The sequence below is a fragment of the Nyctibius grandis genome, chromosome 4, assembly GCF_013368605.1.
Source record: "Nyctibius grandis isolate bNycGra1 chromosome 4, bNycGra1.pri, whole genome shotgun sequence".
Classification (NCBI taxonomy): domain Eukaryota; kingdom Metazoa; phylum Chordata; class Aves; order Nyctibiiformes; family Nyctibiidae; genus Nyctibius; species Nyctibius grandis.
In genome coordinates, this window is record NC_090661.1 from 76,624,519 (window position 1) to 76,696,607 (window position 72,089).

Here is a 72,089-nt window from a genome sequence, read left to right on the forward strand (position 1 = left end):
CATAATTATTCTTTCAATTTGGCTTCAAAATTTAAAAAAAATTAAATAAAGGACGCACCGCTCACAATTTATACAAGATAAGGTAGCCCTGCCAGCCTGTGTCACATACTGCCAGTTACTATGTTTGCATAACATTGAATTTGAACTCAATTTTCCTAAGAACCATGGGGCTTGGATTTTTTTAATCAAATTTCTACAAAAAAAAGGAAGCCATGGAAAAATACTTGTTTGCTGTAATCAAAGGTCATTTTCTTTACATGTGGTAGGGACTGAAGGGGGCAGGGGAGAGGTTTTTGAGTGCTCAAAACTGCTAATAGTATTTCTAAGCTAAAACACCTAATTAAATTATATAGTTGTAAAAGAGGATATCACTCTAGACCAGAAAAAATTCTCTCCGAAATCAATATCCATCATTTTTGTGGCCAGACAAATCTGTGTGTTAAATATACTGTAATAACAATTTTATTAAATTTCTCTTATGTGATATACAATCCATTTGCTTCAGACGGGACTGAATTTAACTTATACTAAGATCTTAATTCTCCAGATCTTCTTTTATAGCATTTGAGAAGTGAATAAAGTTATTTTTTGAATTAAAGATCTTACTGTTAGATTGCTTTTCTGTAGCAAATTATTATAAATTATGAAAAAAAGACTAACCTGGATTTTGCCTGGTCTGGTCATTATGCACCAGGGATTATTTTTGCTCGTTACATTTTTAAGGAAAGATTATGTCAAAATTATTTATCCTATAATCATAGAACAGAGAAACAATTTATTCTGTTTCTTCTTGTGCCTGACCTCTCTGTGCATTTTAAAAAAAAAATCCATTAATATATAAATGCAGAATTTGGACCTTTCACAAAAAATAGACTGAAATGCTTGCAAGTGTTTTAAACAGAAAATTTAAACCCAAATTTTTAAACATACATCACTACATAAAAAAAACAATTTTTAAACCCAAAAATTAAAAATTTGAGGGTGTAAATTGATAGGGTTATACACACACAAAAAAAGCCATCTAAAAACCAAAATACTGATTTCTGGATACTTTTCTGTTCCTCTGTGAACTGCAAAGAATAATCAAGTAACATTCTACTGAGTACGTAGCTTCACCAGGATTTTAATTACCACATATGAATTCCATAAGATACAAATGCATTCCAAGCCTCTCTGTAGAATATTGCTTTTATTAGGGAATTTTATTTCTTCCACATATGATGGTTGACACTGGACTTTTTTTTCTCTCTGAAGTACATCAAAATTAGGAGAGAAAAGTCCATGCAAAAGAACGTGGACAGTTTTTTATAAAGAAGGCAGGAAACTGGCAGACGTCCCCTTGATACCTTCAGTTTTATATATGAGGCATAGTCAAGACTTGGGACACAATTGGACTCTTAGACCTAGCCTAGATGCTTTGCTTATTGAAGTAACAAAAATTAGTTTTGACTGAAAAAATCTTATTTTTCTTAACTGGATAAAAAGCACCCAAGTGTCTAAGTCTAAATCTGTTTAGAGACAGGTAATATATTGTGTCAAGCCATTTGTAAGATTTTACACATTAAGGATTTTGACAAGAGATTTGTATAGCCATTTTGTAAACACAAATGCGGTGGAAATAAATCACTGATTAACGAAAGGAATAGGATACTTCAAACCTAGTTGGAGATCTGTGTAAATGAAGATGTGAATTTGGTTCAGATAATAAAAGACCACGTAAAGAGAGTGATATTTTTTTTTTTGTCTCTTTCTCCAACATGATGCCTTCTTATGATGGGTAATCATCTTGCTCTAACAAAGAATCTGTACAGTTGAAAGACTCAAAATTTGCTAACACGGTTTACTCATTAAAATACTAATAATTAAAATGCAAGAGGTAGAGGCAGTTTTAAGTAAATGTTCAACTCTTTCTAGCAGATTTAGTGCAGCTGGTCAGAGCTAAGCCTAGGAAAATTAGAAGGTATTAGTTTAGTCTTCTGTTTTCTCAAAGTAACCTGAGAGTCAGAATTCTTGTCATGGCATGACCTATTCTGTTCCCACTTGAGATTTTTGGCCAAAATGGTATCATGGTCATAGCTCTTAAAGGAAGGTATTTTGTAAAGCAAGTTCACACTTTGAAGTCCAGCCATGGTACTGGCTGTACTTTTCCCATTTCAAAGTCCTTGTCCACTCTCAGATGAGCTGGAGTGCTGTATGCAATGCTGGACGTGAATCCTCTGCTGCCAAAAGTATCCCCTTATTGCCTGCATGTGGCTAAAGCTTCCCTACTTGACAGGGCTTGAAATGACCATGTGAACATATCCCATCTCTTCATTAATGCAGGCTAGGGACAAGGGACAACACCACCCAGAGTCAAGCCCAGGTTCCTATGGGCTCCCTGCACAGAGTCAAGTGTGGGGGAGAAGACGAAGTAAAAGTGTTTATGCACATGTTTTAACTCCAGCGCTTCCTTTTTTTCCCTCAGGTAGTGTAAAAATGATAATGGAAAAGCCCAGGACTTCCTCACTGCAAGGTAAGTGTGTGAGAATTTGCTACTCATGGTACTTTACTGAGCTCCCACTGCTCACCTGCTGCTCAAACTGAGTAGTGGTGAAAATATTTTGTGAAAAGACTCTTCTTGATCATAGTAGATTTGAGTCTTGGTCTGACCATGTGGTTGCTTGGCATGACATCAACAGAGAAACAGCTTGTGTTTGAACTGATTGAACTTCCAATCTTACCTGCTCCCTCAAAATAATATGTGGTGGTTCAGTGGTTTGGGAAAAGACAGGTGGCCTTCTAACACCACAATGGTCATAGTTTTATGAGGGAATGTGATATTTAACAACAAAATGCAATATTTAGTATTTTATACACATATTTCTATGTCTACGAGGATCTAATGCAATGTTTATCTTAGCCTTTTATAGAGAGTATCTTCTGAAACTAAGAAAATTAATTTTAACTGGTACTGTTAATATTTTATAAAAACAAAAGTTAAATATGGATGCTGAATGAATCAGTGCATGCTTTAATATGACACAGTACAAGCCCTGTAATTCAAAGAGACGTACAAAACCTGAGACTATAATTGCTCCAGTGAAGCTAACCTCTGTGCATCTCTTTTAAGGCAGAAACTATTGAATACTTGGAAATGCTTCCACTATGAAGCCACAGCCAATTTTGACTTCAGATTTTTCCAATATCCCAAGTCAAACCCTGGAATTTTCCTCCAGTCTTCACAAAGGTGCATTACACAGAGACAGTCTGCCATGAAAAATGAATTCTGAGCTATTCTCAACCCTCCAAAAGAGATAAACACATCAGATAAGGCACATTTTAATTAAGTTAATCACCTACCACATTTGGCAATTTCTTAAGGATAAGAAATACCATAACATTATTAATTTTAGATTTTCTGACATAGATAATTGCAGAAATTGCATAAACATGAGACACAGGATATTTCATAGTTTCCATACTCTGAGGTGGCTGAAAGGCCATTCTTTAAAATTCACAGATTGTGAGGCGATACAAGTTGCATTTTTTGTCATTCCAGCTCCCATCAGTGTACATCTCTACACATTTTTCTGTCCCTTTGCCATTAGGCTCATATTGGTGCCACTTGGTATAATTCAGAGGTGTGCCATTTACATACTTAAATTGACCTGAAGTCTCACCCTCTTTAATGCCCAGGTAAGCATATCGGTTATACTGCTTCACAATACCCAAAATAGCTTTATTCTCCTCCTCATTCATAGGAGTTGCAAGAGTTCCTCCAGCCTCTTCACAGGATTCTAGTGCAGATGCAAAATCAACTTCCTTCCCATTGCTGGCAAGTATTTTCTCTCCTACTTCTCTTATTTTCCCATTCAAAGTAAGCACTAGAAGATGAAAAGAACAAACCCAGTTAGCTTTTTAAATTTCCTATGGCATACTGATGCGAAAGCAAAAAAATAAATCAAGAGATAAAGACAAAACTAAAAGTGGTAAGAGGAACAGAGGAGGGAATAGAGGGCAAGAAAGAGAAAAAAAGGATGAAGAGGAATAAAGATCTTCAAAATTTTACCAATTCACTAGATGTTCACTAAGTATATTGTTATGCTGCTTTTGACCATCTGTCATTGTCTTCTCCAAGACAAGGATGCCCCACTAACATTTGCTACATACTCTATCAGCCCTATTATATTGTGTGTACTCTCTGAAGAGGATCAATTTTCTTCAGATTTGAGCAAGTGAAACAAATGATAATTTTTGTGAATTCCTTCTCAGTACAAAACAGTTTACCACATTTAACAGTCTGGTTGCTGATAGATAAAAATGCTAGCAGCATGGTACAAGGTTGAGAAGTTCCCATGAATCCATGTGGAAAGTGCAACATCAGTTGTAATATTTTTTTTTTAATAAATCAAATTTGAATAAGTGCACATTAGTGTTCCTGACAGAAATCTGCTTCCCAGGGGAAAAGTAGTCCTGATCTCCCCTGCTTTGGATGAGAAAATGGGGTTTCGGGATGTAGTACCATTTTCTAGTATGATTTCTTTCCTGCAAGTCATGATTCTATAATCAATTTTGCCTATTGCACTTAAAACCGTTTGTGAGCTTAAAAAGTAAAAAGGGGAAAAATTACCGCCTTCAAGTCTGGAAAGTCGGTGTTCCAAATTTACTAAAACATTGTGGAGTTCAGTGTCCAGAGAATCGGGTAGACCTGTACAGATAAAAATAAAAGTTATACAATCAAACAAAACTAGGCTCTGCTGATAGGAACAATTCCTTGGATAAAACTAATCATTTTCCAAATCTAACTGTCCCACAATGTATTTTTTTAACATCATCTAGTACAAAATAAATATTTTCCCAGTATTTTTTCACACAGTTGTTAACCTATATTAAAAGCAAACAAACAAAACCCTCCAACTCTTTGAAATCCTGATAATTCCCCTCTGCACAGAAGAAAATGAATTTTTCTAGGTTGAAGCCTTAAGTTTGTCATGTCTGTGAAAGTGACAAAGAGAATTTGTTTCAGTCTAATAATCGTTAGTGAACAGGCACAAAGGGAGACTTTGGAGAGGGAACAGTTCCTATGGCACCCCACTATTTTCTTTTTAATCTTCTGCGTGGATCCTTTGTGTTTTTACAGCAGCATCTTGCTTGAATGGAAACCATAAACACTGGTATAGGAGGGTTTCTGCATAGACTATGTGAAATACAGTCCATCCAGCACTGCTTGCTAAAGATGGGAACTCACTGTAAAGGTAGATACTTTTTTCATACAAATTTGCATGGGTAACAAAGGTCCTACACGTAGAATAAAGTTACTAGTGTGCTCCCATGATCATGTTCTCATTATTCACAACTAAAACAAATAGGAATGTAGAAACACACAATATTGCTGCATCTCCCTCTCTGAGTTGCAATGTTGCAAATCTTACTGCACTTCGCAGTCAGTAAAAAACAACATATTTGTCCCAATACAGAGAGTCCATTTGACTGACAGAACATTACGAGGACATCACCCTTTTTAACATGGTGGTCCAATATCCCCTTTTTCTCCTCTCTCACCTTGCAGCCATGGAAGACCATCTCTTCCAGGAGGCCCCATCAGGCTTCTAGAGGGTCCTATGAGACCTGGAAAAGAGAAGCATAATTTTCCTTCCAATTGATGCATATTTTGGGAACTTCAGGAGGAAATGGAACTTAATCTCAAACTGAAATGTGTTACATCTATGAATAATTTTAATAGTGCTTTAGCCTTGGTAATGGACCTGGAAAAAGCATTTCTACATAGAAAGAAAATTACACTGTCCAAAGTGTGTTCCTTAGCAGACTACTTTTGCACATACCATCTTTCAATACTAGAGAAACATGCCAGAAGCCTTTTAATTACACTTGTAAATACTGGAATAAAATTTTTTCCATACCTAAAAAAAGTCTTCTGCTGTGAAAGAAGCAATTCCCTTTGGGAAGTCAACAGAAAAGCATTACAAAGATACATATATTTATATGTTTAAGTATTGTTGATAAACTGTTCATTTCCCCTCTTCTCCCAGAAGAGAGAGGAGGCCTAACTTTTAGGGGAAAAAAAATGAAACTGACCATTTCCTCCATTCAGTTTTCCCTCCTCTGCTTAATGCAGTTGCTTCCTTGAGGGCCTATGTCCTTCTGTGTTAACTGTTTTTATTCACACGGCCTTCATGACAAAGATTTGTTGCCAAAAAAGGGCAGTTTACTTACCTGGTAGACGTGGCTGTCCTTTCAGACCATCTCTTCCAGGCAGTCCAGGGACACCAGGTAGCCCAGGAATTCCTGGACATTTACGCAGTGCATGGCAAGTCACCAGCAAAGCAGCTGCTGCTGTGAGCATGTAGGATGAGTAAGACAACATGATCGCTCAGGCCAGCTGTAAGAAAACCCACATATTTGTCAGGCAATGATTCTGTAAGAAATTGTAGGCATTGGCTTATATAATTGAACACATTTTACTTCCCCCCCACCATTCATCCCTTCTTGAAATTTACATTCTTGCCTTGTTTAAATAAAGTCTATAGCTTAGGTGTAAGATTTCCCAGATTTATTTTGCTACCATTGCATAGCTTATAAACAAAACTGTTTCTAGACAGATTGGTATTGTATCTCATTACAGAATGACAGCTACATGTTTGGGAGTAGTGAAGACAAATCATCTCTTTTGCTATCACCGACTATTTGTTGGACTAATCCTTGAGAAATGATGGGCTCAGATGTAACTGATCATGCTTAAGCCATTAGTTGTCTGTAAGGGCTATAATCACTCAATGAAACATAGAGGCATATGTTACCAACCTGAAAGGCACAATCTGTTACAGCAATTGTTGTGATGGTTTGGAGCTAGTTAGCAATCTCCTTAAGCACAGGACTATTTAAGCACATTTATTTGAAATAAGCAGACTGGTAGAGTGTTTTACACATGGGCAAAATTTTATAGCTCAATTGACATTCCTATCTTGTTTTGAACAAAAGTCCACAAGCTTGAAAATGTTAGAGTTAGTCTTGTAGAAAATGTATTTTTGCTGGTTGGCAATAGGCCTACTCATCTTATTTTATCCTTTCAGATATAACATTAAGTATGGTTATAATCTCTGTGCCAAGATATCATGACTAAAAAGTGCTCTGAAACTATAGATTGTGGGTATGCAGCATTGTTAATTCTGTGCGGTTATAAAATCTGAACTGATGGACTATAAGACACTATGGCATGGAGATATCTAGATATTGGCATCATTGAGTTAAAATAATAAGAGAGAGAAAGAAAGGTTCAAGATGTCAGAACAGGTCTCCCTTTCTAATGAGATGACCCTAATGTGCTGGCTCTCACACAAAACTTATAACTTAATACCCATGAGTTCCCTTTTTGTTTGGCATAAATTAGAGAGGATCATGTACTACACTCTCTTAAAAACTTCCATCCTTAAAAAATTTCAGAATTGACAAGATCTTTTTAATTGACACACAATATGTTCTAAATCCAGCTCCACTTAAGGTTGAGAATAAAATCTTGGTTGGCTTGAATGCTGCAAGATTATTAATACCTGGGTTCATCAATTAAAACAAGGAATTTGTTTCAAAGCTAATATGCCAAGCAGAATCAAAATATCGGTTATTACCATTTATTAAATGTATACACTAAAACTGGACCGAGCTTTTAAAAAAAGGAAGTATTGTTTATATCTTCCAGACTGACTCTGTCCTAGAAGGCTTTTGATATTATTCTAGATCTACATCATTACCAACTATTTTTAAGGGCAAAGTTCACTTTTTTTCCTAGACGAATGTCTCATCCATTCAGTGGGACACACCCTTGAACATAAGAATATTCAATTATGTCATAAATTTCATAATTTCCCTGCATATAGAATCTGTTTGAGTGAGAGCAGTGTCTGTTCCTCAAGGTCAAGAATTTCCACTTTAACGAGTGGAAATTTCAAATCCACCTGAGAACAAACGTTCTGTATTAAAAGTGCTGTTGAGTTTCATGTGTTGAATCTGAAGTGTTTCAAGTTGTTTACCCTTTACTATATTGAAGGCTAGCAGACACCTCTGACAATGCTGGCCAGTGACTCAGAGAGCAGATTATTAAAGTCTCTAACAGAAATCTACCTTAGGTGACTAGGAATACTTATGTCCCTGAGATAAGGAAATGCAATTAGAACAGGTACTCTTCCTCTGGTGCTGATCATCCAGGGAATTACATTTGAATGGACTGCTGCATCCAGCTCATAATTGGATTATGATGCAGAGTCAGAGTCCTGATTAGTTATATAGCAAAATGGAAAAAACAGCTTGCCGGTTTTAATGACTTTCATCAGTCATTACAATCTGGTGTCCTTCAGGCATCTCCGCATCTAGTAAAATTGCTAATATAAGCAAAGTAAAAAAATACTAATAAAGGAAAATTTAATTTAAAAATTTAAATATGACCATGGAAATGAAAAGGAACAGGTCTAGCTGAAGTTCCTTGGGATTTATTAAAAGGAAATTCAACTTACCCTTCTGCTTCAAAGTGAAATGAAAAAGCAGTTTGCACAAATCCCCTTTATATAGTGTCATGTTTGTTAAATGACACTGCTGAAGTGGAGACTGGATAATGAGGGCATGAATGAGCCTTTTTAGTTTTGCTTACTTACTTGTTATGCAAACACTGAGAACAATTTAAGAGTTGAGAAATTTGTTTTTCTTCTATAAGAATAGAAAGCCAAAGTTGGAGAAAAAACAATCTAGAACTAACAGATAACTCCACATTTGTAGACACATACAAAATGTGTAAAAGTTTAAAGAAACTTTCGGTGACTCTAAGTGATATCGTAACAATTTTTTCTTGTTTTAAAAAAGCAAAAATGGCATGTGACCACCAGTGGCTTTCATGGAAGGAAAGGTGCTCTTGTTAATTAGGGAAGCACGTTACCTTCCAGAGGGAGTCTGACCTGATAATCAGAATTCTAAACTTTGCTTCCCATCTCTGTATCTGATGTACTTACCTTACCTTAATGTCATTTTCTAGCTGTGTGTACGCTCAATGTTTCTGTAAGCATCTGGTCTCTTTTGCATGTAGAGTACAGCTGATCCTCACTTGGTCAGAGATGAATCCTGGAAAAATCTGTACACGTGCACAAAATCCTCATCTGGACAACATTTTCAAGTAAAAAAGAAACCAGAGGCTTTAGTCCTCCAGTTTCCCAGCAATAGAGATTGGGATCTTGTGAGTAACTTCCTTCTCGTTCTGAGGGGTACCTTCTGGTACTGTAAGGACATTTAGGTTCGACCCTAGCTGAGGTGTGTTTTACGAACCTCAGCAAGCCAACACATCAGTCCCTCATAGAAATACCTCTGCTTCACAGCTTTTCTCTCTTTTGTCAGTTTACACTGTGGTCTCTTAAGGATAGAATGGTTTCTACTTTTCATTTGCATTTTACTAAAACCCCTTAAGTTTTGTCAGGATCCCTAATAGTATCTTTCTACCCAGCAGAATTCACAGCTGCAAACTAACATCTTTAGGCTGCTTGTTCGACAAATAAAGAGATGTCTGATATCAACTGGCTGACCTAGCTAAGAGAAAATACCAAAGGAGGAGATATATTTAGGATCCCCTTCAGAAGTAACTTAGTCATTTAAATCCACTTCCATTCACAACTGTGAGCCTTGTCCTGCAGTTAAAAGTGCTCAGCATCGTCTGTCTTCCTTCACAAAAAAAAAAAGCAGCAGCAAACTGAGGAGATATCAGTGTCCTTTTTAGCAAATGATCAATTAACACTCACAAATGTATGTTATAAATAATCTATCTTCAAGTCCTTCCTCTACCTGATATGCAGCAAAGCTTTGAATGAGGTTAGTAATTTTACAAAACCTCTAAGCCCTCCAGTTGAAACTATTTCCTTCTGTAGTCCAAAGGAGGTAGATGAAAAGAACTGGTGTTAAGTGTATAAGATGTGGATTAGATAGCACCCAGTAGGTAAAATACCTTGTTTCTGAATCCTGCTGCGATTTGGGAATAGCACAGTACCAGGCAACTCAGCACAATCAAGACATGCATAATTCTGTTTCTGAATGGCAGATGACCACTGGGGTACCTACAGCCCTAAGAAATTTCTGCAGTTTCAAGATAAGATGGAACTTAATGGATCCAGATTTTGGGAAGTAATACTTTATGTGATTAGGTGCCCAAGTTCTTGGGAATCTAACTTAACCAGAACACAATCTCATATAGATCCAGTTTCTGGGCAACTCTGCAGCAGCTGTAATGGTTAATACTCTTCTGTGGTATCACTGCCCATATACATCCTCTCCTTGCATATACATGCAACTTTAATACATGAACAACATGATAGATCTTTGTGGATTTGTACTATTCCTTCCACCTAACACAGTTTATACTTAAAAAATTGGAAACATTAATCAGGGAAGTCACTAAAGCCCCACCAGCTACACACTGTATGCGTCCATTCAGGAAAGTGTGGCATGAGCAAAACATGGATTATAATGGCTTAAGATGTAGAAAAACTTTAAAAATTATTATCTTTTACCAAAAATTTCAAAGAAACATCTATTTGATAACAGTTCTTCTCCCATGAGTCAGATTATACTTACACAATGGAAGCTGATAAGAAATCTAAAACATTATCCAACATGAGAGATTACTTAGTCATTAACTTTACTTTCCTTAGTTATGTGGGAAAGAATTAGGGAAAACAAATATACTAGAATAAGGAAGCGAGAAAGTAAATATTTTTTCTGCAGCTGGCAGCCCAGTAGAACAGCTACTTCGGTATTCTGAAATTTACGTGTAAACCTGAGTGGGAATGGCTGAAGTTCTTTAGCTGGGTAACACCCACAAAACCCAGCCAGGGAACTCTAATGGTTTCAGTGGGCCCAGATACTGCACCCTTCTTTCTGTCATTAAGTAGAACAATAAAATTCCTTCTGATGTCCCCTAATGTATTAAATATGCTGTGTTGTTAACACCAGCGAGATAAACCCCACAATGGCCTCTTCAACTATTAGCAAAGGAAAACTTGGGAAAAAAAAAGGAATCTGATTTTCAAAGATGCTGTATATCCACAAAATCTACTTCTTTATATAACAGCTGTGCACACTACCCTCAAAAAAGTAATTTGAAAGCTAGTAACTGCCAAGGTAGTTTCAAAACTAGAACCAATTTTATATAGCCTTCAAACCCCTAATTTTCAGAAAACAAGGTGAACTCTATTTTGCTCAGCACACTGTTTTGAAATGAGCTGATTACTAACAACCTCATCATAGCCCAATTTGCATAAAGCTGTGCTGCACACTTTCACGAAAAATGCAGTATGGCCACGCTAGTTATTTTAGCAGTCTGTGAGACATTAATCTTAAATGTGTCACTGTGCTGCAAGTTCCCCATATCAGCTCTCTAAGCTTGTCCTTGGCACAGCATCTGTGTGGTAAGCAGGTGTGGTCAATTCTCCATCTTTACCTTGTTCAAAACAACATAAATTTTTTGTGTTTGTCTAGTATTTCCACTGTAATGTATCTATCTGCTCTGCTGCAGATCTTAAAATCATCCAGACTTAGGTGTCTATAGCCAGTTTTAAAAAGTCTTATTAGCATCAGCTTAAGCCCTCATCAGAAATACAGGGAACTAAACGCATGTCAACCTATTAAGTAGTGAAACAATGCCATGGGTAAAGTGCTGCCTCCTCTCCATCTGTGGTTTAATTTTATTGAGACAAAACCAAGCAATAAACATGGAAGGTCAACAGTCCCCCTGCCTTTGGAAAATAAGAAGCACTGGTAAAATAATGTTTATGCTAGTTTACAGTGCATTGATGCAGGAATACGATGAAAAATGTAGAGAGTACTGTACCTTACTACACTGTTAATAACAAAAGAATACAAGTTCTGCTGTGGGTAGGTCTTAAAAGTTGTATTATTACTGTGTGTACTCTAGACTTGTGTCACTTTAACTTGAGGATAAGCATCTTACAGGAAGAATGTAATTGCTGGTGAGACATATTTATATTTATGAAGAAACATGGTATCAGTAACACGCTGTCAGCTTAATAATACACAATTATTTTAGGGAATGGATCCCAGGGCAAAGATTTCTAGGTTTAACTGTAAGCAGGTGGATGAAGGAGAAGAAGGAATGCTGAATACCGATGATGAGGTTCCTAAAGAAAGGACAGCAGAGATGGGGAACAGAGCTTGGAGTAGTGGATTTTAAAGAACTGGTTCCACCAGACTGTACTGAACAGCCCTTGCATAGCATTGTTCTTGCAAAGTACAGAAAACGTAAGCTTAAGACAAAAAAAAGGAAAAAAAAGCCTTCAAGCAATTCAACTAAAAAAATCCGCATCCCTTTCAATCTATTTTCTATTCCAAGAAAAGCAAATTCAAACCATACTATCAAGAAAAGGGTTGACCATTTTTTTCAGAGCTTTTGTAAAAAAACAGGCATGGTTCTCTCCTGCTAAAAACTTATAACCTTAAAACTACGTTAACAGAAGAAATACTTGTCCTTCATTTTCAGATTATAGCTGATTCCTTCTTTCTCATACACTTGAAGCAATTGTTTTAAACTACAGATTCATAGTCAGCGTACTACAGGACATCAGCAAAGAGGCCTCTTGGATTATACGAAAATGGTAGGCAAGTTGCTAGGCAAGTCATTTTGATTGAACCATTATTTCTATGCCTCGAAAAAAAAAGGAGAGAAAATAAACTAGAGCACATTAAAACAAAGGCAGCAAGCGGCTCCTGTTTTGACATGACATGGCAGATTTTTAGACACAGCCTGCTTCCTTCCTTCAGGCAGGACAAGTACTCTCCCCTTCTCCCTTCCCATATTCTCTCCAGGTTTAGTAAAAATTTAACGATACTGTAATCAGCTTCTGTCTTGTCCTTTTAGAAACAAAGAGAAACCCAGAAATAATCTCATTCTAACTTCACAACCTAACAATGATTCCCAGAATGTCTGTATCTTACCTGTTTCACAGCTAGAGAAACTAAGGTTTAGAGAAATGCTATCCCTAGGATCATTGAGGAAGAGCCTGTTTTTTCCCAAAGCATCAATTTGCTTTTCTATCCTGTAGGCCATATTACTGACTCTGTAGTTCCTCTTTGTATCTTTCACGCTAACCACGTAGCCCTCTATGGGAATAGTACACAACAGTATGGGAGATGAGTCCTAATCTTTGGTCACCAACACAACAAAATTACCCACCGCAATATCAATTAGTAGTGTCACAATGGAGTAAATATTGCCTTTTTTTACTGGAAATAGTGCAAAGAGTAATCACAGAGGTGTCCTGCCAGATTCTGTTCCCATGGAGATGAACTGTACCATGTCCCTCCTATCAAAAGTGGTAATAGGAAGCAATTTATGCTTGAACAGCCACTGGCCAACATTGCCTTGGAAACATATGCTTGTAATTCATCTCTTGCCCTTATAAACAGCCACCTGGCCCTTGTTATCGATTTAAAATAAAGATAATCTAGCCTGCAGATAGCAAAAAAATCCTGCTAACTGTTATTATGTTGTTATTGCTGGGAAATGGCCCATCTGATGTCTCACTGGTAAGTGTTACAACACATATATCCAAAAGCATTGCCAATATTTTATTTGTAATTGAAATTCAAAGTCCTTGGGAGAAACTTGTTATTGAAAACGCATGGCAGAAAATACAGAGTTACAAATGAAAATAATAAACTCACCAAGCTGCTGTTAAGGTCTGATGGTCACAGTAAAATGAAGCTGCTTTGCATCTTACTGAAGGGACCCCAACTGGTAACAAATTCCTGTGAAACACCACATGTCGTGGTTGTTATTGCTGTTATGAGCTGAAAATTAAGACAATTGGTATTATAGAATTTCATTTTGCACAGAACTTTTCAGGAGATTGAACGCAAAAGTCTGTATGTTTTAGCTGATTGTGTTGTGAAGCATATAGTATTTAATGTACTGAATCAGTTTCTTTTGTAATGGCACATTTTTAGATTCTAATTAGTGCAAAGGTATAAAGGAACACTTTATATCCCTTTGGTAGCAGAGAGCTATTAAGGCACTTCATTATTTCAGTTTCCATGAAAAGCAGAGCTCCTGAGCACCAGCCTGGGCTGGTGAAGCACAGCTGGGCATCCACCCAGCTCCTGCGACTCAGTGCGGTGGTGTTGTGCTTCACCTCCAGCGAAGCGGGTCTCGCTCCCTGGGTCAGGGGGGATCGAGGGGGGCAGCAGCAGGCGGTGCCTCGGGGCTCTGGCCCTGGCTGAGCTCAGCTGCTGCATCGCACCCTTCCTCACAGCAGCAGCGCAGCGCAGACACATGGCCTGCAGCCGCTGCAGCTCCTGCCCGTAAATGCCCGGCAGCTTCAAACTAGCCATGCCAGGGATTGCTGGCAGGGTAGCTAGAGCCCCGAGATGCCAAGGAAAGGCCATAGACTGAAATGCCCAAGAAAGCAGATTAATCTCCTTACCTTTCATTGATACCTGAGCTGACTTGAAACTATATCAGGTGCAGTTATTGCAGAGGCTTCAGTGTAGAAATATTCTTGGAAGATTCCTGTAAGAGACGAAGAGAAAAGAAAGGCTCGGCTACATACATATATTTATTAAAACCCTTTTCCTCTCACCCTGAGCATTCCCTGACTGTAGCTGGGCATCCAGAACAGAATATTCTGAATATTTTGAAAGATGTTTATAGTTTTACAAGTAATTACAAGCCAATTTCCTTGCTGAGTTCTCCGAAAGACTTTTCAAGCCAAACTCTTAAAGAAAATAAACACAGGTTGTTGAAATTGTTTGGATTTTCCTGTATAGTGAGATATGACCAAAACTATTCATCTACTAACAGAGATAATACAGAGGATCTAATTGGAGGAACAGTTTACTTCATAATTAGCAATTGGGAAGTAAATAGGTTAAAATTGAGAGGATTGTCTCAATAGAAGTATGGCTTACTTCAAACCAAAGTGGCTTTGTTTGCAACACTTGTTGCATTGGTTCAGCATACACATTGAGAAGCTCCCTGAAGAATGATGACTCATGTTTTCACCATCTTGACATAGTAAAAGCGGCAAGATTTGAGCACAGAAATTCTTCATGTCCCAAATATAAGCTTAAGGTCTATGTCTGGCACCCTGATAAAAAGTATGACCAGACCCTGTAGACATGTGCCATGTTTATGTCCTTAGATCACAGTTGCTAAAACTACACTCCTGTTATACCATTTTCCTTGTTATTATTAGTCTGGGTTATACTGAGAGTAGTTCTGATTATAAAATGTGAAAACTGATACCCAGAACTGTAACGATTAGCAGAGTGAACCATATGTATTCATTCATTTGTGAGGATTAGAAGACTGCTGCAATGTAACGGAGATTCAAGCAGCTGAATCTATGGCATTTTAAAGAGCATTGCAACATCCAACAGTATTTTTTACTTGTTTGTTTCTTTGAAGAATTCAGTATATTATCCACATGGAACGGAACAAAACAGTGGCAAGTTCTTGAATTTTTTACTTTTTAACCGGTAAAGAGTATTTTTGTACTGAACAGAATGATTCAGGGAACACTACATAATAACGCAGGAATATGCGACTCATTTTGAGTCTAAAACATAACACCTGTACTTCTAAAATCTAATTTCCAGTGACCTCCAAAGGGAATTTGGTACCTAATTGCCCTTTAGAAACTTCCTTATGCACATAAAATGTTGAGGAGAAAGATAAAAAACAGTAAGGAATGTGAAAACTTGGAGAAGAAGGTCTAAGGAATCACTGGGAGGAAATTCTTCTCTCTAACCAGGTATTGAGAGGGGAAAAAGGTGGGCTATTCAATTGTTGATTAGGATAACGGCACTGTTAGCATTTTCCTTATGCCAAGGCACAAACCACTGCAACCTGTAGTGCAATTTGCACGAAGAAACACATTCCAGTGTGTTTTCTTTCAACTCAGCTGTGCATTTTCTTTTTCAGCTAGCTAATTAAAGTCCCTTGGAGTTCATCTAGTAGATAAAAACAAGGAACAGATGAAGACCCAGAGAAATAGAAAGAAAACAAAAGGGAACACACAGAGCCCTACAACCTCAGAGTCTCTATGGAGAGACTGGGGGATCTTGAATATTGCTTGAGGCCAGAATGATTCAAACTAAAACTGTTTAGTAGGTTATTAAAACACAGTGGGCTTAGCTTGCATGACAAAGCAGAGAGAATGTTTAATAACCCTGAGAAATGTGATAACCATGGATGCCAACTACTCAAACTAATAAAGTATAATTTTGTTATTCCATGGGGGTCACTCCTTACAGCCTTTATATCAGCTTTGTATGCAGTTTTGAAGCTTAAACATTATTTTTCTTAGTAAGACACGAGAAATTCTACGAAATTATTAATAACCATTTCAGCTACCTGTTGAATTTTATTTATTTATTTATGTTTAAAATTGGTTTGGCATTCACCGCTCTGATTTGAGGAATCATTCTTGGAGGTTGGCATGCAGAAATGTAGCCCCTGTACGCTCAAACAGCTCATTGCCAGGTTAAGGAGCAGTTGTCCTGTTCTTAGTGAGGCAATCTGAACTGCAGCCTGGCCTGGACATTTCAGATCCATCCTGCTAAGCATGACAAATATATGCATACCTGTACCTGACTATGTGTATCTCCATACTTTTTCCATCCGAAATGCAAAAGCACAAACAGCAACTTCTGTTCCTTTTGTCTCAGATACCAACGTACGTACATACCATGCAACTACATAGCCATTATCTTGTTCAAATATTATCTTCATAGCAGTGACTATGAAAGATGTTACAGATTGCTGACCTATCTTGTACTGTTCTGGAAATACAAACAGCAGCACAACTATGGGTACCCTTTTTGTTGACTGTTTTTTTCCATTCATTTTAGCAGAGGCATGAGCTTCCAAACAAGTACAGAACTAAAACAATTAGTTCAATTGTTTTAAATTGTTTTCAAATTGTTTTAAAACAATTATCACATCGGTGTAGCTCACATGCCACAAATACAGTGAAGTTTACCTAAAGGTCTAGACCAATAGTCTCAGATAAGTGTGCTAAATCACTGGAGCAGCTGTTTTCAATTCTTTTACCTTTTCCTGCCTTTCTATAATCTACTGAAACCCTCGGTGGTTTCTCACATCTATCACTAGTCGTATACTTGCCTGTTCTCTGAATATTCTTGTCTATGTTCACAAGAGGGAAGCAGGTTGTAGCACTCCCTCTATAAAAGCAGGCTGTGATATCTTATAACCTCTAGTTTCTGAGGGAATGGAGTAGGGCAGAAACATGCCAGCAACATCAGCAGCTGGCAGACAGGTATACACTTGTCAGGAGTGGGAATCTACACAAGAACTCTTCAAATATGCTTATTTTTAAAGTAGTCTCACTGCTTGTCTGTCTTACCCGTCTGTCTCGGGGGTTCAAATGGAAAATAAGTGTAGCATAGGTTTATCCTAACTGTGCCTTTTCAGATGTGTGTTCAGCCCTGCGCAGAGCCCAGCCTGCTGAGTACAGGGAGTGCCCCTTTCATCAGGTCAGTCCATATCCACTGTTATCTTGGACAATCATCTACAGCTGAAGTGGATTTTAAGTATTAACTTCTAAAAATTAGTTTTCAAAACCTGCAGAGAACAACTGTGCTCCTGACTCTTGCAGTACCAGTGTTACCATGCAAATGGTACATTGCTTTTCTCTAGCATCCATTTCCCCAGCTATGTTTCCACACAAATAGGGCTTAACTGCCTGATAACTTCCATCTTTTACATTCTTTTACCTTTCCAGAGTAACATACTGTGCCCCCGTAACAGAGATAAACTTTTACTTTCCAATGACTCACACAATTTGCCAGAATAAAGGCTAAATTCAGAACTATTCTGAGAGCATTTGACAAAGATATACGTGAGGCCTGCAGCATTCAAAACCACTGGAGAGCTCTCAGTAACTCGAGACAGTGTAGTATACAATTTTCAGTGAAGTGATATATAATACACTTGAGCGTTGTAGACAACATTTGAAACATTTCTTAAATAGCTTTTACAACTGCTATTGTGCGATGAGCTGGCAGCTTTTCTCGACATACAGTGTCCTGCCATACTGTTCCCGACACTCAATCCCCATTTGTTAAAAATACAGGTTCTGCTTTAAGATACACTTTAAAATATGAGATTAAAAGGAAACAAACATTTTCACTTCGTTTGTAGAACTTTCCAATTGAAAGGCTTTTAAGCTTTTTTCACCATTAGTCATGAAAGCTAGAAATGCACTTTAGTCTTGGAAATGAAAGCTGAGATTCTCCAAATGCTGGCTGGCAGTTGCAACTTCAAGCTAGATACTAGGTACTAGAAAATACAGCACATAGAGGGCAATCTGAGGCTTCAAGATGATGTTTGCTTTACTAGGTTTTGATGCACAAATTAAAGATCTACTTAGCAGGCTTAGGAAATACAATTAATAACCCCCTTTTTTCAGTTTAGCTGTAGCTCTCCATAATAAAAGGTAAAGAGGTAAAAAGGTTTAAAAATGCATCACTTCTCCCTCTTGCCTTTCTCTTTTCCTATCTTTACCCTCTTTACCTTGCTTCTGTGAATGCACATAGCTGCTTAAGCAGAGTGGAGAGGGCATAAGAGGATAGAGGGATTAAAAGGTTGTGATCTATAAGCAAAGGAGCATTGATCAAACCACTTCTGAGTGGGACACCCTTGCACTGGTGTCATTGGATCCATAAAGTGCAAGGTAGGAGATAAGAGAGTAACCAATTTATTCATTATGATATTGCTTAAGAGGTTTCAGGATTTCCAACTAAATTTGGTGAAATAAATGCTGTGCCGATCTCAGCTAAAGCAGCTTGTAGGAGTTTAGTTTCCCTTGTTATATAAAAAAAAAAGTTCGAATAAAAAACACGCTTGGGAATAATTCTTGGGGCAGGGGAGAAGGCTGCACAGAGCCTTTTTTTGTACATATCTCAATCACAAGGCAAAGGTGGTCAAGAGTTGTAGCCCAACAGCGCAGATGGAAGGAAGGGGGAGAGATGCTGTCCTGAGCTCTCCCAAGAGAGCGCAGAAAACCTGATGGGGAAAGCTGCAACAAGGCAGCAGGACCAGATGGTTTAATCCCTCCTTCCCCTTCCCACTGCCTTCGGCACGTCTCTGAAGTTTGTTCAAGTACAGGCTGTGAGATGGAGCAGGACAGTTAGGGATGTAAACAACTGGGACACATCGTGATACAGTTGCAATAAGTATCCAAACAACAGGGTGAATCAGAGACCAAACTAAGGCAAAGCAACACAGGAACAGAGGGCAGCTTTGGGGTTTTGCATGTTGTGAGAAAATATACATACTCACACATTTTTTGCAGCTCTGTAGTAATATTTTCTGTCAAGGCTGCAATGAAACACTGAAATTCAGTCTGCTGCAGCACTGAGGTGTTGCAGGCCCATTTCCATGAAGCCCAACGTTCGCACGCTCAGACTCCCTGAAATGAGACACTTGAACGCGAGTTGGCTACTGCTCTCACATTCTGTATGCTTAGTTCAGCTGCTTGAAGTTTTATCTGTATTAAACACCCCAGAAGAGGATGCCAACCAGTTAGACACTGTAGAGTCTTCCCCCACTGCAAAGCTGCCAGAAGCTTCTTGCAGGATTAATGCACAAGCTCAGTGCTGTGGGACAAACTGTGCAGCTAGTGGAAGGCATAAACAAACCAGAGCACACAGCCAGCCAGGAAAAAGCTCTCACAACTGTCTACCCTGAAGCGCTGATCTGAGCAGCTCAAGCTACCAATGTCTGAAACATCTCTAGGGCCACAGACCATAAAAAGAGATGTTAACTGTAGGTGCCTCAGGATAAATTCATTCCCTAGAGATAACAGAGGATCCGGTCATGCTGCTAGTGCCGAGAGGTTTGGCAGAGAGCTTGAAGAGACATGAGACTGCACCTACGTTTCCAGGCTGTCCTGCATTGTTTCTTCTCCTGGGCATTACTGGCCAAACTACAATCCAGGAATTATTTTTCTTTCCTTGTGTCTGCAGGTGCTAGGCCGAAGGGCAGAGCCACTTCGGTGGTGTTAAAGCCACAGATTTCCCTGCATAATGCTTCTTCTCTGTGTGTTTCACACAAAAGGGTGATGCCTTCTTCCATAACAGGAAACAAACCACAGCAAAAAGGCATGTTTCTCCTCTGCTCTGAGCACATTAACCACCCCTTACCCCACATTTATGTGTTATAATTAAAAAATAAAGCAGTAAGTACAAGTTGCTACTGATTGAAATGTCTTCCTGCTTCCACCTTGTAGTTCCCACTGAAAATTGCCACTTGAAAAATAAAGAGACGGAAAAGAGCTTTTCAGAGATTGTGTTTTCTCACATGTGACAGGATAGCTCTCCCTAAGCCTGTACTTAGCCTGAAATTGTGCTATGTTTTAGAAAGATAAACCTAGAAGGTGATTAACAAATTCTGCTCTCATCCTGAATTACTCAGAAGCTCTGCAGAGGTCATATTAGCACCAAATAAGATGGCTCTAATCAGGGGTATAACAGCAAAGACAGACTAGTTTATAATTAATGCAAAATTAAGTGGTAATCAGGGATGCTGATTTAAGCCTCTTGGAAGACAACAGAACACAATTTCAAACTCTCTCTTTTCATCACCTACTGAAGAAAGGTGTCCCTAACATGCATGGTGAGAAAGGTCGGAACTTAGGGCACATCTGATAGTACCTTGCTGAGTTTAAAAGTTTCAAGTAATATGACTTAATAAAAAGCTCATTTTCTATTTTCAGGTCTTGTTCCTGCCCTGTGGACTTTTGTCCAGTCTAAGAAGATCAGCCTGCTCCCACATAATGGCCTGTCAAAGCTATTCTGCTCCTTCGAGCAACAGTTCAGGACAGGAGAGTCAACTGGGTAAGCCCAGACTAATAGAGATATACTTTCACTTACACAGCTGCATTTCTACAGCAACTCCACCAGAAATGGATTTTCATCAGTGTAATACAGAGCAGAGTTTGTTTTTCTAGAAGGGAAGGGAAGGTAGCAGCTTCCCTTCTGCACAGGAGGTGTTCCAGCTGGGGAACCATTTTCCTTGAGATGGTTTACACCAGGGTAAACCTACAAGATAGGGAATGCTGGGAACAGGAGAAGTTATACCAGGCTGAAGCCTGAGAGCTTAAGGACCCAAGGGATGAGCTGAGTGGGCATTTACTTCAAGCAGATTCAAGAAATGCAGCTCAGATTTGCTATTTACCCTATCCTTGCTGAGGCCAAATACACTTTTCATGTACACAGCCTGGTAAAAAAGTTATTTATCTGATAATTTTGGACTGTATGAAACTGAGCATACGATATGAATATTCTCCCATTCTGCTTTCATGAACTCCAAATGTTTTTATCGTAAGAATATTTTTGCACTTACCTGCAAACAGTTTTGCAGTTTGTATCAATCCCATTTGAATGATGTGTAGTGCTCTCCAAACATAAACAATCTTAACATAATATTTCAAGAAGCTTTATAAATTTCTAACAACTGTATTGGAGATTTGCTGGGCAACATCATGTAAAAGTTAGTCTAAATTATATTTCAGAGATAGACTCTTGAGAGAGTGACTGACATGGCAATTAAGAAAAGTATTTCTAAAAATCGTCTGTTGAAAGAACACAGCCATTCACATCTGCAAAATACTACTCCAAATCTCTTTCAAATCAGCAGTTTAGTCATGGTAACCTACTGGCTGATGCACTGGGGGCATAATACATCATTGCTCTTAGTCCAGCTCCAAATGAAATGGTCACGAAACATATCACAGAGTTTTTTGAATACAATCTCAAAGTAGACTTACATAATCATTCCACATAAATGCATTGGAGACTGAATTACCACTGATCCCTAAACCTGGAAGCACAACAGGATTGTACCTACTCTCTAGAATGTCTCTTTCTTGTCCTAAATTAACCCAAATCTGTCTTTCAAATATTGCACCATATCCTGCATTTTCATATAATAAATATTGATTAAAAACTCCCAGGCAAAATTTAAAAAGCTCTAGTTTTCATAGCTGCAGGAAACCAATTAATGAAGAAAAGGAATGCAGTTCACCTGAGAACTGCAAAGATACGTTGCCAGTAATGACAAGGAGAACATAATGCAGATCAGTAGATAAATCATACTCTAGAAAATTTATACCCTTCACCAATTTCAGGAATTGCTTTTTTGCTATACCTGTATAACCCGGTGCAGAGAAAAGAAACATCATTACTTACAAAAGTAGACATGGAATTAAGCCATGAAAATAACAGCTATAAAACAGATGAGCTGGGCACCAAATGCTTCTCTGCAGAGATACGTTCCTATGCTCCCATGGGTCCACATAACTTGCCAGTGTAGACACAGTCCTTCTCTCCATAGAGGTACTTAGCTTATATATCTTAAACTAAGTGGAAGAGGAATTGAAAATCATCTGTTCTTCCATGGTCAAAAACTTAAAGCCTGCAAGTAAACATTTTTCTTAGTTGTCGAACTTTTAGTATTGGGCTTTGTTGTCATGGTATTCACCTATTCCTAGTTAATCCAGTCTGTAGTTCACCTTTTTGTAGTTCACTTGAGGTGAAAGAAGCTCCCATCAAGAAAATCATAAAAGCCTCTGGTATCACTTCTCTCACATTAAGGACCTATTCACATAAATAAGGCCTTTTGCTGTTTTTCTTCATGAGCTAAATTCCACTTGGAGTACATTTCACCAGTAGGCTCTTGTGTTTAATTTAAGACAAAAATTTTCTGCTTTCTACTGCATTTAAATCTATATCTCCTGTACATCAAACAATGCTTACAGATTGCCAAACAAGATCTTGTTTTCTTGTGATTGCTCTACTGCACACAAAGCAACCTGGCTGGGTGTTTTACTGTTTTATTCCTCTTTGTAGTTACAGCACGTTTCATTTTCCTATCACATGGAAAAAACAGCATGAAAATAGACGAAACTTCAAAAAAGAAATTATTTGCCTGTCAGTAATCACTTGTGTGCAATGGACCTCTGTACCCAGATGACAAATACCACTCTAGGCTCTAAAATCTAAAATTGATCATTATCAATTTTAGAACTAGAGTAAAAGTGCACTAGGAGCAAACTCATCACTAAATACCGAAATAACACAGGACTGTATGCACTATTTACATAAAATATCAGAATCAACAAGTGGAGAGTAATCTCTCCAAGTTTACAGCTCAGCTCAAAGACAGAATCTATAAAAATTTTTCATTAGTTTCAAGATTATTAAAAAATGCTTCCCCTGTGCTGCATTTATGAGGAAGGTATAACAACCAACCCGCTGAGCAAGCCGTAACTTATTAGCCTTACTACCACTATGATAAACACAATTTAATTCATAATGATTGAAAAAAATAAATTTGTATTTTATTAGGAGATTCAAACTGAATGTCAAAGAGGAAAATTACAAATACGCTCTGGTTCTGGTTACTCCAGGCCACCTTTATGGGAACAAACTTCTAGATCAACCACATAACTGAGAGCAAAAACTTTGGGTTTCCTTAGATTCATCAGCTCAAGAATTCACAAATAATTGAGGTATGTGACTTTGAACAATTAACGTCATTCCATTTTCCAGAGTCTTGTATTACTGCACAGTCTTCATTTTTTAGATTATTTGGTTCTCAAGCATTCCAGAACTTCAGTCTGTTCGTCAGATATCCCCATGTAAGCCTGCTTTGAAGGTGTTAAGTCTTTTAAAGCTGTATTCTCAGCCTCATTCCTAGGAGAGGCAAGTGCACTTCCAGCTTTTGCACAAAGGGATTTTCCATTGTCAAAAGTATCTTCTTTTCCAGTTGAGACAAACTCATCAATACTTTTGATGTTCTTTAAAATCAAAGCTAGAAACAAAAGTGAACATAATTGTATTATACCAAAAATTGATCATGCTATAGTTATTTATCCATATCACACTTGTGAAGTAGCTAATATCAGCTATAAACAGACTTTTCATTGAAGTAGTAGGCAGAATCCAATAGAAGTCAAACAAAAGAGACATCTGGAAATATCAAGCCCCCACTTTAAGAAAACTGGAATTTCACAAGAAACTGGATCACAAGTCTTGTTCTAATGTTTTTCATTTCCAGTTCATACAGTATTACAGCTCTTGAATCAGGATCTGAAGGAATTCACACTCAAATTGCAAGCATGACAGGTTTCAATGCAAAAATCACAAATCAATTAAAATCATACAAAGGAACTGAGCTGCAATTAGGAGATCTTCTGTACCCATTAGCTTTATCACAGAAACCAAAGCTGAGGGACTGTAATGAAATTCAGGGTTTAAAGCAACAGAGCAGAAAGAGGAGACATAGGGACAGCTTTAGCAAGCCTTGGAAACTGAGTATTTCTCCAGAAAATATAAATGATCTTAGGAAAAGTAGGAATGTATAGCTCATATCCTTGACAGGCTTTCATGAAAAGCCAATGGAAAGTGAAGCTCTTGTTCATTTAGCAGATAAAACTGCTAGCACCAATTATTTTGAAACACAGTTGCTGTCTTTAATGGGCAAGTTATTTCATCTTATTGTTTTTAACAGGTTTCTCCCACTATGTTTTCTTAGTGCTTCAAGTACCAAACACTGACTCCTTCTCCCCACCCCCCAGAAAATAAGAACATCTCAGGAAAATTGAATTGTTCCTGTGGAAAACTTCGTTTGCTAGGAAATGTGTTACTTTGATGAAAAACTCTTTACTACACTTACTCATGGCACTGAAAATCCAATGAAATAAATGCTGTCTCATGTTACTGCAGAGGTACACATGCTCGAAAACCAGAAAGCCAATATACTTCAGCTGTAATCCAATTACACATCACTGTATATGATCTAGAAAATGAGCTAAATCATAAGATTAAGGATACCACTGAAGCAGTTTGTTGAAACAGATAGTGCTGGTTCTACTTGATTTCAACCATGAAATTGCAGAGGGCATACAGAGTGTATGCGGACCAGAAAATGTCTATACAGAATAAAAATTTATGCCACTGAAATTTTATGTCATAGTTCATATCAAGTGGTATTAATAATGCTGGGAGTTTGCTTGGAGGTTGAAAAGCAATTATCTAACTCCAAGATGTGTGGTATACACATGATAACACAGACAGGATATGGTAAGAAAGTGTATGATTCCTTTGTTTGGACAGAAACTATGATTTGGCAACTTGAGAGAGCAGGTGACTTGGTTCTACCACATGACAGAAAGCACTTGCTGATCTATTTGCTGTTTGCAGCAGCGCATGAAAAACATTACCTAACTGACAAATCATGCCTTGGGGGAATTCTGTTGTTGGGACTTAGTAAGTATGAAGCAATCAAGTTATGACTATCAGATTAGTAGCCAACTCTAGCAAGCATGATTTCTGGTTTTGAGAGCTGGCCCCTGGAAAGAAAAAGCAATAATCATTTAGTAGGATATCGTAGGAAACTCTGCAAGTGATTCAGAGTACAAATGGTACAATCAGACTACAATTTCATTACATCTGTTTTATGGGCTGCTGTGAAAATGTATTGTATTTTTTTTTGTTTATTAAAAGCCAAGTATCTAGAGTAGCACTGTAAATGCAGAAAGCATTTTTAGCTTCCTGAAATTGTGCAGAGCCTACAAAAGGTTAATGGGGCAGAAGAAAATGAGAGAAGTAAAAAGACAAAATGAAAGAATGAAGAATGCATGAACAAGACTAAAGGGATGATAAGGAATATCAAAAATACAATATTGCTAAATGGTCATAGCTCGGTACCTCGTTCACCCTTTTCACCTTTGGGACCATCTCTTCCATCTCTGCCTGGTAAGCCATTGACTGAAGGAGTACTGCACTGAATTACTGGGCAGGAATAAATTTTCTCTTCAGGTTTATCTGTGTTAACTGAGCTTATTACTACCAATAGAGAAAGCCAAACTACCAAGGCACTGAAAGGCTGAAGAAGAGTCATTGCTAAGTCCACAGATCTGTGACAAGTCAAGCAGAGTCGTTTCATAAATTTCTCCATTTACATAATATTAAAGGGTTGTCTAGGAAAGAGTTGCCTACATTGCCTAGGAAATACACTCCCATCTTCAGCCACAAGACCAAGAACAAGAGATAGTGTCTGAACCATTTCATCTAGCCTCTGATTGTACCTTTATGTATGGAAACCAGAAAAGAAACAATCAAGCTTATAAGAATCTGAAAATCTCAAGGTGTAATGAAAATACCTAATACAACAACAGTCATCAATCTCACCGAGCTGCAAATCCATTTCAATATTTTGTTCATTGTATGTCTAAATTAAAAGCATTTATCTTCATGCCAAATAAGTCATACAGTGTTCCAGTTTGGGATGAATCCTGAACTCTCCAGCTATTGTATTTCTGCTGGGACTCTTCTTTCCACAGCTATCAGGATTGCTGTATGTCTAAGCTTAGTGTGATTAAGCTGTTTCTCTTGATAGCATCTCCACTACTAGCAAACAACCACAGTTTAAAGGACAAAAAGCTTAAGTGCCTTTAAGTAGTAATGATCTGATTGTCTCCCAATTTCTTCTTTCAGACCTTGTACATTAATAAGATACATTTCCTCCTCAGTATTACACCTCAGAGCCAGAGTCCTCTTGGATCCCAAATCTGCAATACTTTGCTGCCCTCTCTGAGCAGAAGAACAGTAACAGGCAGGATCATAAGGTAAAGCTCTGCATGTCATTCTGACAAGTTGCACCACAGTAATTGTCCTGGATTTTAATATGAGGGTCAAATTTGAGGCAATTATGTCCCATGTATTCTGTGTTTAACTGAAAGAAATAAAATTAAACTGCCACAAACATGAGCTGACAAACTTTTACAGTAAATAAGCCACGTACTAAAGTCAATTGGCCTTATTTTCTCCATTTCTACCAGTTAAAATAAAAAACAAGCCTAAGGAAGCACTATTTGGTTGACAGATTGGGGTAAGGAAAGAAAATCAAATCCAGCATGAATTTTGCTGGTCACCTCAATTATTTCTCTTTATTTTAAGCTTCAGAAAAGATTACCCACAGAGAGCAGCTTCCCCTATCGTGTTTCGTCTGATAAAGTACAATATAAAGTATAATCACTAGCATATTACTGTAAGAATATTATCCTTAGGATAAAAAGCAGAGTTTAAGCAGCACCACTTTTCTTCTTTGTGCTTCCTTCATTAGGCTCACATCAAAATCTGGGGCAATGGCATACACCAAAATAAAATAAGGAAAGGTATTTAGCTAATTAGTATAACAAAACTTGAATACTGGTTTATATTTCTTATCCAGCTTCATGGACTCAAGCCAGTTCTTAGCAGCCCTCTAAGGATTTCCTTATGATGAATTTTTATACTATGTTAATTATGCAATATCAGGGAAGTTGACATTGCTGCTGTCTCCCATGAAGGCAGCAAGACAAAGCTCTAAATAATGGCACAATAAAAGAAAACTTGAAAACAAAATGTTAAGCTCTCAGAGAAGTCCTCTCCCTACAGAGACTGAACCTCACACAAAACTTTGTTGTTTTTGCCGGCTGGGAGCTAAGATCTCTTTACCTCCAAAGTTTTTCAAGTTGACCACCCCGGTCCTTTATTCTAGGAGAGCTGAAGTGCCTGTTTACATTTGGCAAATTGGTGGCAGGGTTTCCTAGCAATGAAATCACTTCCCAAAAAGACTAATGATAATTTGTAACAAAAGTGGTTTAGATAAAAAAGCAAAATGTTCCAAATTTTTCACAAAAATGGAATAAATCTTAGGGAGCTGAAATAGAAAAAATGAGTTTTGCAATCCATATTTATATTTAGAGAAGACAGAGAATCCCACATGGAGAATCACACTAAGTGTGTATGTAATGGCAGTCCTCAGGTCCCAAGGCTTACACAGTTGCAGACTTTCTCAGCAGAGAGATCAGAGTTAGGTCTTGAAAGATGCCATTAAATTTTTATATTTAGGAGGTAGGTAGTTCTGGAGGTCCTGTTTAAAGACATAGATCTCAGGTAATTCTTTTGTTCCTCCATAAAACGTGCTTTAGGACATGATTCACCCAATGCAGATAACAGCAGGGAAGGGATCCTGAAAGAGGCAGCAGGGAGTCTTTGTTCCAGATCTAGTCTTGGAGGTGCCAGCTCTGAGTCATTAGCCCAAAACCCAAGAATCTGATTGCACTGGACAGCCATACTGGAGTCAAATACTAGGAAAACTGCTCCTCAAAAGCAGATACTACATTTATACAGAGAATACTCAGGTACAGAATGCTATTAAACTTGACAGATTACCTCCTGCTAACAGTCCTCATCAGCTTGCCATGGTCCAGTAGGGCAGCCTACAAAAGTCCTTTATACCCTGCATGTCTGCACCTGCAAGGGTTGCATGGCCTCAGTATGCTCAAATACTTATCACAGCAAGAGAGATCTTTACTCACCAACACCTTTACTTGATCAGTACACAGTGGAACTCTTATTGCACCACTGGCTTCCCTGACAGCCAGCACAACAGAATGTAGTAGAGAAGAAATGGAACAGAAACCTGCTGGATTTTTACCACGAGGACGAGCCTGCCAAGAGAAAAAAAAATCCCCTACACTTCTACTAAACACTGTAATTTTGTGTTTTATTTTGGGAAGAGGTTGCTTACTGGCTTATCTCTGTCTTGCGCAATCCTAATGATTGCCTACCTCAGTCTTACCACCCCTATTTACAGGTACTGCATATGACGTTCTGGGAGTGAGCCCTTTGCTCTTTGCCTGGCCTTGGACAGACGTTGGCTGTGTTACAGTACAAACGAACAACCAAAAAAATCAAAACAACTGCAGGCACTGAAAGTTTTGACTGCAAGGCTTTTCCCCTTTATTCAGTCAATGGATTAATTTCTTAATACCCTAGGAGAGAGAAGGATATTTGAGGCTTGCTTGACTGCAGTGACTGCCTTTCCTGCAGTGTACTCTGAATTATCCCTGGAAAAAACCTTGGCCAACTCAAACATACCCATTTATGTTTAAAAATGGGAAGTGGGATTTGGAAAAACAAGATGAGGTGAAGGAATATATCTTTAAACTTTTAAGTAAATCACTTACTACTTGTCTTTCTATAATGCTAGTGATACAGTTAGTGATTAGAATAAACTTCTCAGCTGGCTATGGTGCCATTGTGTGGACATGAAAAGTACAGTAGCGGGAATAGCGTGTGGGATATTGTCATGGGTAGCTCTGCGAAATTAATAACATAAAATATAATGCTGAGGAAGAGATGGCTTGAGCAATTCTGCTTGCAGAAAATTTCCTTACCCAGAAGAAGGTCTCTTAGACATCTCCGGCTCCAAAAACCAACTCAAACTCTCCATCCCTGCACCAGTGTCAGGAGTGATTTTGTTCCCAAGATCCCATTTCTGGAGCTGTTGTTCTTTGATATGGTGGCATCAGACAGAGATGTTGTAGGCTGTCAGGCTGCCTTTGTATCTTTCCTGTTCAGGAGCTAGAATAAATTCAGTCTCAGTAAAAATAAAATGAAAACATCGTTTCAGAGCAGTGCTATTTGTCAGCCATTATTTGATAAAAACGTTGTAGAGCCAACATAAAAAACCCAGATATTTGGAATTAGAGATATTTATTTTTTTTTTTAAATAGGAAGCTGAAATTTCCACACTGACCTTTGCTATTTTGGCCAAGAACCAAATGTGGTATTTATATGCTCTCAACACATGGCATCCACGGCTCATCTTGTAACCTTATAACCCACAAAAATGTCTGGTTTGTTGAATGTCTGTTGAACTTCCCTGAAGGTTGCTTGCCTGCAAAATCAGAAGTATGAAGCAGATAGGATTTTCAGCAATTTCCCTACCCCTAGGTTCTCGCCAGGTCAGGACACCATCTTGCTGAAACATAGTTTATCACACAGTAGAAATTTTACTAAGCTGTGGCAAACCCAGCATGTTTATATGCAGTATCCAAACATACAGGACTATTGTAAATTCCTGCATCACATGAGAAATAAAAATCATAATGGCAGGTGGCTTAGTATTCACAAATTATTTAATGTCTTTCTTCACTGGATTGGTAATTTCATTTTCTAGCTCCTTGTTTCTATACAGCCTTCCCTTCCTCCAGAATTATTTGTTTCTCCTGATTCCCAGTTTGAGTACTGAGTTCCTCACTATTTAGAACCTCGAATGTACCTTCTTTCTGCATATCATTCCTCTGGGGGAATGGTCTTATGTCTGGCTGCTCTTTGATATATGGTGCAGCTCTCTGCAGATTTCCTTGGAGAAGCAAGCAGCTCAGCACATGAGAACACTTGGTTTTGAAGTTTCAAACTTGCCTTTGGAGCCATCAATTTTGAGTATTCTTCACCAGCCGCAATATCATATGGGAATAACAGAAGTGGGAACTATATCCAATTATTTTCATCACAGCATAGCAGGGTGACAGCTTCTAGACACTTGCAAAAAGATACATGGCTAAAGCAGCAGATAGAACTGCACAGCTAGCTCATTGATTCACTTTGATGTCAGACCAACAGAGTGCTCTTATCCCCAAACCAGGAGTTTACAAAGTATTTCAAACTTTCATTGAGACAACTAGAGTCAAGATTAAAGACTCTTGAAGAACAAAACCCTAGGAATAACCTTGTTTCAGGAAAAACCTCAGACCAGGCATTATGGAGCACCATTCTTAACAGGTGATCATACACTGAGTTTAATTAGAGCTCTTACAAAGGTATAAAGTGGAAGCTGTCCTGTGCAGGATCTTTTCCTTCTGAATTAGTAGTGATTTATCCCTTGCCTGTGTAACCTACCATGCATCTGTACTTCTGCACAGTAAGAAGCAGAGCTGAAGCTCTTCATCTATTTCTTTTCACTTGTCAGCCTGCCACAGAGATTTTGCAGACGAAGAGTTGCTTCCTGTTTTGGGCTAGAACCCTGAGTCAACCCTCATTAATGATAAAATCTTTGGATGTGCTGTGTCCACTCTGTATATTAAGAGCAAGGTAAAAGTATCAACTGCTTGTGAGAGAGGAGGGAATTTATATAGCAGGACACACTAGGAACAATGCTGTAGTAATAAAACAGATAAGTAGGAATAATGCTGTTATTATTATTACAGAGTCTCACCCTTCGTTCATGGTAAAAATTAGACAGCATAAGCATAACAGTCTGAGTTCATGTCTATGTATAAAAAGAAAGACCTAAACAAGCAGATCCCAGCAAGTTTCCAATGGTCATTAATGAGAGTCAGATACTCTTTAATTTCTTTTTCTGTCCTGGGCCAGACAGCTGACAAACTAGGAACAAAGTGGAATTTTGTACCATCTTCCCCTCCCTCAAAATGACTGCATATTAGTCTGGGTCTAATCTTAGAAACCAAAAACTATTCCTGTTTCTTATTAAAAACAGACTTTGCAGAGGTGCTGAGACTGTACTTTGGAGTTTGCAAGACCGAGCATATAATCTTTACAGAAGCTGTTAGAGAGTAAGACAGTTCTGAAGCAGACCAGACCAGAAAATCCCAAACAACCTGCTTAACTCAGAGGAAGTTCTGTTTCAGATTCAAAGTTCACAATTCACACAGGATCCCTCACTCGGGGTACTGACTATTAAGAACACACATACCGAGTTTCTCCTCCTCTTTTGAAAATTTGCTGACTGAGCTGCCTGTCACCTGAGCTAAAAGAGATCTGAGCTTTAAAAGCATGATATTCAGAAAGAAGATAACATCAAGATGCTGTTCTTACCATCCCTAGTCAGCTGTTCTGCTTTACCTATGTTGTAAAAGTCTGACCATAAAGTCAAACAACTTCTGTCTTCATCTTCACAGAGATTTCAGGGAACTTACCTTATACATTTGTAACATAGCTATGCATGGGCCATCGATCACTGAAGAAAAGTTTTTATCCAGCACCAGGCCGCTTCTCACCCAGCTTTCTGCTTGACTTCTGCAAAGAATGCATCGCTTAGTGCAACTGGAAAACTAAGCACAGTGTAAAATCATGACATATTTATACCTTTGTATTTGAGAGCAGCTACAATCTTGTCTCAATATCAGAAGAGTTAGGAAGCTAGAGAGACAGAGGAGTTCACAGGGGTGTTTTTCTGCTCCAACATACCCATGTACAAAGATAAATTACAGTTTCACGATAAAACCACAGTTTACACCTTAGTATTTACTCAACTGAATCAAACAAAAAATATGCTGATGCTTACATGGGTGTATGGTGCCAAATTGTTCAGTGCTAAATTGCTCTGTGCAAGAAGTCATTAAATCTTGCCATCAAAAAGTAACAAAACAAAAATAACTGCCACTCATACAAAGTTCAGAGCACATAAACTAACTATTGGGCTAATGGGGTCTATAGACTGACAGGGAATTTCTGCCCTTCATTCATCTTGGAGGAACAGGAACCTTCTCACTCTTTTCCTTTGCTTTTCTTTCACCCACTGTAAATGAAACATGAACAGAATGGGGTTATTTTCTGTTCAGACTGCTTCAAACACAGGCCTTTTCTTGATGCTTAAGGGCTCATAAAACACCATGTCTGATTTCCAGCTTTTCACTCTAGCTGCGATAGAAGATGCAGAATGGCATCTTCCGCCAAAGTTGGATGAGTTCTTCACATTTGACAACTGATCAGTCAAGTAAAGACTTCTTAAGGGTTTTCTTCATGTTGCAACAAAAAATTGTGAAGCAAAAGCCTCCGCAAGCATGGAACAACTGAGACTCATATACATGATTCTAGAAAAGATTCAAAGTCATCAGTAGGGTCTTCGGGACCTGCATTTGCACAGCTGATCCAGAAGTACTTAATATGGGAAACAACAGATGCTAACTAGGCAAGTGAAAGCACAGCCAATAATGGATAAAGCGGCCTGTAAGTGACCTCTGGTGGACAACAAGAACAGCGTTAAATGTGTTTGCTTTGTATTTCTCAGGAGAGTAGTTTATCCATTTAACTAGCTTACATCCATTCAGTTGAATATTATCTAATATTATACAATAAAGACATTTTCCACTCGAATCAAAAGTATTTTATGCAAAAAAAATTGGAAAATAATACAGGAATGGTAAAGTTTTGAATCATAACCTTTAAAAGCCTCTGTAACAAGAGGGATTCTTGATTGTTGCATATATAATGTTAACACTATACCATTAACAAAGTGAAGCTAAGGCAATCTTTCAGGTGATATAAAACTCACAAGTAATTTCAAAGGGAACAGAGTGGTCCTTTGAGGGCATGACAGTTGTTCCAAAACCCCCCAGCATTTCCCAGGCTGGGTGAGGTGGTGGAATCTGTTGCTTCCAGCACATGCAGGCTGTTGATCACAGCCACTGTACTCAATCATAAGAACATTTATATCTATGTACTACAATACAGAATATCCCCAAGGACCTTATCCTATTCCCGAGTAAATATTTTTAAAGAGAATTTTAAGCTTGGGAATTCATTTTGATCTCATGGCTTGAAGAGGCTTCCAACACTGAGTTTTGGGGCCCATGTTTGCAGAGTGCACGTACAGTCTGAGACACAACGAACTTTGTGAAGATCCATGTAGGACCACAAACGCCCTTTTGGTAATTAGATTTGTTTTCCCTCCCTACTGCTTCCTAATTACCACCTGGAGCTAATATTCCAGTAGCTTCTTGCATGGATCTAACAATGGACACAGGAGATGGTTTTCTGTACAGACATAACGCACTGAAATTGTTCCCAAGGAAAACCAGTCTGTCTTGGCAACAGTTGTCCTGGCAACTAAGTCTCCTTGCAGAAGATGATGGCCACTGATCCGTGGAAACCGATCCATGAGTCATTTTTTCTCAGAGACCAGAGGGGCTAGGGAATAGAGCTGCAGAGCCCTCACCATTTGGCTTTCCCCCCTTGCTCACATTGAGAGGGAACTCCCACCAGCCACAGAGGTTAACTGAAATTCTGCCCCTTGAACACAGCTGCAGGACGTACTAATTACGAGGATATTAACAGGCAGCATCCTTACAGACCCCGGGTTTTGTTTTTTTAGCTAGTCATGTTAACTCTCCACCAGGAGAGGAAAATTGCACTGGAAAAATCACATCAGAATATAAGTCAACACAGCCGTGACGGTACTCAGGAGAGCACAGATAGAAATGGCAGAGCACATTTCTGTCTAAGTAGATTTTCAGAAGACAGCATGAAAGCTATGAAGAGCTGTACAGCTTTTGATTTCATATCTTACACGGAGAGTGATACAGGTGCTCATCAGGGCTAGCACTGCTCCAGGAGGGCTGTGCTGCACTTGTAACTGCACAGCCCCAGACCTGAGCCCAAATGAAGCCTAAGGCTCATAACAAGGAGCTCAAATGGTGGCTTTTTGTCTTGGGCAGCGTTCCCATGTTCAGCTCTCCCTGATTGCCTGTTATGACTTGATTGCTCTTTCTGCTAAAGTGGCATTACTGCAAGTTAATATCACTTTGGGACAAAGCACATGCTACATTAATTGCTGCTCCTTCCCCTGTACAGCATACGCCTAGCACTCGTTGATTGAAATGGATAGAAACACAATAGTAAAAATGCCTGCTTTTGAGCACCATTTGCACACACGCACCAGGTGTAAGAGCACAACATATGAAGCCTCACTTCCCACCCAAAGCCTCCTGTTCCCTTTTTCCCTTACACTCCCAGCTCTGAGAGGCCCAAGCACAGTTTGCCTCAACACCTCCTGAAAATGTCTGAAGTCTCCCACAGGGTGAGCCCCCTTGGTCACAGCCACGTGGCTCTCATACCAGGACAGGGGCTGCAGGGACGGCAACTCTCCTTCACGAGGAGGACTAGCAGCCATTTAGCTGCAGAGCTAGTTGTGCCCATCCAGCCCACAGACCTGTGCTGCCATGAAATCTTGCTGCCCAGGCAAAGCAATGAAACAGAAAACAGCCATTTCATTTTTCACAGGCTTGTTATCATTGAGCTGTCTTTCTCGAAGGACATGTGATGACTGGAAACTCTGAGAGACTGAATAACGAGCCAGGGGTTGAGTGGTGAGCAGAAAATTAAGCTACCACAATTTGAAACGGATCAGTTAAAAGAAAAAAGTGAAGTACCGGAGTCCACCGCAGCTCAAACGGGTCAGGGTGAGGGTGAGCAGACAGCACCAGGACATCCAGGTCCAGAAACAGCAGCATTTCCAGCAGTTTCTCAGAAACTGATCTGAAAGAAACTTTCTGAAATAAACAGAAAACATGATTTTGTAATAAAATTATTTCCTCCTGGAATATTTCTCATGGTTTATTCTACCTTCTTTTATCTGAAAGATGCCAATCTATGCATACTATTATCTATTTAGTCATGAATATTAGGACACGTGTATTGTCATATAGGAGGAATGCAAAAGAGTTTATTAGATGATAGCACAATCATTGCATGAATTAATATTTGCACAAGAAGCAGAGAAATGTGTTTCATCAGTTTACACTTCTCTTTCCATTACCTGCACAGCCAACTCAAACACAGTAAATGTTCCAGGAGGCTATTAGGCAGGTGGACTCCCAGAGGCTTTCAAGGAGAGAAAAAAAGCACCTCAAGCAATAAATCATACACCCTGAAAATTGCATAGTAAATACTTGAAGATATGTAAAATCCCACTTCTAACCTAAACAAGTAAACAACTTGAAAAAATTAGCTCAGACATAAAAATTATGAACTGACTACAAATCAACTGCAAACACATTAAAGGCCTATATTTGTTCAAATATATTATTCATAGGAAATAATTTGAGCTGTAGTTGTATGGAATTTATATTGCATAAACTTAAGAAAATACTTGTCACCAAAAGCTGATTTAAAGAATTAATGAGCAATCTCTAAATAAAATTCTCTTACTAAATAAATTCCCCCCTGATTTGCAAAGCCATGTGCTTCTTTTAGCATATATTCCAACACTTCTGTTAAGAGCTGAGCCCTGTGATGTTGGGATAGTGACAAACAGTTTAGGCCTGATCAAACTCTGGCTAACAGGACTGGTGTCAGGTAAGTGGGGAGAAACCATTGGTTTTGAAATGTTCTTAAAGTATTTAAGGTTCAACAGCAACATGAGCCACTCGTATGTTTATGCTAAACAGCTACACTTCTCCAGGATCAATATTTTCAGAATTTTTAGTAAACAAATGAAGAGAAGGGGCAATGCACTTTTTCACCCCTACTAAAGCACTTCCATTGTCCATTGCTGCACTCCTTTGGACATCAAATGGAGCAATGAACATCTCAGGCTCAATGGTACTGCAATATAATGTGGTACATCCGCAGTTTGAATTGAAGTACCATACTGGCAGCGTTACTGCGCTTTTTTTGTAACTATAAGCAATTGGGAAATTCAGATTCCACATGCTTTTTAGACAGCTGTCTCAAAAACTTTTTTTATGTGCTCTGCCAGAACTGTCATTTTCAGTAAAAAAATCTTTCAACAAGAAAACAGGCATTATTACCAGTCAGAGGGATGTGCAGACAATAAGTACAACCTCAAGAAATTTTTTTTTTTAAATACCTGTTATCTCCTTTCCCTCAACTCCTCCTTCCCTTCTCTTCTGGCGAAATAGCTCCAATACGGGCACAGAAAAGCATGCCTACATGCCCAGGCACCTGAGTGACTGTGTTTGTGTGTCAGCCCACTGCTCTGAACTCAGTGCTAGCTCTGGAAAAGCAGGAAGATCGGGCTTGATTTGCAGTAACTACACTGCACTAGCTCCACGGTCTACTGCACTAACTCTGAACTAAACATGTATATTATGCTGAAGCAATATCAAAGGAACACAAGACTTATCTGATGAATAAATTATACACATTTATGCATCTTGAATAAAACCAATGCAATAAAATAGTAGCTAGCATCACTCTCAGTTTTGTGTGACCTTTTGCACTTAGTTTAAATTGCCTGATCTTCATAGAATTTAAGGTAGATTTCAAATATGTGTATTTCCATGCCAAATCCATTTCCATGTCATTCCAGTAATCACTCCCTCACTATTTTCTGGTGTTCTTTGGGATATTCTCTTGTTAATTATTCTGTAATTTCTCATATTATACAGAAGTCTTAGTAAACCGGATGCTTTTGAACTGCTAGAGATAATGGGGAATATCTACAAATGAACATCTCCTCCAATTATTACCCCCCAAAATTATTACCCAGACAGAGGAAAGAACTAGTCTGGCTTCAACAGTTAGTTGACTTTTAAAATCTGCATTTAATTAAAGTCCATATGCTGCTTGACCAACAGTTGAGACACTATAAAGCTTTCCATTGACTTTTTGGACTGTGGATTACACACGTATCAAGGATAATGTTGATAATCTGCAAAGATATTAAATACTCAAAATAAGTACTCTAGTACAGTAGCACCTATCACCTACTTTACACTAATATTTTACCAGTCCTCTTGTATTCACTTTGTCACCCGTAAACATGAATTGTACAAATAACTTCCTATTATGTTTTCACTTATTGATCCTCTCTATTTCAAAAACACTTTTAAGGTTCTGAACAGTTTTTGGAGTAGTTTCACAGCTTGGTCATGGGGAAGATACCGTTGTGCAGATTGAGCCTGCTTAGAGAAACGCTCCAAGCTTTACTTGCTTCTTTGAGAGGCATACATAGGCTGCTACGTAGTGGACGGACAGTAATGCAGAACAAGCTGTTTCTCTCCAGTGCCTTCTCTGGATCTGACTCTCTTGAATACAAGGACAACAGAGATGAAGTTTTGCCTTTTGTAAATGTCATAGACAATTTCCCCACATTATAGACTAAAACCAAAATGGTCCCTCTTTTTAGAATTTTTTTCTTGTTTTAAACCCCCTTCCCACAGTTTGCCTAATTTATGGCACCAGCCAAACAACTAGCTGTTGTCATTAATTTTTGATCGCATTACTACTCATTAGAAATCAGAGCTATTGCATTTGTAGAGTATCTTTCCACAAAATGTGTCTTGGTATTTGAAAAATATTAGGGAATGAATCCTAACTGCTCTTAAAAGGTAGCTGCCAAAAGTATGGAAGTTATCAAGATTTTCCAGACTCAGGATTTTGAAACACTAGATCTTTCCAAAGAGAGTGAGCGAAAGATATCTTGATAGGATGACAGAAAAGAAAAATCAGGTTTGTTAATGTGTTCCGTCAGCACCCCTTAGCTCTCAAATACCTCTCAGTCATGTTCCATCCAATGGGAGGTTTGCAGCTTCAGTGCAAGAAGAATGACTGTTACTCTGTTAGTCACTTCTGTCGTACAGTCTGAATAATTTTTATGTGACCAGTAGTTTGAATATAATCTTTAATGCAAAGTGAGGTATATAACAGAACAGGTTCTTCTGGCACAGACTATTTTCTGTTAGTAATTGCTCTAGTAGATGGACCATGTCTACACCGTTAAGTCTCTGGAGCCCCTTTTCACTACAGCTCAAAGACATTTGTCATTTTTTTTTTTGAAGTCTGGTACCCCAAAGTTTTCATTGACCTCAATGAGAGCTGTGGGTTTCCAGAATTTTTGAAAACCTACCCACTTTTTTTAAAGAAGCCTAATTTTAACATGTTGGTTAAAATAGCATGTCTAAATATAGATATAATTCTGAAAAATATGGAATAGATCCGTAACAGCTTTCATACATACAGGAGAAGCCCTAAAAAAACCCCATCGTTTTCTCCCAATATTTTCTATCCTGTTTTTAGATAATCATAGGATACTTCACAGCTCTTCACACATAACTGTGAATTGACTAGTAAATGATAGATAAATAAGATCATAGGAGGATTTATTGTTGCTAATATCACCTTGCAGTAAGAAGGAATGTTCATTTCCTTTCAGCGAGTCACTACCCAGAAGACAGTTTCTGTTTGTCTAAAAGCAATAAGAAGGGCAGAATACAAGAAAATTATTTTTCACTGATGACAAAGTGAATGAAGGAAGAAAGTCATGTAGCCAATGAACTTCAATGTGGAATCCAAGCAGGAATGCTAAAATAGCAAATTTGTTACTGTGATACAGTACAGCCATAATGGGGACATCATATATGCAATATAGTTCAAAATGTTACTTAAATATGATACGCTGACAACATATAAGGCAACACGCACATTTATACCAAGTGACAAATAATGCAGGGACAGGTAGATTAGAGTCAGAAATTACTAACAGTATCCATCTTTTCACTCGTTTGTCCATTGTTCTCTTTTTACCACTCCATTTGTTTCTATTGTATTGCAGTTTGAGTTGAGGATTTTATTACTTAGATGCCTGAGGATTTCTCCTGCATGTAAATAATCTATTCCCGGTAATGGTTATGCCAAGCTGCTCTTTATTCTATAGCACTGCTCTCCGCTGACTTCCTGAGAGAAACAAGCTGCCCAGCAGCCTGGCAATGAAGAGCTTTTGAAGTCTCAAGTCACCTTCAAAAATATCAGTTTTGAATGTTTTTCCACCAGCAATCATGCCTTTTGGGAACAGGAGAATGAGGAGGACCCAGAAGCACAATACATCTAAATTACTTTCAGCACAGCATAGAAGAGTGGCAGCTTCTAGGAGCCTGCTGAGCAAGGCCATATTATTTCCCTGAGTGACCCACGTGTGAGAGCACTGCATACAAATGCATAGCTGATTTGCCAATTTACTTTGATATCAGTTCAGCTGAGTACTGCCATTCCAAATGAAAAGTTTAAATGGGTTTCCAGCTCTGTAGTTCTCTGAAAGATCTAGGGGGTTCAGGATCAAAGGGATCCTGGAACAAGAAACCCTTTGAGATGGCCTTTACATCGCACAGGTGTTAGTAAGATCCTGGAGAATTACTTCAGTCAGATCTCCGAGGAAGCTTCAGTAACTGTGGGAAACGTTTTGTTTTGGAGGAATATTGTATTTCTTGCACACACTAATTTGCTGTTGTTTATGCCATCAGTGTATCACCACCAGCCATGCAACAGCTTTGGCTGTATCTCTCAGCTGAGGACAAAACAAAACCTGCAACCCCACAGGTGCCCAAATCACCTGCAAACCCAATCTCAATCTGATTTACCTTTCAAAATATATCTGTATGAGGGAAGTGACTAACAGAAGCTGCTATACCTATGCTACACCAGCTTCCCCTATCTAAACAAGGACCTTCTCTCACCCTGAAAAGAGGAAGTGGACCTTTTTTCCCACTTTTATAACATGTTTGTTTACCTTACAAGGCTTCTGTCTATAATGGTAGGGTACTCTTTTTATGTGTCTTTTGTTTCCATTAAGAAAAGGCCAAACTATGCCACCCAGCTCTTCTAAAGTCTTTGAACATTGTCCACACAGTCAATTTTTTCAAAGATCCTCAACACTTCATGATCCAATGAGTTGAATCAGAGAAGCAGAAGAAAATGAGTTGAAGAGAAACAGTGCAAATATAGTAAATTATTACTCTAGTCTCATGGCTTTGTAAACATTTGCAGATTGCCCTTAAAACCGCTAGACACAGGCTGTAACAATTAAAAGGAAACCCTAATCTTTTACTACAAATGCAAAGTACAAGTTTTGATCCTTATGGACCTTAACTGGAATTCCAGAACTGAATTATATTCAAAAAGTTCAGATGTTTGCATTTATATCCTTCTTGAATAAATTCTTATAATTACCTGAATAATGGCTTTCTAAGGCTTCCTTTTAGCCTTAGTAAAATTATTTAAGTGGAAAAGAGGCATTGCTTTCTGTGCAAGTTTGCCCGATCAGGCTTTGTAAAGTTACCTGATGGGAGGAGGTACATTGGTGAAAAGACTTCAGTGCTACACAGTGGATTTCTTCTTTCATCGTAGGATAATGTACACAGTAGTCAATTTTCCACATGCACTAAACGACTGCAGTGACCTAGATATACTGGAAATATATAAATTATCATTTCAGGAGAAAATTTAGTCTCTCTTCTGAAATTAAAATCAGCACTAATCCCCAATGCTGCATTCATAAAGGGGTTTTCTGTGGTAAGTAGCAATCGCTATGTGTTACTGAGTGGAATCACAAATTTTACTACCTTACTTAATTTCAGAATGTATTGAATTTATTGGAAAATGTGAAGTGATGATATTCTATTTATAGCAGTGCCATGATGATGAATTAGCATTACCGTAAGGTAAAGTAATTATGGTGAGTTAATACTTGCCTTATTAGAAGCATGTCTTGACTTCAGTTTCTATTACTAGCTAAGCTGGGAGGTTCCTCCAGCTAGAAAATGGCTGCTATTTTATCTTGATCTGCCTGTCTTTCTTTAGTATCCTCCTCACCATCTCTGCTGCTCTCAGGAATTCTGCAAGGAACAAAAGTGCAAAAGTTTATTTCCTTTCTCCTTAGATTTGCATAGAATGGCATTAGATGCTCTTATCATGACATTTCTAAAAAGGAAAAAGCAGAAAGCAAGAGAAAAATATATTACCCAAATACCTGTCCTGAGAGAACAATGGCAAGATAAGAATTGTGTGCGAGTGTGGCATGTTTGAGAGACATTTCTGCCATTCTCTCCAGGCTGCTTACAGAAAAACCACAACAAGTACCAATGCAAAGCCATAGAGAAACTCTAGATATCTGGTAGCAAAGTAAATTAGAAAATAACTGGATAAGGCCTTGATAATATTCAGAGACAATGATAAAAAGTTTTGCAAGAACTGAGGTAGAGTATATAATTACGGAAGACTCTTTTGGGGAGGACTAATGAAGTGACTGATTTGCTAGGCAGAAGGGGCAAACCTGCCCCCTCTCCTGCCACAGTGCTGATGCACAAGGCTACTTGTCTGTGACCAGATACTGTGGCTCCCTTATCTTCCATGTTGTCCTCTTCAGCTGCCTGCTAGCACGTATGAGCAAATAAGCCACCATCAGTGTCAAAAAAGCTGAGGAAGGGGTGGAAAGTCTTGCTTGAGTCAGAGAGGTCTACGTTTTTCCGCCTAACTAGCTTCAGTGAAGATGTAAAGCATACTGCCTTAAGGTTTGCTCTAAAGGCACTATTCTTCTATCCTTCCTTCAGGTAAAGAGACGGATTACCTGACCTTTCACAACCTTCAGCAGCGCTCTCTTCTATACAGTTTTTTTTGATTGGTTTAACATCTTAATAATGTTTTCTTGCAAGCAGCTTAGTTTTATGAGCACTCAATCTCTTATGATACATACATTTGCATTAGACTTATATTTTTTTTTCTTAACTTGGTAGTGGGAAATTTTCAAATCTTCTCTGAAGTTAAAGTTAAATTTCTTTCCTTTAGCCCTCTAGAAACATCAGATTTCTGAAGAATTTAATAGGAGTCAGAATGATACTTCCAATGGGCCCAGACAGCTTTAACTTTTCATATTAACTCCTTTTAGTTTTTACATAAGCATTTTTAATTGCCTTAAGAATTAATAGAAATTCTTCAGCTATGGGTTATTTTGGTAAGGATGTTGGCTGAGCATTCCCAGATAGCTAATGAATTCCTCAGTATTAGCAACAACTTATATTGAAAAGAGTTCTTAAGTCTACAGAATTTCCCTCGTTTTGGCCTTTCATTTCCTACTTGTTGATATTATGGAAAAAAAATTTTACATGTTTATATATGCTTCCAGATTTAGTGTAAAATGTTGAACTGCACTATGTATTATACAGTGTCATATTTTCCTTAAAAAAAAGGCATGAAGAATTCTTCTTCAAAAACTTTCTGAAACAACTCCACCAGGAACAGATTTAATTCACTACCAGACCAGAGCAGATTTAAATGTGGTAACTTAGAATTGAAAGATCCATAGAACAATACTTGTGGAATATTCCGCTGTCATTTTGCATGGTGCTCTCATGTTCAGGTAGCCTTTCACCACATAATCACATGAAATGAGGAGATTTTATAAACCTTCAGATCAGCTATGCTCACAAATCTTCCAACCATACTCGGCAGGGTAAGGAGGCCTGTACTAAACATCATTTTACTGAAGAATAGTTGAACGTAGTCACCAGTGAGACAAATTGAAGACAGACATTTTTCTGTACCTGGATCCCTTTTGACCCCCATTTCCTTTCTATTTCTGCTGTCTTTCCCTGGCTTTCCATTCTGAGTGGGGCCACAGCCTGGCATGGGTTTGCAGTGGTGGAGCTGTCACCAGTCGTGCTTGTTCCTGGGACTGATGTGCTCAGCGTTGGATGCAGCATTGCTCGGTCATCTGGTCTGGAAGAATTAATGACAGAGTTACTGTCAGAGCTGTTGACTCTCTTTAGCTGCTCATGCTCCATAAGGTAACTATATTAAATCAAGATGGGTTGATAACCACTTTTCATTCTGATTTGCTGCTTTTTAATACATAGCATGAGTGCTCCTGGACAGTTTTTAAATAACCTCTTTAAGAAAGAAGCCCTTAAAAAAAAGTTAATTGTAAAAATCACCTAAAATTCAGAAACCCAAAGTGGTAAACTAAGTTTTCATCACATTACACTGTAAGAGCCTTGGCATGTAAGTACTCCCAGATGCATTTCCCCTTGCTCATAGTTAAGGGTCTGTGATGTCCCCTGAAAATAAGAGGAATTCAGAAATGGGGCAGATGTCCAACATGCTTAGAAGCCTTTATTCTTTGATTGTAAGGTGATGAGCTTGGCGAGGGCTTTAACTGATAATTACGGGGGTATTTCTGCTAAGCCATTAAAGTTCTTCCTTGAAATCAAAATTCAGCCTTTAGAACCCTGTCTCTTGATATCCTTTTTTGATGTTTCACTTGTTAGCTATAGCTAATGCCCAGTTGCATCTGAGCTCACTGTTGCTCTGGATTCACTGAGTTTGTTCAAATAGAACTGCACTAAAATCCAATTTACTAAGCTTACGGTTTTGTAATCAGCAGCCAAAAACCATACAGACTGGATCTATCAAATATACATTTATCTTCCTGACCATGAAAAGAGGTAGATACGCACAGATAAACTGCTTTGTGTGAATTACACTAATGTAATTCAAGTCCAGAATTATAAATTCCCAATAATATGATGCACATCAACATATCTTCTGTAAAACAGGAGGCCAGAAATATTAATTACTTTCAACACATTTAATGGGTGCCACATGTTATGCTAAATTCAACATTATACTAGATATGTCATCAGAAAGTCATCTACAGAAATACAGACTGGATAAAAAAACCCAAATAAATTTCACTTTTTCTGAATGCAGCTTCACTGAAAAAAGGCAAAATGAAAAACTAAAGGCAGAAGGAGCACTCAGTTACTTACTCCGTCATTTTTGTTGCTTTGCAGAAGTTTTAAGTAGAAGTAATTTTGGAGTTCAACCTACCATTAGCCTGCTAAGCAATTATTAGGACCATCTCAAATTTCTCCCCATGCCACTTTATTTTAGGAACATTTAAATAATTAATCTAAATAAATAATCTAATTTTTTTTCATGGTAAACAATTACATTGTACAAAGAAATTGCAGCGGATAGGTAATTAACTGATATGCCTACTTCATGGCATAATAGAGACCAAATGTATATCATAATCAGGCTTCCAGAGTGTTTCATAACACCAGAAACAATGTCTAAGTTACTGCAAGCTATTGCTTAAGCCCATCCAAATGCCACATTTAGGACTGATCAAAAGTCTAATAACAGCAAGGAAAATATTTCTGTGGACTGTAACAACTCCAAATCATGCTGCTGTCAGAGTCAATTTGCATGATGTTGAATTTAGCAGTAAATCCAAAATCTGAAATACAAACAGAAAAGATTTTTCTTCTGCAATATATTCACCTCAGTTCTTATACTTTAGACTACATCTGGAATTCCCAGTGTTTTTTCCCCATTCCCAGCTGTCATTTTATCATCTATTACGTAAAATGGATATCTAATTATGGGCTGCTGTGGTAGACATTCCACAGAGATGCCCGTATCTACAGCCAAGAAGTGAAAGAATTGATGTTTCTTTTCAGTTTCGCACATGATTTTCCCCCTGTAATCAACATGTCAGTTTTTATGATTTCACTAATTTATAGCCTAGTGTGCAAAAACTATCAGAGCTGAATAATCAAAATATTATTAGAACTTCATAAGGCTGTCTATCACAGATAGTCGTTATAGAACTTCTGCAGCGCCTTCTAGCCAAATATTTCGATGTACTTCTAAATGGCAATGATTTATTCCTTGAGCCCTGATTAGCAAAAGCAGGACATGCTAAGTTACTAACTTGTTTCAGTAATAATGTGGCCTAAGATCAAGGTTTTGAAAAGTGACAGAGAAGCCGATTTTCCTTAAACAGTCTAAAAGGATTAAAAATCTTGGCACTATATGAAGCCAGAGCCACTCAAGTACCCAAAAGTAAGGTCTTATTCTGTTTATCAGAGGAGAAAATTGTCCCCAAGTCATTCCCTATGACCTCAGGGGAGTTAGTGCTTTAAATGTTGCCCTGATATAACTGGTTATGGAGAGTCTGAATACAATACCTCCTACCTTCTAAAATCTGGCTTAAATGACAAGCCTGAATTTATTCTTAACATGTCTGTTAGCTTTAGGTGTAGATCAGATCTTAAACTCCTTCTATTCCTTCTTTATATTACTCTCATATCTGATTTAGATTTAAAATTATTTTCTTTTCAGGGATAGTATTTTCAATGAAACCTGGAGAGTTTCTAATCCTGCTTTAACATGTTGAAAGACACTTTGCAAGAGTAGGCTAGTGTTCTAATAAAAATGGAATACAATCTGAATTTATCACCTATATTACACCGCTTCACAGAATCACAGAATGTTAGGGATTGGAAGGGACCTCGAAAGATCATCTAGTCCAATCCCCCTGCCAGAGCAGGAAATTCACTTGTGAATTCACTGACATTAAAGAAACACCGAGGAGACTCTAGCCTAAAGAAATGTACTTTGGCATCTAAGCAGCTACGACACAACCATGATGACAAGGTTGAAGTCTAGTGCTTATCTTAGCTTTGTAGCAGGTTGGCAGGCACTAAAACTCTGGCAGCCATCTTTACATTAGTCAGAAATGGTTCTCAAATAAAAGTCTGCAAAAAATTTCCAGACACAAAAAAAAAAATGTTTATAATGATGAGAAAAGAAATATGCCAGCTGTGTATTTTAATTTGTACATATTATGCCTGCTAGATCTACACTAATATGGCCCTTCTAACCCTTCTGATGGTTTGATTAAAAACCGTCCTTTTCTCACTAGTGTTTCATGGGCTTATGCAATTAAGTTTAACTGATCTGATTTTGACCATACAAAATCTCTCTTCTTCTGAATTCTTTTTTAGCGTATCAAAAGAAAAGAAACAAAAAAAGGAGCACTGCTGTTGCACCTAATCTAAATACTCCAAATAGCAGCAACTTTTTTTTGTTTTTATAATTTTCTCAGCAACATTTCCTTCCACTTGTCACTGCCTTTCCTGACTCAGTGCTGGCACTGAGGTGCTTCTGAAGCATTATCTCATCAAATCCTGTCACAGCTGCAACCAGCTCTTCACTTGAGGACATCGTACAGCCAGCAGGACCAGGAGCACTTGTTACACTCTCACTCCCTGGTCTGGCACAAAGGTCAGCCCCAGGCATCCTTCCCATGTATTCATCAGGTTTTTGGAGATATTACCTCTAGCCCAATGCCTTCCCTCACTCTCACCACAGCCCCTTGGGTGAGCCCAGCTCCCAGTCAGGCACCCTGGGATGAGCAGGGCTCTGCTGGAGTCCCACATTAGGAGCCCTTGTTCCCCTAAGCCACCTCTAGTGCTACACCCAGGGTATCCTGGGCTGTAACATACCTAGTTTCTACCTAGATTTTCAACGTTGCTTTTGCTTTTTGTTCTAAGAGTTTAACATGTATCACAGTTTAAGGATATCCAAATCTTTCATTCTTGAGCAACAATTTAAAATAGGTTTATAGCACTACATGCTATAAAATAGTAATCCTTTGGATCAACTTAAAAAGAAGTTAGAGTCATGAATAAATATAAATCATTGCACATTCCAGTCTATCTTTTCTCCTTTGAGGCCATCCATCATATTTCTTAATTTTTTAATTAGTACACAAATATTTGGTTCCTTTTTTCAGAAAGCCTGAGTTGGATCAGAGCTGGCTGTTATCATTTAGAGATTGCACTAGGACAGAAGGATGTGAAACCAGTGGTAGCAGTATCATTCAACTGTTTACTTGCAATCAGGGTATCCTGATGCAAAGTAAAGTACATGTGTTCCAGTACTGCAAAAAAACTAACAGCATGCTAAACATCTACGATATGAATTATTTGCATCCATACAGACAAACAGAAGTTTTAGTACTCGTACAGATGTTTCTATTCTTTGGCCTTTCAGACAGTTCCCATTAAATCATAAGTGTTTGAACACTTCCTCCTGTTTGAGCATTCCTTACTTCATGTCTGTCCAAAGAGTCACTTTGCTGAACTCGCCTTATAAGGCATTTATAATTTGTAGTAAAATGGCTGCACATTTTTAACATTTAAACAGTCCTACTCACATCCTGTCATTTCCGTGCTACAGAGCTATTTGTGCAACCACAATCTTTAGGTAGGCAGCTATTTTTAAGAAAATGAATTGCTGTATTTGCAGCCTCATGCACATGCTTTAAAACCACCACTTTTGCAATATTTACGCTCTGCAGTCACAACTGCATGCTTGTCACACTGATAATTTTGTACTAGCCCTAACAGTCATTTATGTCTCAAGTTTTTTGTATTAACAGCATAAATTTAGAGCTACATTTTGTACTGCTGTCAGGGAAGGAGAATTAAAATCCAGAGCTAGTGTTCAAAATAAGATATGAGCACATACTGTAATGGCTGCATAAAAAGAGCTCCATGTTTCATATTTAAAATGCAAATGTTTTAAGGAAACAAAACTTCGGCAAATTATGTACTGCTTCATCTTTAAATAAAATAATTAAAGCATGAAACACATAAGTAATTTTGAAACTGTGCTTTAGAGGATCTTTAACATAAACCCTTCCTGTAGAATCTGGCACTTTATACATATACATGTATATATGTACACTATGGATTAAGTGACAGGAGCTTTGGTTTCTCAGCTGTGCCAGTTTACAGTAAGCAGGAATGGCACCTACCATACTTGAAGCTATGACCACAGAGAGATCACAAAGAATGGAAAGTTTGGTGTTGACACACTAAAGAAGGAAAAAACATACTGAATTGACTGCTGCTTCATCTGCTGCAGGTTGTCCTGATGATTCACTTTATATCACCTGTACACACACCTGGCTTTCCAGTAATGAAGACCAATTCTTTACAAAGGTCACGGAATCTTCTAAAAACTGTCCTCAGTGTAATGTACTTCAATAGATGTGGTTTTGCTACTCTAGTTCTTTTGTTGCTACCCTCTTTCTGCGTAAAACATGTATTAGAGTCTGGGATTGAACAGGATGCCCCCCTACCTGTCCCCCCCACCTTCTTCCCTTCACACCCCATTCTAAAGATGCACAAAGATTAAGAAAAGATAAAAATGATGCATATATATGTATATATCCTTATATAAATGTATGTAGATTAAAGTAAGTTGCTAGAAGGCTTACGCTTTAACAGAATCTCATTACTCTGGGATATCCCAAAGGCTGACCCTTAAGAACAGACTTTAGCACTGTTCTGGTGAAATGTATCCCTGATGGAACTGTTTCTATACTTTTCAGCCTCTGACAGCCTTTAAGAAATCTTAATTCTATACCTTTCCAAATAACAAAGCAACGTACAACCTGAGTACTACGAAGAGTAGTAATTAGGAAGTGAGAAAGCTGATCTTACAGTAACAGGAATTCTTTCAGAAAATACATTTCAGAAGGAACACTAGTATCAAGAGTTAATCTTGGCAGTCCAGCACCTTTTCTTAAACTCTAAGAGAAAGACCATCAAATTCCTATTTCCAGTTACCAACAAATTTCAAATAGACATTACAGGATTGTTGCTACCTGTTCCATAGAAAGGACATTGCTTTTCAATCCTTTATTTTCCCTTACAGCAGAGATTGCCAAAAGCAAAAAGGTCACATAGGGCAACTAAAAGTGTGTTCTTTCTTCCAGGCAGAGATTGAGAAAGAAAGAGAAAGGTATCTACGAATGACAGTTTGTCCTACTGAAATAGCTCACCCATGTTGGCTCACTAAATCGTATTGAGGCCAAGAACTTCTGGACAGGGCCCATACTACTCAGGCCATTCACCAGCTTTACCTTCCACAGTTTATAAACCCTCTCTTGATCCTCTCCTCTCCAATCAAGGACTCAGACTCAATAAACCCCTTTCTATTGAACTTTTCACACTGTTTCTTTCCCCCCCTCATGTTTGCCTGAAATTCCCCCTTACCCTACAAAGCCTGCACAAGGTTGGTACATTACTGTATTTTGTTCAACCTTTTTCAAGTAATGCACATGATACTGCTGACTTTATTCAAAATTACATGGGCTCAGTTACCCAACAAGGTCATGCTTCCTATGGTATTTTGGCAGTTAGTGAAACATTTGTTATGATTTAGTCAGTTCTAGCCTCACAGTTTTACTCACAGGACAGGCAGTATTTCGCTCAGTACTTCTATAACGCTCTATTCAGATGCAGCTTTTTATCTAAAAAAAGGACAAAATTCATATTTTGATCTTAACACATCATCTTTTTTTCCCATGGCTGCAAGTTAAGGGAAGTCCTAGTGATATCTGATGGACCATTAACTATAAAAAGTCATCACCAGGGTTCCATTTCAAGCCAAAGCTGAAGAGATCAAGTGGATAAAGTAATCCCCCAAGTGGAACATTTCAGTACAAATTACTAGAAGCAGGGTATTCTGTTGCTCAAACATCTGATGACTGTAACTTCCACCTGTGCCTTGCTGAATTCTGGCAGCAGGCAGGATTGCTCAGTCTATTATTGTTCAGCCAGTGGGATGACTTTGTTATGGCGGGAGATGTGGGACAGCTTTCTCAAATGAAGGCAGCTATCAGAACAAATTAGTAACTGAAGAAACAAGACTTCACTTGAATGAGCTTATGACCTGCTTATGTATAGGCAGACAAGGCACCAAACAGTAATTGGAGTAATTTGTGCTGTAGGATATTTAGATTTTGATTCAGCACATATCACTGCCTCTCCAGTCAATTGTGGTTTGTTACCGCGGTGTACTGGTAAAATTAAGCCTTTCCTGTTTAATAAACAGGAGAAGTTTTTCTACTGTCATATGACAATAGTAGAGATGAATTAAAGATTATGCCTTAAGTGAAGTGTATTCCAGCCAAAGCATAATATATGATATGATATTCTTGCTTAGCTTGTATGTCATGAATCAGCAGCTGTAAGTCCTTCTTTTGAAAACATTAGCTGGTACTTTTTACTTCAAGTGAAATATGCTTTTGGATGTACTTTAACAGTTGAAGATTGTACATGCCACTTCAGTATAAGCAAGCCAGAATTTCATTATTTAACTATGTCCTTTAATTATGGGATTAATCTTCAAAGCATTATGGAGTACATTTGCAAAGTCACAGAGAGAATAAAAGGATTATAGAGGATAAAAACCATACAGAGCATAATAGGTACCAACAGTATAAATGAGCGGTAGTAATGAAAAGATGCACATATGCTAAGGCTATATTTAAACACCAAGATTACACAGCATATGAATGAAGGAACCATGATTCTTCCATTCCTTTGCACCTGCAAAACATATTGAGCCAGCTGTTTATACTAGGCTATTCTAATATTTTATAATAAGCTCTTTCCTAAAACTGCATGTTATGTGTCAGTTGTGGTCATCCTCAGTAGGGGAGCTTCAATATATAATGAGCCTTGTCAATTACAGTTCTTTATTCAATGAAATCAGAAGGTGGGAACTCCTGATTTACTGTAGTGTGCCTCACAATGTTATTAGACTATTAAGTTAAAATATTTTCCTTTTCACTCACTCTTAATGAGCTCTCCCAGATGACCACTATGGAGGTGTGTCCTTGCTTCAGCTTTATGTAGGCTTAAAGAAGTTCCATGCAATTAAGAATCAGTCCTCATCCGTGCTCATCTTGGCCTTTGGAAATTGCCAGATATGCTCAAGAATCATTTATTTAAATCAACATCACATAAGGAGATATTAAAGTTGTGAAGGTATTTAAAAATGCATTTTTACTAGCAAGCAGAAGAGGTACACCAAACTGGACTGTCTCAACTTCCATTTCTTCCCTAATTTCCCACTTTTCCCATATGTCTAGCTACGTACCTCATGCAGGATATACTCCTAGACAGAAATATTTCCTTTATGTACACCAATCAGTTCCTTGTTTTCCCTCTTAGGCATTAAAAAATGATGACTTATGCCCAGAAGCTCATAGTATTAGTTTAAAAATCAAAACAATTTTCTAAAAGCAAAACAAAAACCCCCCTTTGTTCATTTTCTGCATTTTAGACTCATAAACCTCCCACAGTGCTCTGAAGTCCAGTTTTCATAGTCACACGCACCACACCACAGAAGAAATCTTGGGAAAAAACTCAGTATAGGAGGGTGAATGGATCCATATAAGAGGGTCAAGCATCAGGAAGAATTCAGAGAGGCAGCCAGGGTAGGAAGAAGAGAATACCTTGTATTTAAAGCAACGCTGCCTGCTTGCTTCATCTTAACACTAATGAAATATGAGGTAGCAACATCCTCGGTCCTCCCTAAGCACAGCAGAAGGCTGCTGGCTGGAGACCTGACTCTCTTCACCGTTCTGCTGCAGACTCCAAATGCCCTGAGGAAGACCAGCAACTACCCAGCAGTAACTACAAGAGCTGTTTTCTGCCTGCTACTGAGGTAAACAAAAATGTGCTTGCTGTATCCCTGCATCAGTGTTCTAGTTGCTCAAACGTAAGGAGACACAAACGGATCAGAATGACATTTGTTAAAAACTGAGAAACCAACCAACCCGCTGGGTAGGGAAACTAATTAAGGAAAATAATTACTTTTATCCATTCCTTGAAACTCAAATCCAACAGATCTTCTCTGCTACGACATTATTGTTATGCAGAATTTCCTGGCTGACAAAATAATTATGTCCATTAAAAGGCAGCCAGTGTCTGTACTGAGCAACATGTTGGACTCTGAACTTTCCTTGGAGACCTCTTGTGTACTTTTGATCTATGTCAAATCCTGCCCGAGGGCATGTAATCTAGCAGAAGCCAAGAAGGTCAAATTACCCCCCATTCTTGTAGTAATTCCCTTAATAATTTCCTAATATTCTGTGTCCATTTAAACACAAAAACAATATGTTCAGTTTTTAACTGGTTCTTTGTTTTCTACGTTCTCCTCCTAGCCTCGATTAGGAAGAAGATAGTTGTTTGGAACCTGTAGTCTTCGAAATGAAAGCATATCATTCTCCCTGGCTCCTGAGCATTTTGAAAGCTACAAAGTTGTGAGGTTATCCCAAGTCTTTAGATCTGTCTTTAGCCAAAATTTTGGAGCAGAAAATAAAACTGATAAAAATACTAGCTAGCGCTCATCGCAAATGCAGTCTTTTCCCTAATATTTGTTCTCTTATTTTTTCATTGCCAGACAAAATAAAAACCTGAACACAAGTTTCTAAGATTATGAGGACTCAAACAAATAACAGTGGTAATCATATATTAAGTGGCAATTTTGTAAATTCTGACCACAGTTCAAGTAATACCAATCTGACAGAGAGCACACTACACAGCCATAAAAGTAATATGAAACAAGCTTTTATAATTTAGTTTCCATCTACATACATTATTTTCGATATTAGAAACCAAAATTTGTAACTCCAACTATCTTCCTTAGAGGCATCTAAATTATATGAGAGTAAAGAGTTTGTAGTTTAAATTACTACAATGCAATTATCATAGATTATCACTTGTGTCACAAAAACAGAATTTGATTGAATTTTGGATAGGTAAGAAAAGAAATGTTACTGCTGCCAAATTTTAGCCATTATTCTAGCCACTTAGGTAACAAAGACATCATCTACTACTTAGTGCATTGTATATAATAAAAGCAATAAATTAAACTAGAAAACTGATGTACTCATAAAACTGAACGGAAACATCTGAATGCCTTTGCATCCAAAATTACATATACACGTGTACTAACAAACTCTATCAAAGTACTGTGGATGACTCTATTCTGGAAAAATATGTTTGCTCTGATTTGTTCTCTTAATCATCCTTGATTTTTCACCAAGAACACTCTATAGTATCAAAAGGCAGCTAAGGAACAAAAATATTCTGATAACAATAATGGAATAATAGTACAGTATGGCATTCATCCAAACCCACTTTATTTTCTTGCTCCTATAGACCATTATCTAAAATTCTATGGAAACTATTTCTCCTTTCATTTGTGCTCAGTACAATACATGCGTGTACAAACATACTTTAATGTGATGTGGACAGAAAAACATAGGGTGGCTGTAAAAATGAGAGAGGGTCTGATATCACTCAGGAGGCATCTCTAATCTGCTGACCTAGAATCAGCTCAATCAGTTTAATCAGAACCACAGAACAGCTTTAGAGGGAGACATTCAGAGCCTGGCAGTGGTTTTGTGGCTTCCTCTTTATCGAATATACTGTATTGTTCTTTAAAACTTGTCTTTATGGTGCTTCTGTATTTTCTAACTGGCATGCAGAAGTGATCATGGGCAGAAGAGATACCATGATATCAAGAAAAAGCAGGAAATTGGTATTAACTGTAAAGCACAAGAATGTATTACTTCATATCTAAATCCCTCACTATCTTGACATAAAAATAAATTGTCTTGTATTTTGGAGCAAAGGGTATTTAAAGCACTACCTCCCTCTCTGTGAAAAGAGAGGGAGAAAATTAAATCCGTAAAGCAAATGTAAGTTATATTAATAGTCTTTCTTTTGTTTACCAGTAGTATCTAAAGTTCGTATCAAAACATGCTGGGATATAAACTGGATAAATGATCCGATAAAAAAGGAAAATTTATAATTTCTACATATCAAGTAACCTAAACATCAGTTGCTGACAGTAAAGGTAAAACATCTGAACTTTTTTTTTTAAAAATATGTTTTTCTTTGACTTGCCTTTATTTTCTGTAGTTTCTTCAGATATACTCTCAGGGTACTGTCCACATTTTTCTGTGGATTTCCCCCCTCTGCCTTCCCACAGGCTTGTGCAGGCTGCCATGCTCTCCTGGTATGCCTTTTATATGCTCTTCTTCAGTCTGGCCTTAATATTAAAATATAAGAAATATGTATCTGACACTTTTTCCCCTTTAAATCAATTTGTCTCGTAGTTTCCACTTGAGGAGCAAAAGCATAGACAAGAATGCATACTAAATTAATATGAATTCCTGATATGCTAGTTTATGAGGTGTTTTGTTTTTTTCCCAAAAGCATCTAATTGCCCTTTGAATTTAAACGTACTTTTAAATAAAGTACAAAGTAACAACTACTTTTTCAGATGGAAATTTTGACAACAAACTTGTCTACCACACTTATTGCAATGCTCTTGGATCTGCTGCACTTTTTATATGCTTCCACGATCCAACACGGTAACGATCCGAAATCGCTTCTAAAGGCTGTGTACCTGCTAAGGCGCTGGAAGAACAGATTCACATAGGTGTGATCAAAACAGATCAATACCATCAAAATACTTTGAAGACATCCACTCCTAAGTAGGAGTCTTCAGTGGCAGAAGATGATGAGGATAAGGAAAGCACTGCTGATCTGTTGGGCTGAAGCTGAAGCACCCCCCTGAACGTGACCGGGCAGTTATTAAGCTCTTCAGAGCGTTTATTCAGCACACGGGATAAGGGTGAATTACTGCATTCAAGCCTGGCAAAGCACTGTTTTGATTTTCTCAATACTTCCTGCTGCCACTATCAGGCAGGACCAGGGGAAAACCGGCTGGGAGAGAAGATGAAAATAAACTTGCTGTTCACGAAGAGAGAATAAGCTGTGCCGAAACCAAACGTTCAGACATCTCCGGTCCGTTGGGAGCACGGGGCAAACGCTCGCAGCTTCGCAGGTCCCTGCGGCGGGGTCCGCGCAGGCGGTGCGCGCTCTCGGCCGCCAGGGGGCGCGCCAGCCCCGGGCGCTGCCGGCCGGGCCGCGGGGCCGGGGAGGGGCCGGTGCTGCTCGGGGCCGGGGCCGGGGCCGCCCGGAGCGCCCGCGGCCCCGTGCCGAAGCGGCAGCGCTGTCTCAGGCCGGCTTCGCCGCCAGCTGCCATCGCCTCGGCCCAAAGCAATGACCTCTCGGGACAGAAAACTGCCATCTTATTTGTTTTTGCAGGGTACAAGGGAGAGGGGACGGGCGGCTGAACGGGGTGTCGTTATTTCTGGGCGAGCGTTTGCCAGGCAGCGGTGCCGATTTAAACCCCAGCCTGGAAAAGCTGGCTGCCTGCAGCGTAAGTAGCGGGGGAAGCCAGCGTTTCACACTAGTCTAGGCCAGTAGCAACTGGTCTGACAATGGCTTTGTTGTCTATGTGCAATCTGCTTCCCTGTGATGAATGGTATAGTCACATTATACAGAATATCATCCCTGTTGGCACCTTAGATGCTGCCAGGTTCAGTGATGGAGTCAGGCAGAATTGGGACTCCTCCCTCAGCTTGCTAATACTTTGATTTCTCAGCTCCAAATCATGCAGTGCTTTCCAGCCACACCAATATAGACTAAAGCCATGAAACACCCACGCTGCCATCCTGCCTACACTGATGTTTCCTCAAATGCAGCTATGCTGCTGCTGCAAAAAAAAATTGTTCCAGATCCACTTGTGGCCCTTCTGCATCAGAGTAAAAGCACATTGCTGGGGACAGCACAAAGCTTTTCTTCACTTGTATATCTCTGCTCTGTGGCTAGAGAACACATCCGTCTCCAGCACTGCTGTTTTGATGAAATGTACTGCTCGTACGTTTCAATTAGATTTTTCTCACAGAACATTAAGGTCTCTCTGGAGGACTATCTTACATCTGAATCGCTAATCTGAACACGGCACATATTCAGTTACTTCATTTCTTTTTAAGATCCAAATTTCACTATGTTCCACACAAGCCTATTGCTCTTGTGCACTGTAAATTATCAACCTCAGCAATGCAGAGTCATGAAACTGTAACTAAAGAAGATGTTCCTTATGGCAACAAAGTGCTAGAGCAACTGATGTCTCATACCCTTTCCTTCTCTTATGGTGTCGTTATGTCATATTTGGTTGATAATTAATTAGAAGACATGAATTAAAATATCTTTCCTCTCTAAGCAATACTTCTGTATGAATTTTAATCACTATGCAGCACAGAGCTCCAAACTTTGCTTCACATACAGCTGAGCAAGGTTAAGTTGTTACATTTAAGTCCTAATCCATTTTCAGCATAAGCACAGACAAATGTTTTTAACTTACTTAAATTTTCATTAGTAGTTTGAGTCTATAGAAAACTGATTGTATTTTCTGCTTTGTTTCGGGCAATTCCAAGAAATTAAAATGCACTAAGCTGTTTCTCCAGGTATTGCAGCCTTCTGTTAGCAGTTGCAGTTATTAAGCAAATACAAAATACATTCCCTGGTGATGCAAAGACACTCCATGGTGTTTGCCACCACCTGCTTTTACCTTGATATCCAACGACAGATGAGGTTCCATCATGATCTTAGGTTGCAAACAGCCATCTAACTCCTCCATGCCACTTATTGCCACTGATATGAATCCCTTAGATGTGGAATCAATCCCAACTTGCCTGTACCTGATTATCAGTCACCGCGTTCATCTGATTATCAGAGACTGCATGAGGAAAACTGGTTGCCCTTCCTTACACAGTTGCACTGAATAAAGTAATGACAATGTCAAGTGTCACCTGGACATCGCCCTCTACCCATGCAGCACTATGCTCCTCAAAGAGATCTGCATATTTTATTAAAAATATATATAACAAAATAAATGAGAGAAAATGCAAAATTGCCTATATGATAGCCATGTGGGCAGTCTACTTAATGTTCTTCTCCATCATGCATAGGAAAGAATTTTCATTTATGTCCTTTTGTATTTCCTTTAAAGCAGAACTTTAACAATTATTTCTTGGCCCTACTGCACATTAGATATAATTCCCAAGATAATTCTTTTTCCATCAAAGTATTAGTTTTTTACTTTGACTATATCCAGCTTAAAATATAAACACCAAAACCAGATATTGTTTCTGTTACTTAATTAAGTGTGAAATGTTTTAAATGGAAGAATAATGAAACAACATCCTTAAATGCTTTCTGTAAATCTTCTGGGATTCAAAGTCTTTATCACAAATACATAATGGCTATTCAAAAACTTTCATACAATAAGTGCTCAATACACGTCACAATGAAATGAAGTATCACTTTGCCATATGTGCAAAAAAATTCCTACATTTATGTGTTTTACTCACGTAATATTGCTCCTGAAACCGTAGTTAGTTTTGGAAGCTGACACAAGTTAGAAAGTTGAAAGAAAACGGAACACATATGAAGTTCTTTAGTGCATAGCTCTGGTCCTCCTAGCAATAGCAATATCACCTCATGAAATCCATTTTCTTTTTCTCCATTGCTAGAGAACTGTCGTATTGAAATAAATAGATTAGAAGTTACTCCTTTCTAATTTTGCTGGTTACTGCACTTGTCTTCTCTAACTTAGTACAGTTCTTTAACGCTGAAGACAGAGAGCAGACTTCCCAGACTAGGCTGATCATTAGGTCTTTAATTCTTTAATATCTTACCTGCCAGTGCAGGAAAGCAACGGACTACTGGGAAAAGGGGTAGAATGCAGTCACCAGTTCTGCACGACTTCCCCCATCATCCACGGTCACTAGAAAAAAGAACAGATTTGGGTCTTTCTAAACAATTAATCATGTTCCACAAGCTTTTATGTACGTTCTAAATTGATATAAAATGTACCTCATTTGTTTTTCTGTAGTTTCATGCATTTTTATTGCCACAAGCATTTTCTCCTACACTTTTTACTGTCTCATTCATTCATGGAGTTTTGTTTTCAGGAGGAAAATGTAGAAATGAGGAAAAAGTGAAAATATAAATTCCATATAAAGTCTGGTTTTGGTCCTGCTTTCCTGATCTGTTGAACTGCCTGGCTTTCTCAATGGATAAAAATTCCTGCATCTCACCTCTGCTCTGTCAGACTTTCGTGTGCATGATGATACTGATCTCAGTGCCACAAGATAAATCTCTAACAACATTACTTATTTTATGGAAATATCCTAGTATCTACAAGGGTGTAAATAAAATCAGAATCTGGCCTACAGCTCATACTTTATCAGGTATTTATTTTTATCTCATTTCAATTATGGACTATTTTTTTCCTAGAACATTCCAAAAATCATATTTTGGAACTGAAACTTTACAGGTTTGAATGAGTGTTTTTTTAAGTGAGAAAAATCCATTTGGCGGCATTCCAGTTATATAAAACTAAAATAAAATCTTTACTGACTTAAAAAAAGTTTTTATGTATGCTTTTATTTCCACAGGCATCATAAAAATTACTTTAATTCATGAAATTTAGCACACAAAGAATATTCACTTAAGTTCAAACATTGTGACACAATTTTAAAATTTTGTGTGTAAAAAAGAATTTGTTTACATGTCTTAAGATAAGAATATATTCAAACTTTAGGGAAAATATGTACCCTCTCAATAACCAAAAAAATACTGTGTCTTGTTTTCATTTTCTGATCTCTCTCTCCCATCCCATTTTTTGGGGAAACACATGGGGATGGGGAAGAATTATTAGTATTTTTTCCCAGGTGTCTTGTAAAGGATCATTTCTAGTACTGGGTGGTTTTTATCCATTTTATTGGGAATAGGATCAGGTCCAAATTGTATTTTTCTTCCATGATGACTGATATGTGTAAATATTCATGAGTCAACACCTGGGGTTGGCTATTTTCGAAAAGCTGTATAACTGTTATTGCAGTTATATCCGTGGACTATAACATCTCATTTGAATTCATTCAAATTTTAAATATATATGAAGTGATATTAAAGTCTAATGAAGAACAAGAATCCCATCTGCTACCTGCAATCTAGTAATACCTGCATAACATAACAGAGGGAAACAGTAACGTAAGCAATGAAGATTGAAACGTATTTGTTTATTAAAACTTCAGATTTGTTTTGATCGTTCCATCTAATCCCTGTTGATAAAAATAATGTTCCAAAGTGGCTTCTTTCCAGATCTCTGTAGAGATCTTTGTGTTTTAACCCACTAAAAGTTTGGCAGAGCATCTAACTGCCATATGGTTCTTAAAGAAGAAAACTACTTAAATTCCCTAACAGCAGCCTATTTTATATGCAACTTTGCTCACACATGAGTCTTTTGAAGACGCCTGCTCTCTTATTTCTGTGGACTGTAACACAAATTTAATTTAGGGTTTTCAACTGAGTTTTGTGTCATGAGAATTGCAGGGACAAAAATGGTATTACCTGAAGATTTACACTACCTGTAAAGATACAAGATCTTCTTCACGATACTAAACAACATATTTTTTTTCACTTGCCAATACTTTTCAGAACTGATTTTCCACAAACTTTCACCAAGAGTTATTTCTGAACTCAGACACAGGGAAAGATTCAGCTCTCCAAAGTGACTGCCTACTAGGGGTTTAGAAAATGGTGGTATCCTTGGTATGATCCTGGTATCCCCTGCCTAGGGATAATAGGTCATCGTAATATATCTTTAAAGGGCATTTTTAATCACTCTTTAAAATTAAATTTGTGGTGAAGGGAGGAGCAGGCAAGTTTCCCACTGATAGCAGCAAGGCTGGTACACCACATTGTGCAACCCCTAGTCCTGGTCTCTGGCGTCACTCACTGTAATTTGCAAAGGTACCATGGCCCAAAAAGCCTAACCAACCCATTCACAGAATATTTGTAGTATAATGTGGTGTCACTACTGACTGGAACTTTGCCTAATATCTAATTTACCAAGAAAATAGTTTTTAATTGAGTTTTTATGAAACCTAGAGAGTAACTGAAGAAGTTTGGTACGCTGGTCAGCTGTGGGCTGAGGTAAGTCCCAGGAAAGCATTAAACCTCTGTGTTTTTTTTATAGTTAGATACTAGAAGCATGCCATACTTTGCTCACAATATTTGCATTTGCTATGGTATAAATCCATAACGGTATCCAGCAGCCTGACACTTGCACTCAAAACTATTTTCATTACAAAATGCCAATGTGATCCCTACACATATTTCTGAACAGGACCAATGATCATATTTGACTTGCAGGAGCAGCAAAACCCGAGCTGCAAGAAAGGTCAGACAGCACTCTCCAATGCCTCAGTCCAATGGGATCATAAACCCAGAACAGACCTGAAGTTCTGTACACTAGCAAAGCTGTTTAAGCTATTTAAACAAGTTTGTCCTAGCACTCTTGGTCATCATTTCTGGTTATTTTCTTACATTTCTAAACATGCTGGAATAAGACTAACTGTCCATTTATTAATAATTTGTGCTGCCTGTAATAATTCATGCTGCCTGTAAGAATTCTGACCCTACAACACTGAACAGTCAGAGACTGAGAGAACACTGACAAACACTGTATTTTTAAATATATATAGATATATGTAACAGAAAATGACACACTTTTGGGTTAAACTCTAGTTATTCATCCTACCAGAAGACAACCAGTGTTTTAACTTGAGAGCTTCCTGACACCACATTTTCCCTTTAGTATTCTCTCAGCTGTCTGTGCCAATATACTTCCAAGTGAAAATGGAAGAATCTGTCATACCATCAGAAAAATAGTTGCTTGTTAGTTATTTCCATAGTCACTGAAGGCCAGGATACTAAAAAACTTACAAGAAAGACTAGTTTATAGGAACTCATTGATGCAAACTTTAGTGCTGTTCACATAAAACCTATGCACATTCACAGACAAGTGTTCATTATGACCTATTAGATATAAATTAAAAGTAGAAACAGTCTAGTAAGAATACTTAAAGGGTAAAAGCAGTCTCAGAAAGCACCTATGGAACAATGATACAGAGCCCTATTGCTTTTAGGTAACATGCTCAATTGCATCTTAGAAAAGACAGATTTGGACTTAAAGAAGATCATATACGCTAAGTGCTTAAACCACTTTCGAAGAGAAGCCACATTACCTTAGATTACTTAAAACAGAGAGAGAATCCTTTCTCATCTGTGGGCTTTATGGATTTGAGTTCGGGGCTTTGATGGCTTGAGGGTTTTCAATTTTTTTTTTTTTAACACGATCAGCAGCCAAATTGCACTCTGAATATTGTCCAGTCGCGTCATGTCGATGCATGATGCAAGACTTCACATATAATTACTCTAAAGGAAACTAAAAAAAAAAACAAACCAAAAACAAAAAAAACAAACCAAAAAACCCAAACCAAGCAAAACATACTTGGGTTTTTTCTTTCACAACTTGCACAAAATTGCAAACTTGATGGTTTTTTAGGTCATACAGCCGCCCAGGGAAAAAGTTTGCAATAAGGTCTCTTAATAGCATTTAGACTATCAGAAAGTAGACACATAGAAAGCTGTTTGCAAAAGATTGTCTTGGAATGATCACATCATAATTTCAGGATTAAGGGGAGTAAGTTCTGTCATCGATGCATGAAAATCTACTGCACTAAATATTGTACAGTATAATATCAATGGCCCCGCCTAAAGAGCACAGAACAAACATGGGGCTCAAGTCTGGCTCTTGGCTACCAGTTTTCATAGGTAGGGTCAAGCATTTTCCATGTTTCTCAAACCAAAGGAAAAAGCAGCAAACAGGGAGGAAGGACTTGAAAGATTTCTTCTTTCTTTCTTCCTCTGAAGAGGGCAGGAAGGAAACAAGCAGAAAGCTGTAATAAGATTACAGAGAAGTACAGAAAAGTTGGGGTAGCAAGGAGTTAGATGGGCAGACACAGAAGATATCCACTATGTAGATTTCAGGAAGATAAAGAATTTTTTTTAAAGTGCAGATTAAAAGCAGAATATCCTAATAAACTAAAAATCTTCTATTTTCTCTAGATGCATCAAGCTCCTTTACTAAACACATTTATAAACTGTCAATATTGGCCCCTTGTGACCACCTCCAACACGCACCATAATTAAAGAATGTCTGTCTCCATATTACTGAAAAATATGCAATCAGCTAGAGCATGTCCCTCAGCAGATGCATTTAAATGCTCCAGTGGTGTCACACACTGACTTCTACAACTGCCTTTCACCCTGCAGCTGCAGCAACAGGAAGAATACACCTCTCCAGAGGTAGGAAGAGGAGGCAGCAGCAAAGCTGACTTGTTACAATTGCTGTCACTCACACTGAAGAAAAATTTGTGCTCTGCTAATAGAAATCTGAGTGTTTTACAAATGGCACAACAGATGCAGTGCACCGAAAACGATGTAGACAGTGATGCTGCAAAAACTCTTCAGGCAGAAACACGGTTGTCATGTACTGAACATCTCTCACGCACATCGCCACGGCAATGATTTTAGGAACGTATGGTGAGGCCCTAAGCTAAACTCCTGCTCATTCTGAAGTATTCCTCGGGGTTTTCATTTCCAGATGGAGCAACAATAGAGCTAAGTTCATCATGTCATCTTCAGGATGACATCTTCCACAATGAAACACCCCCTGTCACTGAAATACAGTGCCAAGCATTGGGTGTGAGCCTAGTACATGAGGTGGAAATGGAAACCACAGCCTTCTGCTGCAGAGATGCAAGCCAATAGTTGAGTCATCTCAAGACCTTCACATAAATCCTTATACACTGCTTTTTACATTTGAAAACTGATAAATCCATAAAAATATGTGCTGCCAGGACCAGATCATTTAGGTGGCAGGATGGGAGTAAAGAGAACAACCACAGGTGTCCAGGCAGAGTTTTCTAATGCACAGTATGCTCTTTATGCATTCCTGGAAGCATAAAAGACCATAGCAGATCTTAATTAAAACAGAATTCAAAAAATAATTCAAGACTAAAAATGAAAATCCATACTACCTGAAAGATAAATCAAGACCTTACCTTGGGAAATAGGTTGGCAAAGGGACAACTGGCTGAGAATTCATTCACAGCTAATCTGTGCTAGACATACTGTTCAGCTGCATTATCTGATGCTACCTCATCTTCTGACTCAAGGTCTGCCGCATTTTTTAGGTCCCATCCTTTAATCTCCAAATACAATGGCAAAATGATTGCCAGTGAATTTATGCTTTTTCAGTGCCCAGGACAATGGGACTGCTCAACTACCTCAAAATGCTAATACATACTTCATGATGAGAAAGGAACGACCAAAGCCACCAAAGAAAGTTTTTGTTTTTTGTTTTTTTAAATATTCTATAGCATCTCTAACAGCATATGGCTTTTTCAATACTATATTTATGAAGTGCCTGAGATTTTCTTAAAGTAAAAAAGCATGACATATTGAGGAAAAAAATTCTCAGACACATTTAATCCAGTTAAAATATTCAAGTTCATTCTGAACTGTATTAGTCCACTGTGGTTCAAAATGTTAAATGCTTCATCAAATACTATCAGGTAGAAGGATTTCAGCAGCAATCTGACTATGAAAGTGAAGTAATTGCACAGTGGGCTTCCACAGCAGCATATAACCTCCTTAACTCTTAAAGAGGAACCTCAGTTTGACACTTGCTTGGCTTCCTGCGGGCAGCTTGTGTGCCTGAGATGCTTTATGCCTTTCAGACTTATTAGAAACTATATTATAACTCACTATAATTAAAGTGGAGCCTTCTCACTGCAACAAGCTTCAAAAAGAAAAGAGGACACTTACAGAAAAAGAAATGAACTTGGGCAGTCCTCTCTTTCGCTTTTTCTTTGTTCAATGTTAGATATTCGTACATATATGAAAAGACATAGACCCCTTGAATCTGGTTTCTTCTACTGCCTAAGCCAGCCGTGAAGTTGTAACTGTGTTTGCAACATTACTCTCTTCCTCTGGAATCGATCGCCATTTTACAAAATCAGCAGCTTAGAATTGTTCTGTAGAACAAATCAAGCAGGAAAAGGATCCAATCCTGTGTGACACTAGATGTTGGGTGTAAGAGTAAAAGCCCTTGGAATAATTACTGTGTAAAGTGTTTAGGTTTACCATAGTAAAATTCCGGGAACCAAAAGATCAATACAGAGAAAACTAATTTTGTGCAAGAGGAAAAGAATTCTATCCAAACAAACAAAAGATTACCCTTCTATCAAGCATTATTTTATACATATATATAAAATATATGTACACATACATACACACACACACACTTGCATACATACACCCCTATAAACTGTATCCCAAATAATATTTCAGAATTATTTTCAATTTAATTTTTGAATGAAATACTGACTAAACCTGGGAGAGGTATATGAGGAACTGCTATAGACTTTTAAATTGTGTGGAGCTGCAACTTAAAATGAGATTAAATTCCTTTCAGTCTTGGTAAGGCCATGTCGCATGCCAAACTAAAAAACCACAGTAGGTTAAAATTAAATTGATATTGATTTAGTATATACTGAAATTTCACAATATAATTGTATGTATGTAGGAGGGTGTGTCTTGATTAAGAGGCAAATACAAGGTCTGAACCTTCATTATCACTCTCCAGGAAATTAGAGGGACAGAAATTAACAACTGAAGTCTAGGATCGCAAAAGACCGGTCTTTCAGTAATGTAGGTAAGGTGCTGTAATGATCTGCCTCAGTTCAGGAGACTGACTGCTCAGTCTTCTGAGGCTGAAGCTATGAAACCACCACCACCCAGGTGTGCATTCTATGTCTGAGAAGCAAACCCTCCCCTAACATCAGTCTGTGTTTCTATCCTAGGTAATTCTGAGTGTACTTGATATTACATTACTTCGCATGGATAGTAACAGAGGAAACACCTGCTTCCTGTAATGGCTAGATGATACCACTTAAAGAATGCTTTATGCCAAAAATAGACAAAACATTGAAATAAAGTCCTTTCTGCTAGCAAACATTTCGGCACTGTAATATAGAAGACAGCCAGTATTGAACAAGAACTGAGGCTGCAACAAAGTGAGGAAGCCTTCTTTAAGGAGACTTCCTGTTAGGAAGTTTTGCATGTGCTGAGACAGCTAATGACAAATTACTAAAAATTTGATTTAAGAAAAAACATGTACTCATTCTTACTGAAATACTTTCCCCTTTGGCATATTTTTTCCTGCAGGCTCAAGAGATGCCAGGCAAACATCTGTCCAGATCTTTAACAATATATAGAGTATAGTTAATGTAAAGATAACTGGGATGTAAAACATGCAGTTAATATCTCGGATGGTGGGAAGATTTCAGGACAGGAAGATTAGCATCTGACAGCATGAAGACTTATGATGACAAGAGAGAGCAATAAAGTACTTGGTTAGAATAGCAACTAACTTCTTGCAAAAGTGATGACATGAATTATAAAATTAAACAGATAGATGAAACTACTGCAAAAGGAAGGATTAAATGCTTTTGAAACCCTGCTTCTACTGCAACACGATTTCTTCAGAAGCTTTGTGTAAATAGCAGAATGACCTCAACTGTTTAAATAAATGACTGCAGTGGCATGGGCAACAATAAGAAGAGGATAATTAACCTGCTGACAACACAACAATAAATTAAAAAAGCATTCAAGTCAGCTCATTTAAAAACAGTAAATAGAAGACACGGTCTCCGGAGCATGCTGGAGGTTGTTACAGTTAGAATCTTACATAAGCAATAGAAATATGATGTCTTCTGCCAAGAGGAGATAATGATCATGCTTGTCTAATAAATGGCATGTTGAGTCCCCAGAGAAAAGGAAAATGAAACCACTATCCACAGACAGCACTAAAAACTGATGCACAAACCTGCACTGCACCTGCATCTGCAGATACATCCACCATCCTTCCAAGAGATACGTGCAGGAATATAATGCTGGTCAGCAATTTCTAAGGGACAGTTGTAATAAAAAATAACAACGAATTTGTATTCTTTGTTTTCCCTTTTGATTTCAAAAGCTGTAGAATGTAATGTGTGAAATCTACTGCCATTAAAGTTAAAAGCAAACCCTCCTACTGACTTCAAAGCAAGCTTAATATCACCTAGTGATTTCATAAAATACATACATAATGAAATAGCAAAATTCCTACTGTTTAATTGTTCTTAGCCCTAATTCATTACTATTAATTTGCTCAACTCTCCCCAGTATCAATTCTAGCCGATAGAAGTTTTAGCATCTTCACTGTATTCACTGGGACAGCGAGCTTGAAGATTTATTTACATCAGTGATGATACAATCTAATCTTAACTAAGAGTGGTTAAAAATTAGTAATAGAACTAAACAGATGTGTCCAGAGTATATTCTGCCGGATGAAAAGAAATGAACAAGTGCCATCAGAATCAGAAGTGAAATAAAATCCTGTCTGTTTGCTCAGGTTTTATTGCAATGCACCTGCATTCTTGGTGATTTTTCATAGTTCCCCTCTTCTACTACTAACCTTGCCTTTTCATGGCTGGAAAGCAAATTATTTCTCTTTTGGGAGGAGCTCACATTCTTTGGTGATGATATCCAAGATCATGCTCTGCCACACAAAGAGTTTGCAACAATTCATTGACTTGATCAACACTTAACACTTCCAGTGGAACAGCATATGTAATCCTTTAACTGAAAACCCTGTAAAATGCAACAATAAAATAACCAAGCGAATCCTTCAAGGACAGTGGATTAAGCCATTACCATCATCCACAGACCATCATATACACCCTCTGTTAGTACAGCCCACTTTACAGCTCTGCTTTTGACCACTGAAGTGTGGCACCACATTGTTTCAAACCTGAAATGAGTGCCTTTTACCAAATCATTGCCAAGACAATCTGCAGTACCAATATGAGAAACTCTAAAAGACGACTTAAATTATTACAGGAAAAACTCAGAAAAATGTGATCACTGCACACAGTCATGTAGCTACAGGTTACATTTATAATTTATGATTTACAGATTTATAGTGTGAAATTGTAGTATTACGCAGTATGATTTACAGTATAAAAGTGCTTAGATCTATACAATTACAAAACATGTTTCTAAGTATTTTTCTTCTTTTTTCTTATTAAACAATGAAGTTACAGAAGTGTTAGCAGCATCTTCTAAAGCGAAATTAAGATTTTCACTTTAAATACGGGAATATTTTATAAGAGATGACTGTATTTACTGTAGTTAATGTGTAACCCAGTCAAATTCTGCTTCTAAAAGAAGCAGCTTGAATGTCAGCTCTACTGGGATCAAATCCACTCAGGAGAAAATAAAATGGGGGACAAAGTGAAGCAAAGAGCATTCAGACTTTTAAAAAAAATTTCAAAAAAATAAAATAAACGGAGAGACTGAAGAGAAAGAAAAAAGGAGGAGGGAGAAACAGCATTTTGCCAAAAAGTACAATACGCTTACTCAACCTCAATACTGTTATAGCTGATGTAAAGTCTCCTTTGCTGTATATGGGCTTTGCAGCAAGCCCAGTAAAAATGTAGAGAGTGGATTTGAACTAGTCAGTGGTTTAGGACTCAACCTCCCCAACACATAGCTGGTGAAAACAACTTTAAAATAAATTTACCTTTGGAAGATTGGGCGGGGGGGGGGGATGCAGGGAGAATAGAAAAAGCAAGAGACAGAGGAAGAATAATCATTACAGAAAATTAAAAAAAAATATTCAAGAGCTTTAGATAGGTTTCCAAGTAATTCACAAAACCTCTGTTACCACTGCAGGTATTGCATCTGAGCACAAGTGTCTCAATAATGACTTTAAGAATTGTGAGGATCACAATAAGGCAGGTATTCTTCCTTTTATAAAACGCTGAAATCTGAAGCTAAAATGGTCAGTTCAAATCACAGATATCGATGCCCATCATCTTACTGCTTGTGACAAGGCAAAAGGAAGAAGTTAACTGAGACTCCAATATGTTCAGTTTCAAAATTTTGGTAAATCCTCTCAGTTATTTTTTATTTTGAAAGTGGACTGTTCTTCATGAGTATCTGGACATGGACAGCAACACTTTACAGAAGAGCAAGCGACACATTGAAAAAACCCTTACAATTAAAATTTACAGTTATGAAAAAGTTTTCTGTGATCACTTTTGCACATAAACAGAGATGCTCCTGCTGTTATTCATAGCACAACTTGAAGTCCACAGATAGGTCTTTAATATCAATTACTATTTTTTTCACTTGCAAGTTACACCAAAACCACATGGATTTTAAACCATGAATCACTATAAATCCAAAATCTCATATTCAAAGTAAGCATCATTCACTTTTCTTCCAATCAATTATCTGTTTTCCCTAATATCTAGTTTTCCTGCTGTTTCTTCTACTCCTCTGTGATTGTAAATATAGCTTCACTCACACTTGATGTAGTTGGAATTATTCATGCCACATTCTAGATAGACGGATCAAATAATGTATGCTAAGAGTTTGGTCATCTAAGTCCGTAAAGGGAGTGATCTCACATGGCCCAGATGACAGAGATGTTAAATAAGAACAATGTCCAGAGACTGAGAACAGTGTGATGACAGCTATTTATCCACATCAATCACAAAGAAACAAAACCACGCAGAACTTATGAGTATCTGGAAGAAAGAGAGTAAACGATTCATGGGGAGACATCACATTTGCAAGATCATGCTGCGGACAAACTTCCAGCGACATTCAGGGAAATGTTGTTCTTGGCTTAAGTTTAATCTGCACAGTGCGTTCATCTTTCTGCTCAGCCTAACACTAGACACAAAGCCAAGACACACCAATTATCTCACATGATGCTGAGATCAGATTGTCAAGAGTGTACTGAGGCTCGGATCACAAATACTGTCACATTAGTATGGTCCTGGATTTACCTGTCCTAAGCATTTGCACAAACACGTTCCAGTTTGGGATAACTTGGAGTCCATGAAGAAAGAAGACTTAGCTAGGAGGTAGCAAAGACAGTTTCCTAAACAGTGTCAGCTGTTATAGGCTCAGTTAGCATGCTGGGCCACTCAGGGGCAGAGTTAGCAGGGATTTGGGCACCCAGCTGCACTGACATGGGCTGAAGGCACCACACAGCTGCATCTGGGGAAGCAGAGGAGGGATCCAGTCCCTCCGGCCTCAGCCAGTGCACGGCACCCCTCACCACAGCCTCTTTGACAGCCTTAGCGGGTGCTAATTCATCAAACACAGCTGCACGTTTCCCACATTAGAGCTCCTCCGTGGCCGGGTGAGGAGTGCAGTGCAATCACATAGTCATTTGGACATACCCATTTTCACTGCATTTCCCTTTCCGAACAGCTGCCTGCTCTCTGCTTAGGTGTTTCACACTCGTGAGGACGTTAACAGCTTTGGTCCGCTTTCACGTGCTGTTCCCAAGGCAGGTATAAAATGAGGAGCGAGGCTCATAGCTGTTGGCATCTTATATCTCAAGACATCTGATATGTTCCTCCCACAGACAGACTTTCCATGCTCTAGCTATGCCAAGTTTGTTAAACTTCATAGCCAGGCTAAAAAGAGAAAGGAAAACTCTTTTCTCCAGGTATAATGTGGTATGCAGCATATGATCAAATAGGCTCTCCCTTCCTAAACAACACTATACACACACAGTGGGTGTTTGTTTAGTCGTTCCTGACGGGAAGCCACTCTGCACAGCCCTTGCAAAGTAACTCGCGTGGGTCCAGCCCTGCGCTACGAGGCGGAGGAGAAGCTGCTGCTGGTGAGGCTCAGCACATGGCGGGCTGTGAAAACAGCCAAGCCAGGGGCAGAAGCAGCTATTGCCTCCTGTCAGGCCATGAACCTCTCTCTGCTTACCTCAGTCTCTCAGTCCCTAATGACAGCATAAATGCTGACAAAAGGGAGCAGAAAGTAATTTTTTATCCATTGATAAAAAAAATAATACTGCACCTACCAGTCCCTGTGTACTGCTTAGGAGAGAACGAGCAAATGAAACAAGAATCTATGTTCTACAAATAAAGCTCCATACGAACTATTTACTTTTTCTTCCCCCTCCAGAAATCTATTTTGAGCAATAGGCATTTCAGGTATGTTTCCAATTGTCATGTTTACCATATAACACACATATCTGAAGGGGGAGATGAATTGCAATAATATAATAAACAGTTCATAGGAATGAATATATGCATTACAGTTTTGTAGCTCTCCCATGAATTGAATGGATTCCTGTAAGCTTTTGTTTAAAAACAAGTAGCATGATTAGAGTGGAAAACAATACAAGCCCTAGATGATTTAAACATACTTCTGAAATATTACCATTACTCCAAATACTTCCTTTGACCAACTGTTTTTCCTTAGTGAGCAGATTTGGATCAGACGGATTACCTGGTTTAGCTGAGATTTTACTTCATGCTGTTGTCAGCAAGAAAAGCAGAAAATGCACAGGGCAACGTTATTGCACAAAAGAAGTGCTGAGACTATAATGCCCACTCATTGTAATGGCCCATTAGTGCCAAAGCATTACCCACTTCCGACAGCAATCAGACTGTACCTGCTAATTACTTGTATATACAGGTGTCATGTTGGCTTTTGCTCCTTGATTTAATTAGATATATTACATAGCACGTATGAAGGGATTGTTAGAGGAAAACAGGAAAGGAGTAGATAAAACTAACAGAGTTTGTAAATATTTTTTTCTGCTATAACTCACATTAGCATCACACAATTTTTGCACGTGTGTGTGTGAGATATATAGATCAGAGGTGTCAAAAGAGGAAAGGGACAAAATAAAAAACAGAAAATGGTTTAATACATTAAAAAGGAGAAAAAAGAAACAACAGGATCAAGAAATAACAGGTTTAATTTCACTGTATTATGCCAATTATGTCATTTTTCTTCCCTTCACATGTAACCCTTCACAGGGAATCATTCACAGCTGTAAAAGTCTTTGGTGAATATCTTTATATCACAGAGAACTCATAAGACACAGCATCCTCACCTCAATTTCACACATTTCCTGAATCATCAGATTAAAAGAACAGAACATTAAAAAAGTGTGAATCCTACCATGATAAGAAAATATCACAGGATCTCTAACACTACGATTATTATAGCTGCAACAGTTGCTGCTGTCTGCTTACTTTTTCAATAGAAAAGGACAATAAAAAGGGAGTTTTATGTGGCTTAGGTGCAGTTTCCATTTTAGATTTAGGCATGAAGGCTTTTCAGCTCTTTCTCATCTATTTAGAAATGGTATGTCCTAAAGACTGACAGTTTTCATTGGAATACAATACAGGCCAAGACTATTTATGTTTCCCAAGTACCACAATACCATGCTGATGGTAAAGCTATGCAGGAACAGTAATGTTAAATACAGCTTAGTGCAAACACAGAAGATATTTTTGGATTTTATTATCTATACCTGTGAGGATTTGTACCAGAAAACTACTGCTAGGAAAAGACAAAAAGTTGCTGATATAAACACAGCACTAGAATTGTGTTAGTTTATGAAATGTGTTTGGTAACCATGGGTACTAAACAATTTCATAAGGATTTCACATAATCTAGGAACTATAAATAGATTTGGAAACAAAGTAGGAGCTTAATTGCACTATCCATGGGTTGGGAAGCACAATATTCTTTGTAACATAATTCATTTCCATGTGTTCCAACAAGCATTTTTAAGGTATTTATGGCAATACCATAATCTCTTTTTTTGTGTGTTTCTTCTTTTCTACTCTCCCCATGTCTTGTGATTCAATTAAGCTGAGCCTGGGTGATAATGAACAGGGGAGTAATCATAAGCTCTCACTCAATGTATTTAAATTTTAGAGGAAAGAGTGCAGAATAATGTGTACTAGCCAACGCTAAGAAAAAATAACCATGTGAAAGATGCATGGAGTATTAGTCAAATAGTTGACAGAAATTACTGCTAAAACACAATTATAAGTATTTCTTCAATGTTATAACTACTTTTTTTTTTACCTCTTTGCACATTTACTTTTTAAAAAAAGGCAGAAGAACTTAATATGTCCTGAAGACAAATGGATAAATATAGTAGGCAGTTCCCTACCTGAACTGTGGAGGACTCAACATGCAGGTACCTTGGTTAGTCAAATAATTTAAGTCATGGTCTAAACAGCTTCAAAACAAAGCTAACAATAAATTAGGTTCATTATTACAGCTTCTGAAGAGAGCTTAGAAATTAACGATAACATGGAGAACTCTGCTTCAACAGAATAG

General features: G+C 38.1%; 1 protein-coding gene and 1 pseudogene across 1 annotated transcript; both read right to left on the reverse strand.

Annotated features, from left to right (window-relative positions):
* Nucleotides 1-3,486: 3,486 nt before the first annotated feature.
* LOC137662858 (pulmonary surfactant-associated protein A1-like) lies at nucleotides 3,487-6,364 on the reverse strand. Its single transcript, XM_068399580.1, has 4 exons — nucleotides 6,214-6,364; nucleotides 5,542-5,607; nucleotides 4,610-4,687; nucleotides 3,487-3,863 (listed from the first exon to the last, which is right to left on the reverse strand). The coding sequence occupies exons 1-4, from the start codon at nucleotides 6,362-6,364 to the stop codon at nucleotides 3,487-3,489; spliced, it is 672 nt and encodes a 223-aa protein (XP_068255681.1).
* A 17,181-nt stretch (nucleotides 6,365-23,545) lies between these two features.
* Nucleotides 23,546-44,206, reverse strand: LOC137661801 (uncharacterized; annotated as a pseudogene).
* Nucleotides 44,207-72,089: the final 27,883 nt, after the last annotated feature.

What these genes read in the sequence shown, in the direction of transcription:
- LOC137662858 (XM_068399580.1), bottom strand. Translation starts at nt 6,364, where the DNA reads ATGTTGTCTTACTCATCCTACATGCTCACAGCAGCAGCTGCTTTGCTG. An exon ending in AGGACAGCCACGTCTACCAG is followed by an intron (nt 5,608 to 6,213) that starts GTAAGTAAACTG and finishes TCTCTTTTCCAG; the next exon opens with GTCTCATAGGACCCTCTAGA. An exon ending in ACTTTCCAGACTTGAAGGCG is followed by an intron (nt 3,864 to 4,609) that starts GTAATTTTTCCC and finishes TTCATCTTCTAG; the next exon opens with TGCTTACTTTGAATGGGAAA.